The following is a 71228-nucleotide window of genomic DNA, read 5'->3' on the forward strand; positions in this document are numbered from 1 at the left end:
AGCTCCTTAGCACTGGTAGCTTTGGAAACACCTATGCGTGGGTTGCACGATAAACCTAGAGATTTCAAAAATGAAATCTGTAATGTAAACACTGTTCTGATCTGTTGTAGCCCGAGTTCTCTGCAACACAAGAATGGCTCTAGTACTTTTTCTGCAGTCAAAACAGGAGTGAAAGGTAAGAGTTGGCAAGGGTGCTTTGAGTCTAAAAAGGATGAGAACCACTGATCTAGACAAAGAGACATAGTTAGCCATGTTCATCTGAAGTCAGGCAGAAGGCAGGGTAGAGATGTGTCTTATAAACTCAGGGGGGTTCAGCCCCCCCACCCATGGGCCACATTTGGGCCTGCAGAACCTGGGGATACCCACAGGTCTAGAAATTTTGTGGTTGGTGAGTGGTGCCAGCTGTTCAACTAACAGCTCCCCCACCATTGAATGATTAGATATGGGGGAGCCGCACACAGTAGAATAATGAATTGGGGAGATTGGGGCACCAACTGTGGGCAGAAGGAGGGATAAAGTTGGGGGCAGGGTTGAGAAAAAATTAGGAGCCGCTGGGCTGGCAGGAACAAAGGGAGTGATGCTGCCCCCACCTGCACAGCAGTGCCCAGGGTGCATCCAAGGCCACTTGTCCAGTCCAACCCCACATGCAGCCCCAGAACTGGTGCATAGCCCTGGACTCACACACCAGAAAGCTTGAGCACCACTGGACTCACTGATTCCAAAATGTATCAGATTTTATGTGCAAGAGCTCAGCTCATCAGAAGCAATGAAGGAAGTGCAGGAAACAGACTGTCCGACAATTTTTTTTTAAATATAAGTCAGGGAGCAAAGGAACGAGTGGGGGGGAGAGGGGGGGAGATGAGGACACGGGGTGTAAGAAGACAATACAGCAACTAAGTTATAAACCCAGGGAAACTGCAGAAAGATGATTTTCAAGTGGGCAATGATGTGAATATGGGGATTGGGAGATGAACCCCAAGGAGCAGGAAAGCAACAGGGTCCAGGCTGAAGTAGCTCCATTGGAGGGGCTGGCAGTCAGGCAGGGCTGGGAGGGGACAGTGTGTGCCACATGTGTCATGGTAGTGACAGCGATTCCCTCAGGGCTGGGCTGGGACCGGGCATAGGATCAAGGGAGCTGTGTTGGTGCCATCAGAGACACCAGTATAGAAATATGGGCGCAGGATCCCGGAGAAAGTGTCAGTGAAAGTGAAGAGGTGGGACCTATCAGTCACGTTGTAAAATGAGACCTTGCCCGAGTCATAGTCCAGGAAAACCCCCATCCGTGTGGGCTGCACCCGCAGGGGGACAGGCGTTGAGGGAAAGGTGAGAGCCTCGTATTTCCCATCCTGCAACCACAGAGTCCAGTATCCTTCCTCAGGTGCCAGTATGGCCCCCCCCTTCCTGTCCACAGACTCCCTGCACACGCCCAGAGCCCAGGCCTTCTTGTCTCCCACCTCCACCTCCCAGTAGTGCCTCCCGCCCATGAGCCCCTCAGAGCCCAGGACTTCTGGGTCAGTGTCATATCTCTCAGGGTTGTCAGGCAGATCCTGTTGCGTGTCCGTGTCCCTCACACATTTCCGATCCTCAGACAGGACGAGGTCGGGATTTGCCGTGTCTGGGTCGAAGGTCACGTCCACTGGGGAGAGAGTCACAGGTCAGGGCTGGGGCAGGCGGGTCCCAGGGATCACAGGGAATTCACTGCATCCCAGGAATCGTTGGTCAGTCCCTGCCTCTGAAATCACCGTTGCACGGAGGGGACATGGGGAGAACTGTAAGCGACTCCAGGGCAAAGTGGGATATTCCCACCAGGCCTCTTCACCCCCTGGAACAGAGGCAAGAGTGGCAGGTGCTGAGCCCACAAAGAGGAGAGGGGAAAGCACCATGGGGTGGGGACAGGCCAGGCACAAAGAAGGGGGAGGGACATGGGAAAATATCATAATAGCAGGTTGGTGCCTGCCTCTGCCCACACCTGGCTGGGCTGCTCTGTCCCAGCTGAGCCCCTCCATGTCCCACCCCCATGGGCACAGAGCTGTACCCAGGGCAGCCCCACTGCCAGCTCCAACTCTCACACAGCCCAGCCCAGCCCAGGGGAGGGTTGAGAGTCCAGGCTGTGCCGATCTGTTTTCAGGAAACACTGACAACCGAGCACAAGAGCCCATTTCAAATGACTATGGGGGCATGGAGGGGGGAGTAGGCATTTCCCCACTCACTGCCCCTCCCCTTGGGCTCAGTCGCACCATCAGCAAGTCCCCATTCACCCCATGCAGTGCACCTGCTCTAGGGGTCTGTACTGGGGGTCACGTACTGGGCCAAGGACATGCTGTGCAGACAGGGCCTGGGGCACTGCTGGGACAGGGGTCTTTTCCCACCAAGTATTACACAGTCCTATCCCTATGCGTCACAGGCAGATTGGGATCTGCAAACCAATATGAACAATTTAGGAGTAGAAATCCCATTGGCTCCCAATAGGTGGGTTTCTGGACCACACTAAGACTGCTGAAGTCTTGCCCATTTGAAAATACCAGGAAACCTAAGCTCAGTGCCCCAGGGTATACCTGCACCATCCACCCCCAGTGGCAGATACCAGCAGAGCTGGGGTGCCCACAGGGCTCCAGCTCTCACACCCCAATCTGGTTGCTGACAGACCTAGGGCAGACCCTCCCCATAGTCAGCCTGGCTCCAGGCTCACTCGTCTCAGGAGAGGAGATGGTGACAGCTCTGCACAGCTGGACGTGAAAAGTGAGAAACTTCACATCTCCCTGCAGAGCCTGCCCCATTGCTGAGAGCCTCAGGGATCGTCCTCACCATAGAGCTGACCTGGGGCATGAAAGCCCCTTAAAGACCTACCTATCAGTCTTCCTAACCCAGGCACAGGTCTGCCAAGGCAGGCTCATGACATTGCTGGGCTCTGGTCAGTGTGGGCACCCTAATCGGCAGACCAACTGTAACAAAAGGTGCTGTTGCATGCAGCTTAGACAGCGCCAAGGAGATGGATTGAGGATCCCAAAACATCCTGGGCTTGGGGTCTCACATGGCTCAGAGACCAGCTCTGACCAGGACCCAGGGCACATAGTGTGCTGGGCTGTATGCAGCAAAAGGAAAAGACAGGAGGGATGCACTAATTCTTCCTGGTCACAGGAACAAAGCCCACCTTCAGGGCACTCTGAAGGTGGCAGAAGTGGCTGTAGCAAACAAAGTTCTCCAAGGAGGGCTCTGGGGTCACTGATACGGGGTCAGGGTCACTCACCTGCGTGTCCTCGGGCTCTTCTGAATTCTGGAATCAAGTAGCAGAGAGAGAGGTGAGAATTCACACAGCAGAGTCACCACAGCAAGACTCAGTGCTGACAGTAGGACAAATCCTGCTGTCCATGTTTGCCCAAACAGCTGAAACTGCACAGGAATTGGGGCAAGAGAGGAGTCAGGGCTGCAGCATTTGCCACACAGCCCTGCAGAAGCCCATGGAGAACTGAAATATTTCCAACACTGGGAGTCCCAGGTGGAGGGGACCCTCAGCACCTGAATCCTGTCACAGCAGCCTGGCCCAGAAGGGTGGCCCATGGTCCTGTCTGGGATGGGAAATCCCAGCATCCAGGGGCACCAGGGGGTTTGGTGTCACTGTGGAGCTATCGCTTCTCCATGCCCTTATGTTTGCAGGACGTCTCAATTTGCGGCCTCCCCTTCTCAGCAGCCCCCGCTTGTCCCCTCTGTGTCTGGGTGCTTTGTCTCCAACTACTGTCATCTCACAGTAACATGCACCAACCTGACTGTGCAGCACAAGCTCCCAACAGACCCACCCCAGGCCTTCTCCCGACAGGGCCCAGAGACAAGAATGGACAAAGATTTGACTCCCCTTGGCTGTTCTGACAGATGCCCTTCCCACATGTCCCCTGCGGGCTTCTCTCCTCCGAGAATCACATCACACTGCTCAGCCCAGAGCCCCAACAAAACGGTACGGGGACCCATTGGCTGCTTCCTCCCCTTCAGCATTTGTCCAGGACTCACCTTTCTCTGCAGCCAGCCCCTCTGCAAGAAAAGAGGACAAGCCACATATTAGTCCTCATCGGGATTTTTTTTATTCACAATTGGCACTGGTAAGGACTCCCAGGACTTTTCCTGTGCTGACTCCCCTAGAGAGCTGGTGAGGATGGGGACTAACACACAAGCTGCCAGAGTCCCAGGGGCTCAGGTGGACTCATCAGACATCCTCCCTGGAGGCCCAGGACTGCGGGCACTGAGGATCTGGCTCTGAATCCAACCGTAGTGACGTCTCTCCGGGCAGCCAAGACCCTCCCCAAAAATCCCTTGCCCACCCTTCTGAACCACAGGGGATGCACCGGGGAGGGCTCTTCCCCCACACTGATGGGTGTTGTCACAGAGCAGGTGCATGTTGGACGGCACTCTCACTGTCAGTCCCTACATGCACCCAGGAAAGCTCGGAGCAAAATGGCTGCTTCCCTTCACAACAGCTTTCCTGGAGCTCCACAATCCAGCCAAACCCTCCCTGTGAGGACTCCCTGGGGTTGCTCGGGGAATTCACCTCAGGCCTCCCCAGACCCCTGCTGGCAGCTATTGCACCAGCACAAATGCCTCTGGGAAGCTCTCACCCTGTGCATGTCTATTCACATCGGGGCATCTGGGTCTACAGTTCCAGCTCTGAGTGTCAGGATCTGCATATTAAGCAGCAAATCCCAGAGCGAAAGAAACACAGGACACTTTTGTATTGCCAGGGCTGCCAAGAGCACCAGGCCTGTGCTAGAGGGCCCAGGGCCTGAGCAGGAGGCAGCAGAACCACACAGATGGGAAATGACAAATAATGAGCTCCTCTTCAATCATCCCCATGGAGTCCACCCCGCGCAGCCCTGCAGAGCTGAGGCGCCAAGGGCTTTCCCAGGATATGGACCACAGGCCTCTGAGTCCAGCTCTGGTCCTCTGGACACATGAATGCAAGGGCTCCCATAACCCAGCTCCACAATTTCTCCCAGAGGACCCTCTCCTCTTCTCCCAATACAATGAGACAGCGGCTCTGGAAATGCCCCTTACTCAGGAATCCCATCAGAGCCTCCTCCAGCTTGTTCTCTCCAGGGAAATCCCAGATTGTCTTCTCCAGCTCAGGGAACTTGGGGGCTGGATGCAAAGGTGTCCCCTCCTTGGCCCTGCAGAGATACAAGGGCAATTATTCCTCTCAAACCTCAACCAGAAGCCTCCACATCTTCAAGGCTACAAAGGGAAATGGGTGGGCCATAAGGCAGAGACAGGGTCTGAAAGGCCTGGCGGGGCCTGTGCAGTCTGCTGGTTCCCAACCCTGGGGACCGAGAGGTGATATTTGTATTCAAGTTTCTAGTAATGCTATTCCAGCAGAGCTCAACCAGCAAACTCTTCCTGTGCAGCCACAGCTCACACCAGCAAAGCAGCGCTGTTCCCTCTACAGCTTGCACCAGTGTCGGGGGTGAAAGCTGTACTGGGAATGAGCTGGTTTGTGGTGTGGCTGAGTTTGTCCCAGGGCTTTCATCCAGACAGCTGCACTGTGCAGGAGTTGGAGATGTTCACACTCCTAACAGGCCCTGGCCTTGGTCCATCCTCAGAGAAATGCAGACCAGGCAATGCCAGCCAGAGCCCCTCTGATATGGGGCCTGACCCAGGGCACTCTGGAACAGCGAAAAGCTGCTCCTGGGACTGAGGGGCCCGTCCTCCAGGCCCAGCTGCCCCTCCCTTTCATTCCCAGCCTAAAAGGGGCTGGGGCTGTTTTGGCATCCCTGCCCATGGACCCTGTCCCACTAGGGCCTGGGCTGAGACACTCGGTTCCCACTCCGCGATCCCTGTGTCCCTCAGACAGGACAGACTTGCAGCCATTACAGAGGCCAGATTCCAACCAGGCCATGAGGACAGGCTTATTGAACCCAGGACTGTGGGGCAATCCCCTGCTCAGGATGGGTCACAGGGTGGCAACAGCAACCCCAGGGCCACGTGGATAGAGGCCGGGTCCAGGGCTGAGAATGGCCCAGGGATAGGTGCTGGTGGCTGAGGCTGTAGTCTAGTGTTGGCCAATGGGAGAGGAGGGGTGAGATGAAACCCAAACGTACCTGCTCACAGTGCTTCTGACATCCTGGCGGGGACAAGAAACAGAACAGAGTCACTGTCACAGCCCAGCCCGTCCTTGTGCTACCAGGAGCAGCCCCACTTATAACTGTTGCTTGACGGGGATGGCTGCCCCTCTGGGCTGGGCCCGGGGCATTGGGCAGGAACTGGAGCAACCTTTCACCACCCTGCCCTGCCTCCCTGACTGCCCCAATCCGTGTCTCCTTGCAGCTTCAATCCTGGGTCCCTGCATCACCCTGCTAGCTCCCTGGGATTCAGAGGCTGTCAACTTTCTACACTGGGTGCTGGGTACATCTAATGCAGTCTCACCTGCAGGAGCTCAGGTGCTGGCTGCTGGCACTTCCCCTCCAGCTCCGTGATCAGGGCACTCAGGCGGGCAGTCTCGTCATGCAGGCAAGTGGCATTTTCCTCCCTCCTCCTGACAATCTCTGCATCCAGCTCCCCCAGCTGGGCCAGGAGGACACGCTCGCGTTCATCCAGGAGTTGGCGCAGCCCATTGCACTCAGACACCACCAGCTGCCTCTCCAGCTCCGTCTGCCTCTGGGATGGGCAGAGACATGAAGGAGCAGGGGGAAGGAGAGGTGGGAAATGGACAGTCAGGGAGATGGGAGCAGTCTTTTCCAGGATGCAGGAAATGCCTCATTCACACGCCACAGTGTCAAGTCCAGGGCATTTCTGGGGAATGCAGCCCTCTCGGTACAGGAAGGGAATTTCTCAGGGCTCCCAACCACCCCAGCACTGCAGCTGCAGCAGGTCCCCCATGATGCAGGGGTTTGCAGGGCAGAGCCCTGAGAGCACAGCACTGCTGCGACTCATCCATGACGTAGAAGCCGTCCCCCTTGCAAGGGCCCTGCCTGACCTGCTGAAGGGGCTCCAGAGCCCTCGTCCAGGCCCAGCACCTGCCCTCCCCTCCCTGCCCAGCCTTGGGGAGCAGGGCTGGACAATGCTTTCATTACACCTGTAAACATTGTCAGGATCCACCTGGATTTCAGGGCTGTCACTCCTGATTTACACCAGGGAAGTGAGACCATTCTCATGGTTGGCCATGCGCTATTTATCTGACCCTGTACTTTGCACGGCTGCAGACCTGAACATCTTTCCTCCCCTCCCAACTCCACCAACACGGAGCAGCACCGAGACCCCCACCATGCTGCCACCACTGCCTTCCCTGTGCCGGGCACCTACCAGGAGCTTTTTGGTCTCTTGCTCCCAAGCGCGTTTCAGGCCCTGCAGCTCCTCTCTCTGCTCCCTCAGGCGCTCCACATGGCTCTGGATTTGCTCCTGCAAAGACAGGAAATAGCTCTGATGTCCGGTTTGTGCCCTGCAGTAAAATCCTCCCTGCACAGAGCAAGGCTCTGCGAGCACTTCCCACAGGCCTGAGCCGCAGAGCAAGCGACCCCAGCTGTAAGGGGACTCCTGGCCAGGGAGGTGGACCTGTCCCGTCCCTCCCAGACCCGCTGTCTCCCGCCAGGTGCCTGCGCCCCAATCTCGGCAGGTCCCGGCTCTGGTCCAGGCTGATCAGACGCACACAGGGGTGCCTGACTGCAGAGCAGCCGGAGCTGTGACTCCCAGGCCCAGGACAGCTCTTCCCTACCTTGTATTCGGGGGCAGCCTCCTCGATGGGAATCACCGTGTGATTTCTGTGCACCCGGGACTCTCGGCAGATCACGCAGATGGGGGCTTCGTCCTCTTCACAGAAGAGCTTCAGAGCCTCGTGGTGCCTCTCGCACATGCACTGCCCTTTGGGCTCCTTCTCCTCCTGCAGCCTCAGCTTCTTCACCAGCTCCACCACGTTGCCCAGCTGCCGGTTGGGCCGCAGGTGTCTCCGCGGGGCCCTTTCCCGGCACTGGGGGCAGCAGCAGTTTGGCTCCGACTCCCCCCAGCACTGGTCGATGCAGGCACGGCAGAAGTTGTGCCCACAGCCAAGAGTCACTGGATCCGAAAAATAGTCCAGACATACGGAGCAGGTCAGCTCCTCCTGGATGCTCCCTGCCAGGTCCTCCGCAGCCATGGCTCCTGGGCAGAGGGGAGCAGCAGCAGCTCAGCTGGTTTCAGTTTCCTGAGTGCAACAGGCTGTGCAGCCTGGGGCAGGGCCTCTCTCTTCCTGCTTTTCCAGCCAGGCCTGGGCGGAGCCCCGGGTGCTAGCAGCCCCTGAGCCCAAGCAGGGAGAGCCAGGGCAGGGGAGCAGTTAACACGCACACAGTCTCTGCTGGGTCTGGGGCTGGCTCCAGCTGGAGAAGTCCCTGTGCTGGGGGGTGCAGCCTGGGCTGCTCTCAGGGGCAGCTCCTGGCTCTGAGTTAGGGACAAAGTCTGCCACAAGTTGCTGCAGCCTCCTCCACTGACCCAGGAGCCGGGGCTGAGCAGGGCTCTTCCCTGAGCGGGGTCTGTGCAGGGAAAGACCGTCCCCTCTGCCCGGCCCAGCAGGGACTTTCTCTGGTGGCTGGAGCCAGCCCCATGGGCATGGACTCTACTCCAGAAGTGGGCAATTATTTCAGGTGGCGGGCAGCTTAAGGAGTTTTGCTGAGCTATTGAGGGCCACGTGGGTAGCCCTGCCCTGTGGCTGCCACCTTGGAACCAGAACTCTGCCCCCCCCAAATCCCTGACCTTTGCCACCAGAAGTCCCTCTCCTTCCCCCCCCCCCCACATACTCCTTTTGGAGGGGATGTGCCACCTTAGCACCAGAAAAAAAACCAAATCATACACTAAAAGTCAAACACCTACCATAACATATTAAAATTTTATTACAAAAAATATTTTTCTCATGATTTGTGTTTGTGCACTGTATACAGGCAACCCCCACTTAACGCTGTCTCGCTTAGCGTTATTTCACTATAACACGCTTTTGAAATTGATACCTGATTGCACTTAGCACTCGGCGAGTTTCGTTATAGCGCTTGCGGGTGCCATCTTGGGTCATTAAAAACAATTGCGGTTGCCATCTTGGGTCATCAAATACTTTTGGTTTCACATAACGCACATTTTGCTTAAAACTTGTTTTTTCAGGAACTGATGAACAGCGCTAAGCGGGGGTTGCCTGTATAGATGTGATTTCGTAATAACTCAAAAATAAATCCTTGGTTTTGTATATTGTGTGGTATGTGTGTATGGCAGGTCTGTGTGTGTGTGTTTGAATATGGTGGGTGTGGCCTGTGAGGTATGTGGGGTGTGTGTGTGGTAGGATGTGGGTTTGTGTATATGTGGGGGGTCATGGTGGCAGGGTGTGGGTGTGAGGGAAGGTGGGGGTATGGGGATGTAGCAGCAGGTGGGGCGCTCAGGGCGTAGGTGCCCGGTGGGGTGCAGCTCTGGCCCATGCTGCACAATGCAGCGAGCGGCACAGCATCCCCTGGGCTCATAGGTGACACATGGGGGGCACATGCCCCCCCCCCAAGAGTGCTGGTGCCCCCCTGACAGTGAGCACTCCGGCTGGTAGGGGGTGTCACAGGCCAGTAGGGGGCGCTCCTGCATTGAGCTGCCCACCTCACTGCACCTGACTGCCTTCCAGGCTCCGAGTGCCTCCCTGGGGTGCCTCACATCCAGCCAACCCCCTTCCTGGAGTACACTCACAAGCCTGAGGGGTAAATGCTGCCACCATCCAGCATCTGGACTGATCTGGGACCTGTGCCCTCTGGGAAACACAGGCCTAGTAGTCCTTCAGGGTACTTGACCCACTGCAAGAACTTGGGGTGCTTCCTTCAGTCTGAAGCACAGATAGTGGTTTCCCTTAGTCAGCTGAACGAAGAGGACCCCAAGGCATAATCTAGACCCTCTCCTAATAAGTCTCCAATGCTAGGTACAAAGGAGAACTTTACTGGTTACAAGGAGTAGGGTTGGACTAGGGTACAGGGTAGCGCAATATCAGAGAAATACCTTAGAGCGAACAGTGTCATGGTAGCCCTTGATCGCTCATCTGAGTTACTGCAAGCTATATATCTAGGTAGATCTCAGGTAGCTTACTTACTAGTATCCTCTAGAGGAGGTGGAGATTCCCTCTGGAGGCAGGCGGTTCATTGACCATGAGTTTCAAAAGAGAGAGCGAGTTTCAGATGGTCCACCTCTTCTGAGTTCTGAGTCAGTCCTTCACTTACACAGACCTTATGACCTCATTTACCTGATCCAATGAAGGCCAGCAACTGTTGGCTGCCAGCCAACCAATTTGAAATGCATCACTGGTTGCTGGGTAGACTGGCAGGGTCTGTAGCCCCCTCCCAGTCAAGTTGGCATTGCTTAGAAGAATAGGGATTTTAAGCCCCCACCCAGGCATGTGATATAGGCAGGGGAAACAGGTTTCCCCTCCCTCAGGAATGTATGCAGCTCAGGTTATAAGTTATGATTAGCCTAAACTACCAGCAGTGGTGGCTGTGTGATACTGTTTTCATTTACCATGTAGGAGATCCAAGTTCAAGTCCCAGCTGGGTCAAGTAGAAGTGAGTTAAGTGACAGGAGGGAAAACTCTTGTCTGCATGGAAGAGGTCATTGTGTTTTGTCCTGCTGTCTGGCTTAAGGGTTAGTGGGGTGAGCTCCTCGGCAGAAGGTTGGGTGTGGGCACTGTTGCGGGCCAGTAGGGGGCGCTCCTGCGTTGAGCCGCCTACCTCCCTGCGCCCGCCCACCTTCCAGGCTCTGAGTGCCTCCCTGGGGTGCCTCCCGCCCGGCCGACCCCTTCCCTGGAGCACATTCACTACCCTGGGGATCCCGCTGCCACCATCCAAGGCTTTGGACTCAATTCTGGCTCTGCGCACCTTGGAGAACACAGGCCTGATCGTCCACTGGGTACTAGACCCAATACAGGCACTTGGGGCACTTCCCCAAGTCAGGGGCTGATTAGGAAAACCTCCCTTAGTCCACAGACTTAAGGGGCCTCCTCAGCATAATTTAGACTCCCCCCCCCCCCCAATAAGTCTCCCACACCGGTCACAAAGGAGAACTTTATTGGTTCAGGGGGTAGGGCGGAAACAGGGTAAAAGGTAGAGCAATATCAGAGGAATCCCATAGAGCAAACCAGTGTGGCTGATGGTAGCCTTTTGATCACGCATCTGAGTTACAGTAAGCTAAATATCTAGTCTGATCTTGAATAGCTTACTCACACACATTGTCCAGAGGTGGTTGGAGTTTTCCTCTGGCCTGGTGGGTGGCAAATTGGCTTAGTGGTTGCACCCAGAGAGTGGTAATAGATGGGCTGGTATCAACCTTGAAGGATGCGGGTAGTGGGGTCCCGCAGGGTTCGGTCCTTGGACCTGTACTCTTCAAGATCTTTGTCAGTGACTTGGATGTGGGTGTGAAGTGTACTCTGCCCAAGTTTGCAGATGATACTAAATTGTGGGGTGAAGTGCACGCCCCGAAGGATAGGGAACGATTGCAGGCAAACCTGGACAGGTTGGAAAAGTGGGCAGTACACAATAGGATGCAGTACAACAAGGACAAGTGCAGAGTGCTGCACACTTCCTGGCTGGGAAGTGACCCTCTCAGCAGCACAGAAGCAGAAAGGGCTCTTGGAGTCATAGTGGACTCCAAGATGAACATGAGTTGTCAGTGTGACGAAATCACCAGCAAAGCTAACCACACTTTATCATGCATCAGCAGATACATGACAAATAGATCCAAGGAGGTGATAATCCCCCTCTACGCGGCATTGGTCAGACTGCAGTTGGCGTACTGTGTCCAATTTTGGGTGCCATGCTTCACGAAGGATGTGGCTAGACTTGACAGGGTCCAGAGGAGGGCCACTCATATGGTTAGGGGCTTACAGGACAAGCCCTACGAGGAGAGACTGAGGGACCTGGACGTCTTCAGCCTCCGCAAGAGAAGGCCGAGAGGTGATCTTGTGGCCGCCTACAAATTCATTAGTGGGACGCAGAAAGGGATCAGAGATGCTCTGTTCATCAGGGTGCCTCTTGGGGTAACAAGGAACAATGGTCACAAACTGACAGAGAGCAGATTTAGGCTAGATATCAGGAAACACTTCTTCACAGTGAGGGTGGCCAAAATCTGGAATGGGCTCCCAAGGGAGGTGGTGCTGTCCCCAACCTTGGGGTCTTTAAGAGAAGGCTGGATAGGCATCTGGCTGGGGTCGTCTGACCCCAGAATCTTTCCTGCCTAGGCAGGGGGGTGGACTTGATGATCTGTTGAGGTCCCTTCTGACCCTAACATCTATGAATCTATGAAGCAGATGCGACCAGAGGAGTCTGCCCTCTGCAATGACCATGGTAACCAAATTGTCAGATAGCAGAGTTTGGGGAGAGACAGAGATGGTATTCTGCCACAGGGGGACATGGAGAGTGCTAGTGCCCCGCCTGAATTGGCTGCACCAGTGGCACATGCCACATGTGGAATTGCTGGCACTTATGCCACCTCCATGCTGCTGGCACGCTCAGCGACTGGCCGTTGGGGGACAACCCCCCTCCCCGGTCACTAGCTGGCTGCTGAGAGACCCCCCTCTCCCCCCAGTCATGCCCTGCTGGAACCCCCCCAGACTTGGGAGGCACCAGTTGCCCACGCCCGGGGTGTCTGTATCGCTGGCACTCCCCGCCACTCACACACAGCACAGAAGGAAATCCCCATGTGCTGGAGCTGGCTGCATTTCCTGCCCGGGGTGCACAGCACAGGAGGGAAGACCTGCAGGCTGGAGCCCATTGCCCCATGGGCCAGATGAAAGTGCTTAGTGGGCCACATCAGGCCTATGGGCTGTATTTTGTGTACCCCTGCTGTACACACATGGCCTCAGGGGCCTCGGGTCTGGCAGTCCCTGGCAATGCGAGTCCTTGTGGTTATAAGATCCCAGCCGGAGGAAGGAGCAGAGCTAATAGCAATGAAGCTGTGCCTGGTGCTGCTGGCCTGTGATCAGCCATCATGCATGTCCCTGGTAGCTGCCAGCCCTTCCAGGCAAGTCCAGGATGTCACAGTTAGTCTCTGCAGGGAGAGGCAAGTTTCCCCATCTTGCCTTGGTGCTGGGCAGCAGGAGCAGCCGCTCAGCCCCGTCATGCCAGGAACTGCAGGCAGTGCAGTCTGGGCACACGGCAGTGCCAGGCAGGAGGTCGATGGTGCTAGAAGGTCCCGTGGCCATTGAAGCAGCAGCAGAGGAGGGGCCATTCTCCTCGTCCAGCCCTTTGTGGGGGAAATGGCCAATACCTGCAGCAGGTTTGTATGAAGGGTTTTGCAAATGGTTCAAATGCAGCAATTGGCTCTGATTCCTACCTGCCCCAGTGCCCCCAACACCCAACTCTAGACAGTGACCTCCAGACAAAACACCCCACATGCCCCTCACCCCACACATCGGTCTCAGACCAAAACTGCTTCTCTGAATGCACCCTGGACTCACCCTTCAAATCCCCCCACCCCAGCTGCGAACATCCCACCACCTCTGGGAGCTCGTCTCTGGCCCCAACTCTGCCATGGGAGCTGGGCTCCAGCATGCCACGGCTTCATCAAACACCTGCTCTGAGCTCTCTTGTCCACGTTAGGCGGCTTCTGAGTCTTGTTCGAAAATGCTCGCATTTGGCTTGCAGGGCAAGGAGCAAGAAACAGGTCTCAGGGATCTTTGCTCTATCAAGGGAGAAAACTCAGCACCCTCTGCTCAGAGAGGACACACTGTTGTATATTTATTACACATAAGAGAGGTCTGCACCTTCAGGTGAGTGCTGGGATCTTTGGAGGATCTGGCCATGGCTCCTAATCCAGGATGGAGGGCAGAGCTGCATTGATGGACACACCGGCTGGCACCGGGTTCAAGGTGTTCATCATTCCCCAGCCACCCGACAGCCCCAGCTAAATTTAGAGCTGATATCATTACACTGGAGACATGATTGACCCATTTTGTGTCAAAGATGGGTGCTGTATCCTGGAAAGATGGACCCAAGACTACAGGACTGGGCACTACCAGAGTCCCTAAAACCCAGGCTTTTATGGGACTGCGGCAGGACATGAGCCACTGCCTGTAGGAAATGTTCTGACTGAACTGAATCAGTATTTTGTAGAGGGGCAGCCTTTTTCCAAGTCTGCCTCCAAGCCCCGAATTAGTGTGGCTTCAAACAAGGAGTCTCCTCTATTACCCTCCCAGTGAGAACTGACTTGGCTGCAGGAGAAATTAAGAAAATCCTTTTGGCATGGAAAAGCAGGTGAAAGGCTAGAAAGGAGCAGCATATTTGGTGTGGGAAAAAAAGGGCTGGCACAGAGCTGAAATCAGAAAGGCCAAAGCATAATTGGAGTTACAGCTAGCAAGGAACATGAAGGGTGACAAGAAGGGTTTCTACAAGTATATCAGGAACAAGAGGAAGGCCAGGGAAAGTGTGGATCCCTTACTGAATGGGGAAGGCAGCTTAGTGACAGATGATGTGGAAAACACTGGAGTGCTCAGTGCCTTTTTCACCACAGTCTTCACAGGCAAGGTCAGCTCCCAGAGTACTGCAACTGGCAGTGCAGTTTGGAGAGGAGGTGAGCAACCAACAGTGGCAAAAGAGCAGGTTAGGGAGTATTTAGAAAAGCTGGAGTCAACAAGTCCATGGGGTCAGATGGCTGAAGGGTCGTGCTCGGAGGGTGGTGGTGGACGGGTCATATTCGACCTGGGGAAGTGGGCAGCGGAGTCCCCCAGGGCTTGGTCCTTGGGCTCGCACTGTTCAATTTCTTTATCAGCAACTTGGACGACGAGGTGAAAAGCGACCTGTTCAAATTTCCTGATGATACCAAAATATGGGGTGAGGTGGGCACGCTAGTAGGGAGGGAAAGACTGCAGAAAGACCTGGATAGGTTGCAGGGGTAGGCTAACAAAAACAGGATGCGTTTCAATATGGACAAGTGCAGGGTGCTGCACGTGGGCAGTAGTAACTGGCAGCACACTTATAAGATGGGAAACTCCCTTCTTGAGAGCACGGAGGCAGAAAGGGATCTTGGAGTCATCATTGACTCCAAGATGAACATGGGCCGACAATGCGAGGTCACGGTTGGCAGGGCTAACCGGACCCTATTGTGCATCCACAGGTGCATCTCAAGTAGGGCCAAGGAAGTGATCCTCCCCCTCTACGCGACACTGGTCAGGCCACAGCTGGAGTACTGTGTCCAGTTCTGGGCACCCCACTTCAAGAGGGACGTGGACAGCATGGAGAGGGTCCAGAGGAGGGCCACCCACATGATCCGGGGACAGCAGGGCAGACCCTACAATGAGAGGCTACGGGACCTGAACCTGTTCAGCCTTCACAAGAGAAGGCTGAGGGGGGACCTTGTGGCTGTCTATCAACTCACTAGGGGGGACCAGAAGGGTTTGGGGGAGACCTTGTTTCCCCTAGCGCCCCCCGGGATAACAAGGAATAATGGCCACAAGTTGTTGGAGAGTAGGTTTAGATTAGACATCCATAGGAACTACTTCACAGTCAGGGCGGCTAGGATCTGGAACCAACTTCCAAGGGAAGTGGTGCTGGCTCCTACCCTGGGGGTCTTTAAGAAGCGGCTTGATGCCTACCTGGCTGGGGTCACTTGAGCCCAGTTTTCTTCCTGCCCAGGCAGGGGGTCAGACTTGAAGATCTACAAGGTCCCTTCTGACCCGCCTTCTATGATTCTATGATACATCTGAGCGTGTTGAGGGAATTGGCCAATGTGATTGCAGAGCCATTGGCCATCATCTTTGAAAACTCATGGCAATTGTTAGAGGTATCAGATGATTTAAAAAGGTCAAATATAGTGTCTGTCTTTAAGAAAGGTAAGAAGGAGGATCCAGGGAACTACAAACCTGTCAGTCTCACCTCAGTTCCTGGAAAAATCATGGAGCAGGTCCTCAAGGAATCCATTTCTAGGTATCTGGAGGAGAAGAAGTTGATTAGGAACAATCAGCATGGATTTACCAAGGATAAGGCATGCCTGACCAACCTGATTACCTTCTATGATGAGATGATTGGCTCTGTGGATACGGGAAGAGTGGAGGATGTGATGCACCTTGACTTTAGCAAGGCTTTTGATACAGTATCTCACAACGTTCTTGCAAGCAAGCTGTGGAAGTACGGGTTGGATGAATGGTCTGTAGGGTGGATAGAAAACTAACTGGATCATTGGGCTCAGAGGATAGTACTCAATAGCTTGATGTCTAGTTGGCAGCCAGTATCAAGTGGCGTACCCCTGGGGCTGGATTTCTTCAATTTTTTTATCCATGAACTGGAAGATGGGATGGAGTGTCCCCTCAGGTCTCAGTGGCAGCAGATGACAGAACAAGGAGCAACAGTTCAAGTTGCAGAAAGGGAAGCTTAGGTTGGATATTAGGAAAAACTGTCTCACTAGGAGTGTGGTGAAGCACTGGTATAGGTTACCCGGAGAGGTGGTGGAGTCTCCATCTTTGGAGGATTTTTAGGCCTGGCTGGACAAAGCTTTGGCTGGAATGATCTAGTTGGGGTCTGGTCCTGCTCTGAGCATGGGGTTGAACTAGATGACCTGCTGAGATCCCTTCCAACCCTACTTTTCTACACTTCTATGATTCTATATGAGGAGAGACTAAAAAAGGTCAGATTTAGAAAATTTAGAAATTTAGAAAACAGATGCTTGAGGGAGGACATAAGTGTTTCCAAAATACTATATGGTGAAGAGAAAGTCAATACGGATTTATTATTGACTCTCTCTCTCCCAATACAAGAACAAGGGGTTACACCATGAAACTAGTAAGGAGTAAGTTTAAAATGAACAAAAGGAAGTTCTTTGTCATCCAGCATGTCATTCAAGGGTTGGACTCATTGCCACTAGACACGGTGGATGCTGAGAACTTAGCCAGATTCAAAAAGGGAGTGCATACATTCTTGGAGGAAAGGGGCATCAGTAGCTATTGAGTGCAGGAGTGAGGGGCACGGCCTCTGAATCCGAACTTCGTAGCCCTTATATGTTGAAGACTGCAAATGAGAGGGGAACAAAAGAAAAAACCCTGGTCACACCCAGCTTACTCTCCCTTTCAGCGTCCACTTTCTGCCATGGTGTGACAGGAGACTAAGCAAGATTGACCTGTGGCTTGACCCAGTAAATGGCAAGTCTTATGTTCTTACATTCCCTTACATGCTGTTTCCGCATTTTGAGAAGGCAAGAAAATTCAAGGAGACGCGGGTAGAAAATGCAACGCTTTTATTCACCATGTTAAAGGAAACAGCTAAAAAAGAAAAAAAAAATCAACAAAAATCTATATATTAGTTTAAAAAATTTGTCTTTTTATCTCTACTCTCCAAATATGTACAGATCCCATTTCCAAATAATAATAACAATAACAACAATAATAATATTAATAATACAAAAGCTACTGAGATCAGCAAGGGAGGGGGAAAAATGGAGAAAAATTTCGACAGTGTTGTGTGAGAAGAGGGAGGGAATTTAAACAAGGAGACAAAACACAGACACGTCCAAGCCACTGAACCTATGTCACAGCCACTAATATTTACTCCCTGGAAACAAAACGAGAAGACAGTGGGGGTTTTTTTCAAGGGAACCCAAGGGAATTAAGCACCAAAAGCTCAAGCTATTTGAATGAGTGCTGCATTCCCCTAGGCCTCCTTTAAGAAGCTCCAGCTTGAGAGTTTTAAAAGCAATGGGTGATCTTACAGTGTTAAGGCCCCTGATTAGCAAAAAAGCTCTTTATGGGGTGTCCCTGATATACCGTATCTTTTCACATACCACATGTCCCCAATAAGATAGACACCTCTTTTTTGGGAAGGCAGAATGAAAAATACAAGATTTTTTTTTTCCAGAGTTAAGGCCACATACAGCAGGGATAGAGCATTAACTTCTGCTCATTTGCCCTCCTTTTTCTGTTCAGGCCAAAGGTCTGGTCTTAATCCTTTCAATGCTAAACTGTCAGCAGCTCAACCAAAAGCTGAAACTCTAGTTGTTACTGAACATTGCACTCCATGTGCAGATTTAAAATGTTGCAAAAAAGCTTCAAAACAGGGCTGTGAAATAGGGAAAGAGAGACCGTAGGATCTACATTGCAAATTCTTCAGTACTCTGGGTTAGTGGAACATCAAGACCATTAAAAAGGAAAGAGAGTTGTTAACACCCATGGAGTGAAGAGCAATTCATAGATTCCAGTGAGCTATCAAGTCAATCAACTCCCTTAACACTGCTTGAATAGAAATGCCACGGCTGCTATTCTGGGCAGAAGGATCAACTTTCCCACTTAAGATATGCACCCCCATTTTGAAAGTTTCATTTGAAAGGGGGGGAGGAGTGTGTGGTATACAAATATATACAGTACTCCAAAAATGTGTTTGCATTGGTACACCAGTGAAAAATCTCCTCTCCTTCCCAACAGCAACCAGACAGGATCTATAGCCCTGTCTCATGGGGGAAGAGGGAATTTGATGACGAAGGGGATGGGCCGGATTTCTCTGCTGGAGTCTTCAAAGTACCATAAGAGCCAGCACTGGTATCATGTGAGTTGGAGGTCTCTGGATCAGCCCCATGGGGCCATTGAAGCTGAGTCGTGGCTCCCAGCCTCCAGCGTTGCAGTCAGTAGTGTCTCCCATATATCCAGTGTTTGGCGATGCCTCACAGCACCGCAACTACCCAGTGTTAGCCCAGTCTGAGGGAACATCACATGAGGCAGGGACCTGACCCCCACCCCTCCAACCCATCACAGTCCTTTGAGGGTGGGGAGTGAAGCAGCGGGGTGGTGGAGGTCAGCCCCTCTGGGAGTAGAGAAAGGAAAGGAAACACCCTTGAGCAGGGAAGGGCAAAAGAAAGGGAATGGGTGAAAGAGGGATGATAGGAGATGGGGAAGTGGGTGGAGAACAAGACATAAGACAGATGGGGAATGGAAGAACTGAGGAGAGATGGAGACAGAAAGCAATAGAGGGACAAGTGTGCATGAGGTGGTGGAGTGTATGGTCAGAAGATAGATAGATAGATAGATAGATAGATAGATAGATAGATAGATAGATAGATAGATAGCGTAGAGTGTATGAGCAGAAGGGAGGTAGATAGATAGACAAAGTATGAGGGACTATATATAGACAGACAGACAGCTGTGAGTATAAGGAAGACAGACAGATAGAGAGACAGCTGTATATGAGGGAGACAGACATGGATGGGAGTAAGGAAGATGGATAGACAGCTGTAAATGAGGAAGACAGACAGATGGGTGTAGAAGATAAATGAGTGTAGAAGCTAAATAGAAAGACAAGGAAGGCACGGGTAGATGGATGTTGGAGGGGACTAAATGACTTCTGAAGGTCCCTTCACCCTACTTCGCTATGATTCTATGAGAAAAGATATAGATAGGACAGACATACAGTGTCTGAGGAATACAGATACATAGATGGGTCTGAGGAAGATACAAAGCTGTCTATCTGTCTAAGTGGAAGATGTATGTAGGAAGTAGAAAGTGTGAGGAAGACAGACAGATGGACAAATAGTTGTGTATGAGGAAGACAAATATGTAGAAGTGTGTGAGGCAGATACATAGCTGTCTGCCTATCTTCCCCACATCTAGCCATGCACCTGTCATCCTCATACACATCTGTCTATCTGGCTATATAAGAGAGATACATAAAGGGGTGTGAGGCAGATAGAGACACAGATAGACAGCTGTATATGAGGAAGACAGAAAGGTAGATGCAGTTGGACTAGATGGCCTTTGGAGGTCCCTTCCAAAGAAAGCTCTACTTCTCTATGATTTGATGAGGAAATAGATAGATAGGACAGACAGACAGTTGTATATGAGGAAGACTGATACATAGATTGGTGTGAGGAAGATATACACAGCTGTCCACCTGTCTGTCTGTGAGGAAGACAGACAAAGAGAAGTGTGAGGAAGACAGATAGATGGAAACCTGTGTGTGAGAAAGAGAGATACATAGAGGGGTATGAGTCAGATAAAGACAGACAGACAGCTGTATATGAGAAGATGGGAAGGTAGATGGGTATTGGGGGTTGGACTAGATGACCCTGGGAGGTCCTTTCCAGTCCAGCTTCTCTAAAATGCTATTAGGAAAGAGACAGGAAATATAGACAACTGTATGTCAGGAAGACAGACAAATGGATGGGTATAAGGAAGACAAAGAGATTCAGAGGAGGTAGGCAGAGGAGAAGTGGGACAAGGAATGGGGTGGTAGAGCCTGGGCATCAGGGAGATCCCATGTCCCTAACCCCTCCAGCACCAATATGTCCAGTTCCCAAAGCTGGGCATGGTCTGGCCACCCTCCATCCACCCATCCACCCCTGTAGCTGTGGCCGGAGAGACACCAAGAGGCCTATGCCCAGGACAGCCACCCCAAATCCCTCCCCCCACCCTGGCATAGCCCAGCTCACACCATATTGAGAGCGTCTTCATTCAGGAAGCGGTGGAGATGCTGGAAGAGGGGACGGTCCTTGGCATCCCGAGCCCAGCATCTCAGCATCACTTCATAGAGGGCCAGGGGGCAGGCTGGGGGCCGTGACAGGTAGACCTAGGTTTGGGGGTAAAGACAGATCAGTGTGGGGGGAGGTCTAACCACCTCATGCCCCCTTCTCATTTCTGCTGCCCCTCCAGGAGGGCTAAAGTTTTAATCCTTTCACATCTGCTCAGCCAAAATCTGAAACTCTTGTTGCTGAGGCTGGAGACTGAACTCTGTGATGCCCCCGTACCTGCTCGCCCTGGTCTCTGAAGAACTGCCCGGCATTCTCGATGACCTGCTCATCGGTGAGTTGGCTGTAGGGCTGCTCCTGGCACAGCATGAGCACCTCCCACAGCGTCACCCCAAAGGCCCAGACATCTGAGGCTGTTGTGAACTTCCCCTATGGAGCCATGAAGGGGAGAGGGGCAGGGTGAGTGGGACGGGGTCTTGGGTGGGACGCTGAGTGGGCCCCAGGGCACATTTCCTTTCCCCCCCACCCATTTAGCCACACCCTTACTCCCTAGCCTCCTCCCATCCCCACTGCTTTCACTGAGCCCCTTCCCCTTTGGGATAGCCCCACCCCTTTATTTAGCTCTGCCTGCTCTGGGATAAGACCACTCTTCCCTTTGATCTGCTCCTTCTGGGCTAGACCCACCCTTCTTTTAGTCCCACTTCCTCTGGAATAGCCCTACACTGCCTTTAGCCCTGCCTCCTTGGGGATAAATCCCACTTCCCCTTAGCCTCACCCATTCTGGATTAGCTCCACCCTTCCGTTAACTCCTCCCCTTTTCAAGCAGCCCCATCCCTTTCTTTTAGTCCCACCCCCTCCATTAGCCTCCTCCCTCAATGCTATTCTTGCCCCTTTTGGTGAACCCACTGCTTCCTTTTAGCTCCACAACCTCTCAGCCAGGTCACACCCTCTTGGGTTTTTATACAAGGGATTCTCTCACCACTCCCTGGCTCCACCCTTTCCCTCAGTTGCTGCCTCTCCTGCATATTAGCTCCAACCCTTTCCCCAAGACACATCCTTTCCCCTTTAGCTCCACCCTTCTCTCCCAGGCTATCAATCCAAGGAAGCCCCTTTCATTCCCCCCATCCTCTGGCTCCATCCCCCTCCCTCATGCCCTAGCCCAGGGGTGGCAAAATGTGGTCTGGGGGCTGGATGTGGCCCAGGAAGCCATTCTATCTGGCCCACAGGGCCCCTAAAAAATTTAGAAAATTAACATTAATCTGCCCTGGGCTGCCTGTCATGCGGCCTTCAATGGCTTGGAGAAACTCAGTAAGTGGCCCTCTGCCCAAAATAATTGCCCGCTCCTGCCCTAGCCTGTGGACATTAGCCACGCTCCTCTTCCAAACTCCACCCCTTCTCCCTTTAGCCCCACCCTTCTCCCCAAGCCCTGCCCCCCTGGTCTTACCATAAGGATGCACTCCCAGGCCATCCAGCGGATAGGCAGGACAGCTCGGCCCTGGATGCGGTAGTAGTCACCCGAGTAGAGGTTGCGGCTCATGCCAAAGTCAGCAATCTTGATGGTGAAGCCCTCACCCACCAGGCAGTTGCGTGTGGCCAGGTCCCGGTGCACAAAGTTGAGGGAGGCCAGAAACTTCATGCCTGAGGCAATCTGGGCTGCCACATGGATCAGCGTTGGGTAGCTGGGCCCCAGGGGAGGGAAGGAAGGGGATTAGAGATGGTCCCACAATGCCCTGAGGCAGCTGGGGAGAGGAGAGGCTAGAAATATTTCATAGATTTCATTGAAGTTAGGGTCAGAAGGGACCTCAGCAAATTGTGGAGTCTGACCCCCTGCCCTGGGCAGGAAAGAGTGCACAGGTCAGATGACCCCAGCCAGGTGTCTGTCCAGTCTCCACAATGCACTGTCCAGTCTCACCATGCACTCAAATGTCTCTCACCAGGTACATGAAGTGGTGAGAGGGGGTTAAGGATATTCCCACAATCTCCTGAGGCTGCAGAACACAGGAGGGAAGGGAATGGGTTAGGGATATCGCCACAATGCTCTGGGACAGCTGGGTATAGGAGGAGGCAGAAGGAAGTTGGGGATATTACCACAGTGCAGTGGGGCAGCTGAGCCAAGGAAGGGCAGGAGGTGGTTAGGTATGTTCCCACAATGCCCTGGAGCACCTAAGTAGAGGAGCCCAGCTGGGCCAGGACTCCTGGGTCCCTGCTCCTGCTCCCAGCAATACCTGATAGTGGGGGCATCGCTGGCACTGCCCCCTGTCTTGGCCTCCAGCTCGTGGGCGCTGAGGAACTGGTTGAGGTCACCATTCTCCATGTACTCGGTGATCATGCAGAGGGGGTCGTCCCGCACACACACGCCCAGCAGCCTCACGATGTTGGGGTCCTTCAGCCGTGACATGATCTTCACTTCTTTTAGAAAATCATTCCTGGGGTGGGGGAGAGTGGGAGCCAGGGCTTGTGAGTGCCACTACCCCACTTATGAGGGAACTGCTCCCATGCACTCATGACAAAGCATCCAGCATCCACCCTGAATGAACTCATGAGGCCCACACAAGTAGGACAGTGAATGCTTAAGGACAGCCCTCATCGGTGGCGATGTGTAGGGGGTGTATGGGGGTGCACCTGTACCATCTGAGAGCGCTGGTGCACCCCCTGATTCTCCATGCTCCCTGCTTAGGCGATGGGCAAGGAGGGCAGGTGGGAACGCAGGTGCCCCCCTTGCGAGCGGTGGCTGGGGAGTGCGAGTGCCAGATGTAAGCCATGGCTGCTGCTGGAAGTACCATGGCCACTTCTGGGAGTGCCATGACCGCTTTCAGGAGCAGTATGGCTGCCCACTGGTTGGTAAATTTGGCCACAGGGGGACTCCCCCACCCCCCCAGTTGGCGAGATTGGCTGCAGGGGGGACGCCCCCCACCCCGGGTGCTGACTGGTCATTGGGGGGGGGGAGGGGCACGTGCCCCTCCCACCACCCCCAGACTAAGGTAGCACCAGTTGCCCATGGCCCTCGTGAACTGACAAATGAGCAGCTGTGACTGCACAACAAGCTCCACTGATGAGTTCACGGGGCAACCGATGTGACCACCTGAGGAACTTCCCTTGTGCACTCAAATGGAAGAACTGCAAATGCCTGAATCTCTACTCATGATCTCACATGGAAATGATGCCATGAACTCATGAGAGAATAGTGATGACCATATCAGGATCCCTCTTACCCATGCAACTGAAAGAACTGTGAGTGCTTATGGACGGCCTTTGAGAACTCACACATGAGTAGCTCTGACTCCACAATGAGCTCTGTTGGTGAGCTCATGGAGGAACCATTGTGACCCCATGAGGAATCCCCTTGTACACTCAAATGGAAGAACTGTGAATGTGCACCAGGAACACTGCTGTAAATTTACAAGTGAACAGGGATGACTGTACCAGGATACCTCTTTCTTGTGCAAATACCATCATTTCTCACAAACAACATGCACATTTCCCTCCAAAATCTACATCCCCCCAACACCTTAAATATGAGGTGCATGCATTAAGCAGGGAAACTGATTTTCTGGGATAGAAGCCCCTTGCTTTGATTCTTGCCATACCATGGCTAACTCTGGTAATACCATTCAGGCAGTTGAGGGAGTCCATTGACTTAATGGCCCATTGTTCTTCACTCCAGAGGTATTAACACTGGACTGTCTTACCTTTTTAATGGTCTGAATGTGATACTAAGCAAGCTAAACTTTCTTAAAACAATTTGGCAGTCTACAAGCTCCTCTTGGGCTTTCCTTCTATTCCACAACTTTTTATCTCTTTTCAAAATCCTAGAGACAAATTCTCAGCAGCAGCTAGGCTTTCAGTTTGTGGTTAAGCAGGAAGGGAGGGTGAGGCCACTGAAGATAAGGCTCAGTCCCTACCCTCTGCAGCCAAAGCTCTGGAAAAACCTTTTGTCTTCGCCCTGCCTTGGAAAAATTAGGTGTGTCTTATATCTATGGGGATGTTATATGTGAGATAATAAAGTAGATGAGTTTGTCTCTCTGAAGAAATCTGTTATGTGTTCAGTTGTGACTGTACAAGAAATACCAACGTGAAAGCCCCAGGAACATTTATGACCACACAAGAGTCTCCCTTGCTTGCTTCAATATGAGAATGATGCCTCTGTGAACTCATAAATGAACACAAGAAGCTCTATCAGTAAATACATGAGGGAACCATTATGAAAATATAAGTAATCCTCTGGCTCACACAAGAGGAAGAGTCATCACTGTGTGATGAATCCCCTTGTGGATTCACAAGGGAACCAACATGACTTCACCAGAGACACCATCATGAACTCACGTGAGGGATAGCTGGGATGCCTGGATCTCTCCCTCTTGTACTCACAATACTGACTACACAAGGAACTCCCTCACTAGAGGCCAAACCACAAGCACCCAACATGTGCACTTACAAAGGAACAACCCATGGCTGTGAGGACTCTTGCCCGGTGCAGGAAGATTCCCAGTTGCTGCATGAACTTGTCACATGTATCCAGATGGGGCTAGCCCCTGGGCACACAAGGATCTCGTTCATGTGATGGTTGTGCATCATCAGTACCTGCCTGAGCTTGCGCCCTCATGAAATCACCATCCCCTCTTGTGTGAGGGAAGGTCGCTGGTTGCACTCTCCCAGTGGCATAAGATTATCTGTGTCCACAGAAGCACATCATTCTCGTGCCTTCACAGTGGAGTATAGGCTATAGACATGACCAGAGACTGACAAACCACTCTGATGAGTGCAGACAATGGACGTAACGGAAACCTAAATTATGAATGACGTGCTTAGGCTGATAAATAATCCCTAATCAATAAGCTTGCAGTTCAATTGCAAACAGCAGCTTCCCAGAATGGTGCTTTTCTTAAGGACATGGTCCCCAGGTAATTGGCATTGTCCAGGCCCACAGGAAAACTGGTTCAGTCCAGTTCCCAAAGTCTCAGTGAAACAAGAAATCTGAATAATACCAATCAGAATAGTTATCTAAATAATCTATGCATACTGTATTTACTCAAATCTAAGATGACCCCGAATGTAAGATGACCCCACAATAATTCAATTCTATACATGGTAAATGTATACATTTGTTATAATTTTCCATGTATGGAATCTAATTACTGGAGGGGTCATCTTCAATTTATTCCTCCACCACCACTGCAGGAAAGGGCAGGCTTTGGGGAGGCAGGTGGTATGGAAAGGTCAAGTAGCTTGCCCTGTTTATTCCTGTCCCCCTGCCACCTCTGTCCCCCTGACTGCCCCCTCCATGGTCTGGACCGCCCCCTTCCCCCTCTGCTCCCCCTCCCCTAGCTTCTCTGGTCCTTCTCTCTCCCCTCTCCTCCCCTTTCCTCTAGCTTCTTCTCCCCCCCTACATCCTTGTTTTGTACTGGCACGCTCCATCCCTGTTCTAGTAGGCTGGAGCACTGAGCATGGCCCCAACCCCACTTGTAGCAGCTGTGCAGACTGTGCACCACTGCTATGTGGCAAGCTGGGGCCATGCTTAGTGCCCCAGGCTCTAGTGTGGATGGAGTCTGCCAGTGAGGAACAAGGGTACCGAGGGAAGAGAGGCTGCATGAGCTGAGGGCGGAGAGGTAGGCAGCAGCTGTGTCCGTGACCCCAGTTAGGGGTTGGAGACCAACCCCTATTAGGTGCCTGCCCCCCCTCCCCTCCCCCCCCTGCTCCTATTCAATTCTAAGACAAGGGGCTTTTCTCCTATGTTACATGTGGCGGAGGACACTGTCTTAGAATTGAGTAAATATGGTAAATAATGGGTATAGACAGGAGGAGTATTTAGGAAGACCTCAGCAAATTCAAGGCAACCTGCTGCCAGATTGCATGCCAGCTGCCTTTTCCCTCTTGCATCTCCTCAGCTCCTGTAGTTGAGAATCTGCATTGTGCTGTTGCAGGGGGCTAGACAGGCAGAGACAAGTGCTTATTCTTACACTTTGGGAAGTCATCAATAAAAGGTTGGGTTCTAGACCTTTCTCTTGCCTCTTTATCTGACTTGTCTGGTAGTGATGCCTCAGTGGCTAAGAGGAAATGAATGATCCCTGGAGAATGGAAGTGTATCTTGATTTGGTGTAGAAAAAGGGTAATGAGTAAGGGAACTTTAACTGTCCCTGAATCCTACACTTAAACTTGCAAAGAAGTCCTGATCGTAGGAGGGTTGTAGCCTTGTCTCTCAAAAAACTGAATGGTACTGGGTTTTTGGTAACTGGAGAGCCTGAGTTGGAATAAGCACTTCCCCGTGCAACAGGGCAGGGTGCATTTGTGCGGAGACCAATATTCCCCGTGCGTTCACCATGGCATTCTTTGAGCAGTTTCAACTCTCAGGATCCCAGTATGGTCACCACGGCTCCCTTGTGAGTTCACAACTGTGTTCAGGATCCTAGTAAGGTCATCACTTTCCCCCCGTGAGTTCAAGACAGTGTTCAAGATCCTGGTAGGTCGGGTCACCACAGCTCCTTTGTGAGTTCACAACTATTCAGGATCCTGACAGGGCTACCACAGCTCCTTTGTTAGCACTGTTCATTTGTGAGTTGCCACAACCAGCCCCCCACTAATGCAATGGGGTCTTGCTGGATTCATACAAGAGCCAGCCATGCCTCTCTGCTCTCTAGAGCACCTACCTGGCATTCTTGGTGGCATCAGAGCGCAGGATTTTCACAGCAACCAGCAGAGGGCGTCCCTTGCGCACGTTGAAGGGGAACTCCAAGTTGAGCAGGTCCTGGGGACTCTCCACCTCGCACAAGTGGACCTGGGGTAGGGAGTATAGCAAAAAGCAATGGCCAATTAGCACAGATCTGGGCTGGCCACACCCTAGATGACCAACCTGTGCCCAAGACTGAGTGCAACCTTCCCACTGTATTCTTCAGCCAACAAAGTAGCCCCCACCCTGGCCTTGGGATAGACGAGGGATGGGAAAGAAAGGAGAGAAGGAGAGAGATGGGAAAAGAGTTTGAGGAAGGGAATATGTCAACTCTGGAATGGAAAAAGTAAAGAAAGAATGAAGGCAGTAGAGAGATGGGTAGATAGAGGCATCACAGGAAAGACACAGGGAAATGGGAGGAAGAGATACTGGTCTGAGGAAGAGAGAACAGGGTTTAACAGAAGGTGGAAGAAAGAGGGAGAGATGGAAAGACAGAAGGAAAGAACAAACATAGAAAAGAATGAATGAAAGGGAAGAAACCAGGGAAGGAGAAACCCTGAATGACAGAGTGATGGGAAGATGAATGAAAGAGCCAAAGGAAGGGGGCAAAAGAGAACAAATGAATAGGGGGAAGGGAAGAATCAATGAAAAAAATGAACAAACAAAGAAATGGACAGAAGAAATGTGAGGAACAAAGGATGAAAGTGTCATTGAAAGGATGAGCAGCAGGAGATTGAAAATAGGATGAAAAAAAACCCAAATAGAGTAAAAGAATGATAATTATGGATCATCTCGGTAAGAAAAGAATGAATGAAAATACAAAGGAACAAGTGAAGCAACAATGACTGAGAGAAAAAATGAATGGGCCTAGAAATGAAAATTAAAAATGAATGAATGGAAAAAAGAATGAATGGAAGAGAAGGAAAACCCTGAATAGCTAATAAGTGGCAGATAAGAGTAACTGACTGAAAGATAGAATACATAAATTAATAACAGAAAATATATATATATTTATTCCATCACGTTTTCATTCATTTATTCATGCAGTAATTAATTCACACCTTCTTTATGCTTCAGTTATTCCTCCATTCATTTATTGATGTGTTCTTGTAGTTGTTGTTTTTAACTTTTCATTCATCTGTGTAGCCATTTATTTTTTATTCATTCATTTATTTATTTGTTCATTATGTATTCTTTTATTCAGTCATCTGGGTACTCTACTTTTATTCTTTTATTCATTTGTTTATGTATTCATTTACTTTTTCATTCATGCATTCCTTATCTCATTTGTGTATTCATATATTTATGGTTTTTTGTTCATTTATTCCTTCCTTCATTTATCTATTCTTCCTTTCTACATGTATTTATTCTTGTATTAATTCATTTATGTATTGTTCAATTGACATGTTCTTTCACTGACATGTACATATATATATATATATATATATATATATATATATATGTGTGTGTGTGTGTGTGTGTGTGTGTGTGTGTGTGTGTATGTATGTAAGTGACAGATAAAAGGAACTGAATGAAAGATTGAATACCTAAATTAATAAAAGAAAAAAATATATAAGGTGAATATAAGGTGAACATAGGGAAGGTAGGAATATATGAAAGAAAAAAGAATGGATGCATGAAATGAGTGTACAGATGAAGGAATGGAAAGAAAGAAAAGAATGAGAGAACTAATGGAGAAGCAGTAAAAAGATGAAGGGAAGAATGAACAATTAAAAGGAAAAATTAAAGAGAAATCAATGAGAAGTGAAATGAAGGACTGAACAAAATTGATAATGAATAAATGAAGGGGGGAAATGAAAAACCATAATAAATATATGAGTGAGAAATTAACTGAGAACTAAGTGAAGAACAGACCAGGTACACAAAGGAACATACATTAGACTGTAGACAGGAATAAAGGGCTGAGGGAACCAGGAAAAGGAAGAAATGAATAAACAAAGGAATAAAGAAACTGTTGAAAGAACAAATAAAAAAATAATGAAAGAATGAATGAATGAAGCAATGAACAAAAGAGAATGAAGCAATGAATGAATGTGCAAAATAAGAAAAGAATGAAAGAGCATAAGAATAAAAAAGAAACAAATGGATGAATGAATAAAAGAGTAAATAAAGGAGGTAATGAGAGAACAGATTAGGGACTGAATGAGTGATAAAACTTAGCAAGGCAATGAATAAAAAGGAACAAGTGAACATAAGGATGAGTGAATGAAAGAAAAAAATAAAGAATGAAAGAACAAAAGAATAAAAAATAAACAAGTTAAAAAAGAATAAAAGAATGAAAAAGTGACTAAATAAATGAATGAAAAAATGAATAAAATGTAGGAATGAAATAAATAGCAAAACAAATGAATAAATGAAAAAGCATATTAAAGAGTGAATAAATGGAATTATGAACAAAATGAATGAATGAATGAACAAAAATAGATGAATGAAAAAGCACAGGAAAGAAAGAATGAACAAGTGAGTGAAGGAAAGAAAGAGGAAATTAAGGAGTGAATTAATACAAGAAAGAATGAACAAAAAATGAATGAAAACAAATGAATAAGGATTAATGAAAAAGAATGAATGAAATGAAAGAACGAAAGAGCAAAAGAATGAACAAAAAGGAAAAAATGAAAGAATGAAAGAATGAACTAACAAATGAATGAAAGAAAGTATGGAGTGAATAAATAGAAGGAAGAACATAAAAATAATGAATGAACAAACAACTGAACAAAAGAAGTTATAAATGAAAGAACAAACTAATGAACGAATGACGGAATGAACAACATAATTAACGGAAAAATGAAAGAACAAGAGAACGAATGAACAAATGAGTAAAACAGTGAACTTAGGAATAAGAGAATGAACACATGGACGATTGAAAGAGCAAATTAAGGAGTTAATGAAGGAAATGTACAAAAATATTGAATGAGAAAAGAGAAAAGAAAAAGAGAAAAGAAAATGACAGAACAAATGACTGAACAAACCTGCTAAGAACAAATATACGAATGAATGAGTAAATGAACACAAGAAAGGAACAACCAAGGAATGAAAGGAGGAGAGCACAAACAGAAGAATGAATGAACAACTAAACAAATAGAAAAGAGAAAGAAAAGAGGAAAGAACAAAAATGGAAGGAAAAAAATGAAGGAAAGAAAGCACAGCAAATGGATCTGGATGGATGAAGAAATGTCTGAGCATGTGAAGGAAAAAGACAGGAGAGAGGGGACCAGGGAAGGGCTGGCAGGAGAAGGGTGAGGGGAGTCCATACCTCCCCAAACTGCCCCTCCCCAAGTTTCTCCTTGAAGCGGAGGCGGCCGCGGGGGAACTCAGCCAGGGCCACATCCTTGGCTGCCAGTGCGTCCACAGCCACAGCTGGCACGGCATAGGTGTTCCCTCCTGTCACCCCTTGCAGGTTGATGATGTCAGCTTCGGCATAGTGTGGCACGTTGTTTGGCACTGGGGCCAGGGCTCCCGAAGAGTCTGGTTCCATGTAGTCGCTGCTGCAGGCTGGCAGGGAGGGCAAGGAGACTACATTAGTGGGGACTGCTCTACCCCAGAGTTAGCTGCATCTTGATGTCAGAAAAAAGGAATCCTCTATACTGTATATTTTGCATGGTTTTGTTCCCACAAAAAAAATGGCTGGAAATAGGTGCATTATAAGCCAGAAATATGGTAAAAGCAGTTTCTGCCACTTACAGGGCAAATGTGAAAATACCATACTTTCTGACATACAACACAAACTTTTCCCCTCAAAACACAGCTGCTAGAGATATTGGAGAGGACATTGTATGCTAGGTATGTGGTAAAAGTAGTTCCTGCAACTTACTGGGCAAAAATGAAAATACCATATTTTTCAGACCTACATGCACTTTTCCCCGCAAAAATCAGCAGGAGGAAATTGGAACATGCATTATATGTGAGGCGTACAGTAAGAGCATTTTCTGCCATTTACCGGACAAAAGTGAAAATGCTGTGTTTTTCACATATCCGCACACATTTCTCTGCAAAAAACGAGCAGCAAAAAACTGAAGTGCTCATTATGTGAGGCATATGATAAGAACAGTTTCAGCCACTTACTAGGCAAAAATGAAAATAATATATTTGTTATATGCCCATTCAAATTTACCCCACCTCCCATAAACCAGCTGTAGGAAATCGGAGTGTGCATTATATGCAAAGAATATAGTAACAACAGGTTCTGCCACTTGCTGGGCAACAGTGAATACAAACTGTGCAGTGATTCGCAGGGAGCAGAACAAGGAGCAGACCCAGGTCTCGCTGTTGCTACTTGGCTACTTGCTACAAGTCATTCCACCTTTCTAAAACAAGGTGCAGATTATATTCCAGCATATGTTGTATACAGGAAAATACAGTATAAAGTGTCATCACATCCTCCACGCCCCCATATTGAAGTCAGGGAAGGGATCCCTGTATACACAGAGGCCCCCGCTCCGGAGATGGCTGCATCTCTGCGCTGGCAAAAGACCCCTATATACACAGTAGCCATCCTGAGAGGGTTGCATTTTAACATAATATACCATATTTTCCTGTTTACCACACACCCACCAAATAAGACCCACACTTTGTTTGGGGGAAGACAATTAAGGGAAAAAAATAGTTATGGCCACATAGGGCAGCTCATTCACCTTAGCTTCATAGATTGTAAGGCTGGAAGGGAGCTCAGAAGATCATTGGGTCCAGCTCCCTGCACCAAGCAGGAAAGATAACAGGACAGATAACTGGGGAATAACCTTCCCTTTCCTGCTTAGGCAAAAGTTATAGTTTTAACTTTTTCATGCCTACACTATCAGTAGCTCATAGAGGCTCAAACAAAAACTGAACCTCTAGCTACTGCTGAAGACTAGACTCCATGGGTAGATCTAGGATTTTGAAAAGAGCTAGAAACAGCTTTCAGGGGTGTGAAAGAAGCAAAGAGCGAGTAGCTGCATTACAAATTCTTTAAAGAAAGGCTATCTTGATTAATGGAATGTGAAAATGATTAAATAGGAGAGCAGATCATTAACACCTGTGGAACAAAGAGCAATTAGCAGGATTCAAGTGGATGCTAATGAGCCACAAAGTGAATTGATTCCCTTAGCATTGCCTGAATAGAAATGCCACTGCTGCTATCCTGGGCAGAAAATCACCTTCCCCACTTAAGACGTACACATCAATTTGGGAACGCTAATTTCTTGGGTAAATGGAACCTGTGGCATGTGAGGAACTATGGTAATCCCGTACCCTGGTCCCGCCCATCAGCCAAAGCAAGACGCATTATGGGAGCGAGACAGGAAGGAAGCTGTGAGCCGGGGTCAGTTTGGAAGAGACAGGAAAAGCCAGAGTGGCAGAGGATGCCCCCTGGAAGGCAAGAGGGGGGCAGGAGATGCTGCCCAGCCCTGCATCCCAAGCAGGGCTCTCCTTACCATCAGTGTTGATTGGCTTAGCCGCCTCGGACAGCGGGCGAGCGAGCCCTCCCATTGGCTGGGCGTATGTGGCCAGGAAGAGCCGATAGGCCGGGTTGTTGAGCAGCAGAGCTGTCGGGAGAAGGGTGGGGGGTGGGAAGGGAGGGGGAAGGGAGAGACAAACGGATGGATGAGAACAGACAGACGGACACAAGAGGGCCGGGGTACGGGGAGGGGGCTAGCAGGACACGTCTCTCCCCTGGAAAACCCAAGAGACAGGGGGAGGGGGACAGGGATGTTCCTGACACACAAGGATGATGGTGGGAAGCCCTCCTCAGTTAGATGGGACCCAGGTGTCTGGGCTTCCAAACCCATTCACCCCCTGCTGTAACCCGCCACACTCTATGCCCTTTCCAGAGCTAAGAGACAACTTGGGAGTCCTGGCCCCCAGGCCTGTCTGCCATAATCCATCAGACCTTACTACCCCCCTAGAGCTGGGAGAGAACCCGGGCATCCTGGTCCCCAGCCCCCACCAGACCTTATTCCCCTAAATTGAGAAGAGAACTCAGGATTCCTGGCTCACAAATCCCATCCCCCTTGCTTTTACCCACCACGCTCCATTCCCTTCCCAGAGCTGAGGTCAGAACCCAGGCGCCCAGGCTCCCACCACCCCGACTACTCTAACCAAGCAGAGCCCGCCCCTTCCCAGAACCAGGAAGGCATTGCTCACTCTGGTGTGGGATGAGCACACAGGATGGAATGCAGGGGAGGGGCAAACACAGCGGGTTGGGGGAAGGGCTCCAACTGGTGGCCGAGTAGGTGGGGTGACCGGGCCGGGGGCTGGGACCTTCCACCTCCCTGCCCATCCCACACTTCTTCCCAACTTTACTGCTTGGTATTGTCTTTCTCTGCCTCTTCTTTTCTCCACCTCAGCTCATATCCCTTAATCTCTTTCCCTCCCATCCTTTTGCCCTCTACTCTGTATCCTGGCCTCTTTTCTTCTACCCCAAGCCCTTTCCCCACTTCTACCCATATGTCTTTCCCCAGTTCCTGTCTCTCTCCAGCTCTGCTTATTCCTCCTTCTCTCCATCCACCCACCCATTTTTCTACTGCCCTATTCATCTTCTTGCTTAGCCATTCATCCTTCTAACCATACTCTCTCCATCCATCCATCCCCTTCATCCAGCCATCCATCCAGCCATTATTTCTTTGCCTATCAATATACATCCATGCATTTGACACTCCGTGCTTCCATCTGTCCAGCCATTTGCCTGTTTGCCTATCTATCCCTTTGTTTCCTTGTCATGTGTCTGCCTATCAGTATAACTACATGACATTACCTGCAGAACCTATCATGCTGTCCATCCATCCATCCTCCACGACCCTTTCATTCATCTATCCAACCATCGCTCCATCCATCCATCCATGAGTTCATTCATCTATTAATTTACCTATTAGTATATCTGTCTTTATATCCATCCGTCTGTTTGTCCATTCATTCTCCACGTGCCTCCTTCATCCATCCATCCATCCATCCATCCATCCATCCATCCATCCATCCATCCATCCATCCATCCATCCATCCATCCATCCATCCATCCACTTTTCTCCAGCAACATGTCTCCATTTGCTTGTCCATCCCTCCATCTCTTTTGCTACCTCCCCTCCCATCATCTCACCATCACACCCAACCACATCCCAGATCCCAACCCAACCCACAGCTGAGTGACTCTCCACAATCTGGCCCCTACCCTGTGCACTCACCAGAGTTCTCAGTTCCATGGGGCAGGTCAGGCAGCTTCATGCGAGCACGGTTGGGCTCCTGGTACTCAGTCTCCCCAGACTGGATGCGTTCATAGCGGCTGGAATGGCGCTGGGAGCCCATTGTGTTGTTGATGACAATGGTGTCGCCAGGCACAGAAAGATGAACCGTCAGGTCATCATCAGAGATTCGTCGCTGAGCCTGCAGAGGATTCCAGAGAGATCATACTAGCACTGACTGTCATGTCCACCCCTAGGAGAGTTGGGAAGGATCCAAGAAGTCCTGACACCAGCACCATCTAACCCATGGGCTTCCAACAACCCATCCAGAACCAGAAGAGAACCCATGCATCTTGCTCCCAGCTCCTCCCTTCTTTAGCCCACAAAACTGCACTACCCTCCCAGAGCAGAGAGAAACCAGGAATGCCAGCACCTTTCACCCCTTAAGATATACAAGAACCTCTATCAGCAGCAAGGATCTCCCATTCCCACCCCAAAGCCTCTTCCCCCTCTGCCATCCCCTCTCACTTACTTTTCCCAGGATTTTTTTCCAGTATTGCCTCCAGAGGATGAGGAAGATGACGACCAGTAGGAGCAGGATGATGGCCACCAAGCAGCCAATCAGGATGGACGTGTTGCTGTTGTCATCCTTTGCAACTGGCTGGCTAGTTTTGGGGTTCCCCTGGACCTCCAGGTCTGAAATGGACAGAGAAACAGTGCTGAACTGGAGGCAGCCTCTCAGTGGGCATTAGGGAATTAGGCCATGTCCACTTCTTCCCTTGCCCTGTCCTATTCTGTGACTTACCCTGGCGGGTGAGGTTGGAGGTGGGTCTTGGTTCCCCATGCAATGTGGAGCCCAGGTCCTCCTGGACAGAGGGGGCTGCAGCCCCCCTACCTGAGGGTTGAGGAGGGACCACTGGGGGCCAACGGCTTGTTCCAGTGAGAGATGGGTCCTCTACCACTTCTGGGGAAAGAGCAGAAGTGGGTGAACGGACACTTAAATGCCTAATCTCTTGGAATAACAAATTAACCACCTAATGAGCTTCTTCGTGAACCAGAGAGAGAAAGAACAAGCTAGTCAGCTAATGAGCAAAGGAAATAACTAATTCCCTACTGAGAGAGATAACAAATGGAAGAGGTGGCAAAAGATTTAATATGCAAAGAATGAACAAATCCATTATGGAAGGAACTAATGAATGAACCTATTAATGAGCTAACTCATGAATTAATGACCTAACTAATGAACAAAGGACTAAGAAAAGAAAGAACTGATGAAAGAGACCAATCAATCCTCCAGCCAGTCAATGAAGTAACCAGCCAACCACTCATCAAAGGATACAGCACCCCAACTCCAAAACCAATCACACATCTAGTCACCCAACCAACTAATAACCATCTACTCTATCTATTAACCATGCAACCAACCAACAAACTAACATCTCAGGTGTCCAAACCTTCAATGAACCTACCAAAGAAACATATTAACCATACAACTGAGCAACCAATCATGCAACCACCAAGAAAAGACTCTTCTGCACTAACCAACCAATGAAAAAGCCAACCATCCATAATGAGTGAATGAATGTATAGGAGAATTAGCATATTTACTCACATACCCCACACACTTTTCCTCAAAATTTAGCCTTTCAAAATTGGGGGGGAGGGGGGTCTCTTTTAAGCAGGGAGACGGGTATTGTTTTTGATTCTTGCTCCACCCAAAGTTTCAAACCAGCTTCCCAACAGCAGCATGGCATTTCTATTCAGGTAGTGATGAGGGGGTCAATTGATGTAATGGCTCATTGCTCTTCACTCCACAACCATCTATTCTATGTAATGGTCCTTATATTCCACAAATCCAGTTAACCTTTCTTCCTGAAATTTTACTGTCTGCTAGCTCCTCTTGGTCTCTGTTGTATTCCTGTCACATCCCTGCAGACTGTTTCTAGGCCTTTGTAAAACTGCAGACCCACCCACACAGATCAGTTTTTAGCAGCAGCTACAGTTTCAGGGTTTGGTTGAGCAGGACATGGAGGATGAGCGAGCTAAAGGTAAAACTCTGTTCCTGCTCTATTTAGCCATAACTCTGGAAAAATCTTTTTTGCTTCTTTCTGTATTTCCCAAAAACAAGGTGCCTGTCTTACTTGGTGATGTACAGCCGGTTTAACTACTAATGAGTAAAAAAAGAGCTAATGAGCACAAGAAGAAAAACTAAACAAAACCTAAGGTACAACAAACGAATTAATAAACCAAGGAGTCCTGAAAGAACAAATGAAAATTCCAGCCAATGAGCTAATAAATTAATGAATGAAGTAACAAACTTTTAAAGCCAATGAAAGTCCGGGAACATGAAGAAGATAGAACAGGGACAGGCAGTTACTTCAGCTGGAGGGCCACTTAATGAGTTTTGGTGAGTTGTTGCGGGCTCAGTTGCTACACAACACTTCACAGGAGTGGACGCAGGTAGTTTTATGGTGACAAGGGATGTTGGGACTGGGGAGGGCATCCAAGGGACCTCACCTGAGAGGAAAGCAATTTCACTGAAGAGCATCCACTCATTGGAGAAGTAGAAATGGCACTGCAGGAAATGCCCCAGGCGTCCCTCCAAGGGCACGGTGACAGAGCGGGCACTGGGGTCCTTGACATCCACTGCCAGCAGGTGAGTCACCAGTTCAGGATCCCAGGCAGTTTCAAGGTTCTGCTTGAACCTACAGTCCACCTGACGGAAAATGCTCACGCCCCGCGTGTGCATGTTATTGCAGTGGACCTGCAGAACAAGGAGAGAGGGAAGTTGATACCACCACTCCCTGTCCCCAGAGAGCTATACAGGACAATTATCATATTTACACACATAGCATTCACACCTTCCCCCCAAAATTTAGCCTCCCAAAACTGGGGTGGGTTTCTTAAGCAGGGAAATTGCTACTACTTTTGGCCAAAACAGACATAGCCCACTTTGATTCCTGTTCCACTCAAAGTTTCAAACCAACTTCCCAGCAATAGCAGTGGTATTTCTATTCAGGCATCACCTAGGGAGTCAATTGATGTAATGGCTCATTGTTCTTCATAGATGTTAACAACTGTTTCTTCTATATACTGGTCTTAATGTTTCACTAATCAAGCTAACCTTTTTCCCTGCAATTCCTAGGGCCCCCTATGCTGATACCTTCATGTAGGTGAAGGTCCGGAGACAGTCAAACTCAAACTCCATCTCCACATAGCCCATAGAGAAGGAGTCGTTCTTCCACCCGATGTAGTCATAGCCTGGCCAGACCCGCAGCTCCTTGGTCCGAGTGAAATCATCCAGTCCCACCACACCATCTGCCAGTTGCCCAAGGCCCCCAAACTGAAGCCTGTAAGGGGGAGAGAGGCAGCACCATGAAGAGAGGCCACCAGCACCCAGTTTGGACACCACATGGGGCAGCTTTTCAAACATGGGGTGTGGGGGGGAGGATGGGCTCAGACACTTCTGTTCTAGCACCACTGAAAGGAGTTGGGAAGCACTGGGATGGGGTAAAAACACAGGTGCTGGAACCCACCAGATAAGCTGAGGGGTGCATCCTATTCATGCATCTAGCCATAGGTCTGCCCATCCATCCATTCATCCCTCCACCTATTCCTCTTCAAATCTGACTGTTCATTCATCTATCAGTTCATCTTTGCATGCATCCCTTTGTATCCTTTTACTCAGATCTTAAGGTCCATCTATGAAGCTGTTCATCCTTTTATCAAAAGATTTCCTTCTCCACTCATCTGTCCACCCCTGGTCACATGGAACTATAGATTCATAGATGTTAGGGTCGGAAGGGACCTCAATAGGTCATCGAGTCCAACCCCCTGCATAAGCAGGAAAGAGTGCTGGGTCTAGATGACCCCAGCTAGATACTCATCTAACCTCCTCTTGAAGACCCCCAGGGAAGGGGAGAGCACCACCTCCCTTGGGAGCCCATTCCAGACCTTGGCCACTCGAACTGTGAAGAAGTTCTTCCTAATGTCCAGTCTAAATCTGCTCTCTGCTAGCTTGTGGCCATTGTTTCTTGTAACCCCCGGGGACGCCTTGGTGAATAAATACTCACCAATTCCCTTCTGTGCCCCTGTGATGAACTTAAAGGCAGCCACAAGGTCGCCTCTCAACCTTCTCTTGCGGAGGCTGAAAAGGTCCAGTTTCTCTAGTCTCTCCTCGTAGGGCTTGGTCTGCAGGCCCTTGACCATACGAGTTGCCCTTCTCTGGACCCTCTCCAGGTTTTCCGCATCCTTCTTGAAGTGTGGCGCCCAGAATTGCACGCAGTACTCCAACTGCAGTCTGACCAGCGCCCGATAAAGGGGAAGTATCACCTCCCTGGACCTATTCGTCATGCATCTGCTGATGCACGATAAAGTGCCATTGGCTTTTCTGATGGCTTCGTCACACTGCCGGCTCATGTTCATCTTGGAGTCCACTAGGACTCCAAGATCCCTTTCCACCTCTGTGCCACCCAGCAGGTCATTCCCTAGGCTGTAGGTGTGCTGGACATTTTTCCTTCCTAGGTGCAGCACTTTGCATTTCTCCTTGTTGAACTGCATCCTGTTGTTTTCTGCCCACTTGTCCAACCTATCCAGGTCTGCTTGTAGTTGTTCCCTGCCCTCCGGTGGGTCCACTTCTCCCCATAGCTTTGTGTCATCTGCAAACTTGGACAGAGTACATTTGACTCCCTCGTCCAAGTCACTGATGAAGACATTAAAGAGTATCGGTCCAAGGACCGAGCCCTGCGGGACCCCACTGCCCACACCCTTCCAGGTCGAGACCGACCCATCCACCACGACTCTTTGGGTGCGACCCTCTAGCCAATTTGCCACCCACCGGACTGTGTAGTCATCCACGTCACAGCCTCTTAACTTGTTCACCAGTATGGGGTGGGATACCGTATCGAAGGCCTTCCTGAAGTCTAAGTATACGACATCCACCCCTCCTCCTGTGTCCAGGCATTTCGTAACCTGGTCATAGAAGGAGACTAGATTGGTCAGGCACGATCTGCCCGCCACAAACCCGTGCTGGTTTCCCCTCAGCATAATTTGCCCAGCCGGGCTCTCACAAATGTGAGCCTTGATAATTTTTTCAAAGACTTTACCAAGGATGGAGTTGAGACTGACTGGCCTATAGTTGCCCGGGTTCTCCTTCCTCCCCTTCTTGAAAATGGGGACCACGTTAGCCCTTTTCCAGTCCTCCGGGACTTGGCCCGTGCACCACGAGCGTTCGAATATTCCTGCCAGTGGCTCTGCAATGATGTCGGCCAGTGCCTTCAGTGCTATACATTCATAGGATCAGAGAAAAGTAGGGCTGGACGGGACCTTGTGAGGTCATCTAGTCCAACCCGCTGCAGGATCATCCCTGAGTGAGCCATTCCCACCCAGTGTCCATCCAAACTGCTCTTGAAAACTGACAGAGGTAGATTCCTCAACCTCTCCTGGCAGCCTCTTCCATTGCATGACTGCCCTTAGTCAGAAAGTTCCTCCTCGTCTCCATCTTATATCTTCTGCTGTAGCTTGAGGCCATAGCTTCTAGTCCTGTCCCCTACAGCTACAAAGAGAATCCCATTTCTATCCTCTGTCATTGCCCTTCATGTCTTCGAAGTCTGTTATAAAATCCCGCCTCAGTCTTCTCTTCTCCAGACTAAATAATCATAATTCTTTCAGCCTTTCCTCATAAGTCACATTCCCCAGGGCTCTAATCATTTTGGCCACTATTCACTGGACTCTTTCCAATCTTTCCAGAACTCCCTTGAAGTGTGTAGCTCAAAACTGGGCACAGGACTCCAGATAAGGCCTCACTACTGCATAATAGAGCAGAAGAAGCGTCTGCCATCTGTCCACTGATCTTCACATCCATCCATCCATCCATCCATCCATCCATCCATCCCTTCAGCTATCTCTTTATCCATCCTGCATCAGATCTCCCTTCCATTTATCTGTGTGTTCATCTTCAGGTCTGTTTGTCCATCCATACACTCTGTCCATCCATTTTCCCATCCATTCATTGCTGCATCTACCTGACGGTTGGGGGCAGGCGTGAAGAAGCATGGCACTAGCAGAGCTTCTTTTAATTGGGTCAAGTAGGCACCAACAGGGTGGTGAGATGGGGCACTGTAGAGCGGGTAGAGGAGGGTGGGATGGGGGGTTGAGGAAGGGAGCCAGCATGGGGCCACTGAGTGGGAGCTAGGGAGTGGGGGCCAGCACTCACTTACTTGCTGATGCTGAGGCCATCGTAGGTGGAGTCATTGAGGTAAACAGGCTCTGGCTGGAGAGGCATAACTTGTCCCATGGGGGCGGTGTAGGACTGCAGTCCGTCTGCAGGGGGAGACAGGGAACAATGCCCCTGAGTTCCCAGGATGGGAGGCAGTAGGGCAGAGAGGAGGAGAGGTAGTGAGCACCCCAGAACCAGCTGGGGACTGAGGGGCATAGCAGGGGGGAAGGGGATGCCTCACTCTAGCTCCTCACCCCACCAAAAGTGGATATACAGCCCCATGCACAGGAAAGAGCAGGTGGGGATGGGTGTATGAGGGGACACTCACCCCGCCAGAGGCAGCCATACAGTTCCACACGCAGGCAGACGCTCATAACACGGTCTGCACGGGGATAGAAGCGGATGTAGCGGGCAATGATGGGTGGCCCAAGATCCTTCAGCACCACCTCATTTGTGTTAACGTTCCCAGAGATCACCTGGACAGGCAGTGAGGGGTTAACTGCATTGCAGGGCAGTGCCCTGCCCACCATTCTGGCTCCACCCCTCAAAAGGATATTTGCCTCACTCTCATAACATCATGGCCTTGTGATCTATCACATCACAGCTTGACATCATGTGACGCTCAATGTCTCCTTGCCCACCCGAGCTGACATCACTGTTGCCTGCTTGAGACATTATCAGTGCCTGTCCTGACATAATTTCCCTCTTGCTGCAACTTCACAGAGCCAGTGACACATAGCCCATGTGCTGATGGCAGCATGCTCATGGGATGTGATGTCATAAGTAGGTGGATGATGATGTCAAAAGGCTGTGATGTCCACAGGAGCAGCTGCAACATCACAGGGAGCCATGACATTTCACGGGGCTTGAAGGCCATCATGATGTCAGCAGGGGGCTTTGATATCTCATGGCCTAGTGACATCAGAAACTGCTATGTCACTGGTCCCATTGGAACCTCCTTTCCCTTCCACAGCTCCCATGACCCGCCCCCCCCATTCCCCTGCCCCTCCCACTCAGCCCCTCCCCGCCCCGTACAGTGACCCCACCTCTCTGGTACCTCATTGCCCCAGCGGTCACGCCAGGTCAGCCAACGGCGCCGGTCACGACTGTAATGGAGGCGGTAGGCCCGGGCAAACTCCTTGCCGTGCCCACCGGCGTGGCGGCCCTGGGTGCCCACTAACGTCAGGAAGTGCAGGCGCCGGAGGTCAACTTCCAGGAACTCAGCATCGTTGGGGTAGACTGGTCCCGCTGGGCACCAGGCCCCATCCCCGTCACTTGTATCCAGCCTGAGCACATGTGAGATAGAGAGGAAGGAGAGGAGATATCTCATGTGAGAGAGTTACCCAGGGCACTACAATGGAGCTTCCCAGGAAAACCAGGGCTGGTTTGTTTTTGTAGGGTCCCCTTTAAAATCAGAGGGCTATTCTATAGCAGCAAAGTCCCTTGGGAAACCAGAGGGCCAGTCTGTGAGTGGAGGATCAAAGGCGTTTGTTACGGTCTCCATAAGTACCAAGTTTGCTATGGCAGGGTTTCTTATGAGAACCAGGGCCAAGCTATTACCATATTTTCTCGTGTACACATCCTTTCTCCCCTCAGATCAAGTCACCTCAAATGGTGTTGTGTGTCTTAAGCAAGAAATCTGATTTTTCCCCCTGGTCTGGAATAGAAACAGGGGGGGATCCAGTGGGAGTCCAGTGGTGCAGTTGTACCCCCTTTCATTCCTGCTCCACTCAAACTTTATTACCAACTGCCTGAGTTGGGCAGTGGCATTTCTATCCAGGCTGCGTGGGTCATATGGGAGTGTATAAAGAATGGGTGATATCTAAACCAACTGGTTGTAACCTTCAGGTGGAGCAGGAAGCAAAGTGGGTGCAACTGTAACATTGCACCTCCCCTGGATCTGCCTTTGCTGGGGTCTGCTGTAAAAAATGAGGCCCCATGTGAGACCATCATTTATGGCTGGGTCTCCATAAGCCCTGGGGCTGGTTTGTGATGCTAGGCTCTCTACCTAAAGTCCAGGCCAACCCTGCATTTTGCCTCCACCCCACTGTTATTGTACAGTTTCCCATAAAAACTGGACTGGGCTTGTTTATAGCCACATCCTGGCCTACTCTGGGGCTCTGAGGAGGCTGGCAAAGGGATGGAGGGGGGGGAGGGAGGGGCCCTCACCAGCTGTGCTCTGGGGTGGGGGTTTCAGCGATGGAAGTCTGGGGCTAACAGGGCTTAGTCCTCACAAATGCAGGACAGTGGTAGCAGAGGGTAGGCCCGCAGGGCAGCCCGGGCGCAGGCTCTGGGCGGCTGCAGTGGGGTGGGGCGGGGAGGGAAAGGAGCACGCACAGACTCAGACAGGCAGCCAGGATTGCAGCCTGGTATGTGAATCACTGCCCAGCATGGCAGGCATGTCTTAGTCTGTGAAGGGGAAGGGACTTGGATGTGTGTGTAGCGGGGAGGAGATTGAAGTTCCCATGGTGAGGGAGGGAGTGGGGCAGGGTCAGGGACTGGGGCAAATGGGGCCTTGAGGAGGGGGCAACTCATCGGATGGGGGCAACTCTTGCCACTGCACACACCCCAGGGGAGGCACGGGGGCATGTGCCCCCGGATTTGTGTGTGGGACGGAGAAGGGCTGCTGCTGAGGGCTGGGGCTTTGCACCCCACTGCCGCTGCCCTGGGTGCCCCACAATGCCACGTGACTGCCACTGCTGGGCAGGCATGGAAAGTGGTGCAGCCTGATGGCAGAAGGTACATGGAACAAGGTACATCATGCAGCTCTGGACGCAGTGGCAGTGGGGTGCAGAGCCCCAGCCTGCACCAGCAGTCCAACTCTGCCCTGAACACAAATCTGGGGGGCACATGCCCCCATGCCTCCCCTGGGGTGTGAGCAGTGGCGAGAGCCCCCCCATGCTCCTGGAGGAGCCACTGGGGCTCTGACCGTCTGATGAGCCACCATGGGCAACTGGTGCCTCTTGAGTCGGGGGGACACGTGCCCCCCCTGACACCAGTCAGCGACCTGGGGGTGGGTGTCCTCCATGGCCGATCTCACTGACCAGGGGGCAGTCCCCCCGGTGGCTGATCTCACAAAAAAGTGGCTGCGCCACTTCCGGAAGTCCCGTGGCCACTTCTGGAAGTGGTGCAGCCGCTTTTGCTGGCGGCCCCGCTCCCTGGCCTGTGCTCACAGGGGGGCACCGGCAAATAAATAGAGAGTACAGCCTGACAAAGGGTGCACCAGAACTCTCAGCGGGTGCACGTGCACCCACATGCACCCCCTACAAATCACCACTGTGAGCCACCCTGTCCTCAGGGCCCCATTCGCCCTAGCCTCTACCCCTGTCCCACTCCCTCCCTCACCGTAGGGACCCCTGCCCCTCCCTCACTGTGGGGGCCTTGATCCCCACCCCCTCCCACCCCTTCCTGCCCCTTCTCCTCCACAGATTTACCTGCTGTGTGTGTGTGTGTGTGTGTGTGTGTGTGTGTGTGTGTGTTTGTACACAGCACCCCCAAATAATATTTTCTCCCTCCACCTATGGGTTTCAGGGATAGGAGGGGGGTACCTCACCGGCTGTACTTGGCGGCAGTGGAGTCTGACCAGGAGCTGGAGGCTGACAGGTCCTTGTCGGGGATCGTGCGGTCCTGCATACCCAGCGCATAGCGGCACTTGGCTGGTGGAGGGGGTGGGAGAAGAGTGAGAGAGAGAGAGAGAATAAGGAGCAGCCCCTTGGCATCCCTTATTTGCATTCTCCCCCTACCCCCCAGATCCCACCCAGCCTCTAGAGACCCCAACCAGGCTCTTGGCATCCTCTATGGTTTACTTGGCCCCTATAGCTCCCCACAAATCCCACCTAGTCCCTAGAGACCTCATTCAACATTTACTCACTCCTACATAGCCCACCTGGCTCTTGTAGATTCTACCCAGCCACTATAGATCTTATCCATCTCTTATTCACTTCCATATGGCCCACTCAGGCTGTATAGATCCTATCCAGCCCTTACAGACTCCAGCCACCCATTATTCAATCCCACATGGCTCTTCCAGCTTTGATAGGCCCCTATAGATCCCAGCCGGCTCCTACAGATCTTATCCATCCCTTATGCACTGCCATATGGATCCCTCATCCTCCTATAGACTCTACCCATCCTGTGTTCATTCTACTACAGCCCTTCTAGAGACCTAGGTATCTTATCCATCTCCTACATATCCCCTTATAGTCCATCCTGCCTCTATAGAACCATACATCTACTATAGTTTCCTCTGCCCCACACCCAGATTCTCCTATAGTCCATCTTAACCTTCTTCTGACCTCCCCCCAACATTTCCTTATAGCTCAGAAAGGTCCTGTTGAAGTATCAAGCCCCTCTAAGCCCTATACAGAGACATTCTGTATATGTATCTGTATACAGGGAATAAATATGGGGAGACCCCACGTGTATCCCTCCCCCACCCTATATATTCCCCTATAGCCCACTGGGCCTCATTGATCCCTTATATATCCCACCTGCTCCATACAGATTCCCCTAGCACCCACATGGCCCCTAGACAACCCATATGCACCCCATCTATTCCCTACAGAGTTCTATAGCCTACCTGGGCCTTATGGATCCCGTATGTATCTCATCCACGCACCCTCTATAGATTCTCCTGCAGACCACCTGGGCTGCACTGATCCCTTATGTGTTCCACCCACCACTACAGATTTCCCAATAGTCCCACTTGGCCCCTATACATCCCAATATGTATCTTACCCATCTCCTGAAGATTCCCCTATAGCCCACCCAGCCTCATTGATCCCACATGTATCACATCCACCCCTTATAGATCTCTCTATAGCCCCCTAGGCCTAATTGATCCCATATGTATCCCCCCCATATGTACTCTCTTGGAGCCCACATGGTGTCTAGACAACCCATATTTAGCCCTCCCACTTCCTATCGAGTTCTATAGCCTACCCCAGCCTCATGGATCCTGTATATATCTCATCCACCCCTACAGATTCCCCTTTATCTCACCTGGCCCCTACCCCTTATGTATCCCACCCATCCTCTACAGATTCCCCTATAACCCACCTGACCCCAAGAGATCCCATACAAATCCCACCAACCCCCTAAAGATCCCCCATCTCCCACCTCCCCTCTGGTCCTCTACACTACGCTTGTTTCCCTGTACTTCCTCTAAACCCTCTCCCACCACCCACCAGCCCATATACATCCCCTATGGCCCCTGGTAGGTGTGAGGCTGCAGACAGTATAGGGGTGATCTTGGGTCCAGACACCAGGAGGCGCTAGCCCCACACTCTCCAGCCAGGCTGGGATCAGGCCCCCAGATGCCCATGCATGTATAAGTGTGTGTGCATATACACACGTATATGAAGTGTATCTGGTTGCATGCTAGCACATGCAAAGCATGTTCACTTATAGTCCCATGTGGTGGCATGTACTGGGTCCTGTATCCTGCCTGTCTTAGTGTGTTTGGCAGGGCACGTTGGCTTGTGTAAAGCATGTTCATGTGTGCTTACATCAGGGGTGGGCAAAAAACAGCCCAGGGGCTGGATGCAGCCATTCTATCCGGCCCTCAATGGTTTGCCAAAACTCAGTAAGCGGCCCTCCACCCAAAATAATTGCCTGCCCCTGGCTTACCTGTATGTGTGGAGTGGGCACTGTGCCTGTTTTAGCCTTCTTGACAATGTGTGTACATGTGCTCGCATGTTTACATGTGCTCGCATGTTCACATTTGCTCACATGTGTGTTGGCATGTGCAGACTGGGCCTGTGTGGATATGAGTGTGTGTGCATGTGCAAGGCATGCTCATACATGCTTACATATGCTAGCATGTGAGGGGGCATGCACAGTCCCTGTCTTAGCATGCTTGATGAGGCCTGTGTGTGTATGTGTGCATGTGTGCACATACAAAGCATATTCTCCTGTGCTCACCTATACAAGGTATGAACTATGTCTGTCTTAGCATGCTTGAGGGGGCCTATGTGCACACATGTATGTGTTAGTATGTACAAAGCATGTTCTTCTGTCCTCATGCATGCATTAGCATGTGCAGAGTGGGCATCATGTCTATCTTAGCCTGTGTGGGTACCAAGCCCAGGCTCTCACACCAGGCCATGTGCATCCCACATATTTGTGTGGCTGAGGCTCGGGAAAGGGAGTCTGTGAGGTGCGTGTGTAAATGTGCGCATGTGCACACACACACGTGTGTGTGTGTGGGGGGGTGCCAAGCTGAGCTGAGCTAAGGATCTCTCCCACCTTCCCAAGCAGGTAACCCAGGCTCACCAAGGTCGAAATGCCCCTCCAGCTCCGCAGTTCCAACAGATGCCAAGAGCAGGGAGCAAAGAATTATGGGGACCATCACGCCCCCAGGGGTCCTGGCTCCTCCTGCCAGGTTAGGCCAGCAAGGGTGTCTTCATGCCTAGAAACAGAAGAGAGAGGAGGTGAAGAGTGGAGCAGTGAGCACAGACAGCTTACACGGTACCAGGTGTGACCAGCTATGGGGTATGGCAGGCAGAAAACAGCCATATAGAACAACCCAGTATCTGTATGGGTCATGTAGTATGGAGATGCAGCCAGTTCTGGGGTGTGGCAGGCAGAAAAGAACCATATAGAACAGGCCCAGCTACTGCCTTGGTTACCTAGCACTGAGATGCAGCCAGCTCTGGAGAGAGGAAGGCAGAAAACAGCTGCGTAGAGTGGCCCAGCAGCTGCATGGCCCACAAAGCACATGAATGCAGCCAACTCTGGGATGTGGCTGGCAGAAAAGAGCCATGTAGGATGGCCTGACACCTAGAAAGGATGCGACCAGCTCTGGGGCAGGGCAGGGGAAGGCGAGGACTGGGATATCCTGCCTCCTCCCCATGCCAGGGACATTCCCCCAGGCTGGGTATTCCGGACACGTGAGTAGCCGCATTCCCAGCTGAGGCATCACAGCTTCCTGCCATTGTCACGGCTTCCCCCTGGGGACAGCTGGAAGGGACACATGGTGACCACATTCCCGAAACACACACGCCCACGGTCCCACATGCTCCCTGTACAAACACACAGCCTGTGCACGCTGCCTTTGGCACACACACATACCACACTGCACATGCACACTGTATGTAACATAGATCCAGCATACAGAAGGCAACGTGTGTGCACTGCATTACACAAGTATGTGCTTGCCTTCTGCAGTACACACATCTCAACACACACTGTGTGTACAAGCAGCTTTACCCACACACACACACACACACACACTACATGCATGTGCTACATTACACCCACATGTTCAGGCATACTGCGTTACACACAGAGCTGAATGTACAACTGGCCTAACAACCCCCCCCCCCATGCATGGGTATATTCCCTTATGTACCCACATACTCTGTGTGTATGTATGAACATATGTATACATGTAGATAGGCATGTACACACATACAAACACACAGACTGCATGGATTCAGTTTTATGCACTCACAGATGCACAAACACATATATGCATATGCTGCATGTGTACACTGCATCACACACACACGTACACTGTATGGATCTGTTACATTACACACAAGCTGCAGTACATAGTCACATACATGATGCATTACACATGCACACTGCATGGATATACCACCTGACATCCCCCACAGGCACATTCACATGCACTGCATGTACACATTATACGATACATACACATACACACACATGCTATGCATTGCACGCGCACACACACACACACACACAAACACAAACACGGAGCAGGTGCTCTCTGCATTTAATACACAGCTATGCACACACCCCACGCTACATGTGCATACTGTATTTAACATACATACATCATGCTACATGTACACACAGCATTACATTGTGTCACATTACACACAGGTGCACATGTGCATTACACACACACCTGCAGCAGGTACACACAACCTTATATACCCACACACAAGTGTACACATGCACACACATGCAGCATGTACACATGGTATTTAATACACACAGCATGCTGCATATGTACACTGTACTGGACATATATACACCATGCAGACTACATGCACATACTGCATTACACACAAACTGCATGGATATACTGCCTCAGACTCCCACAGACTTACACTCACACATGCTGTCTATATACACATACACACAGGCAAGCGAAATGTATACACTGCATTTAACATGTGCACATGCACACACATACCACACTGCATGTGCACACTGTATTTAACATACATACATAGTGGATGCTACATACATATATATAGGCAGTCCTTGGACTTACGACACAATTGGTTCCTTAAAATTGCATCTTAAGTCAAAACGTTGTAACTCAAAACCGATTTTCCCACAGGAAACAATGTTATAAATGGGGGACTGGTTCTTGAACCAAGGCATGATACCCTATTTTCACCAAAAATAACCCAGGATTTTGTACTGAATCAATTAGAGATGAGTAATATAGCTACATTCACGTATTCGTATTGTAAATAGCAATCAAATTGATTTGGAAGGACTTCTTTGAGGTGACTTTGCTGGACTTTTTGAAGGGCTCTTGACTGGCGTCTTCTCAGGAGTCTTGGCTGCAGGTTTTTCTGGAGTCTTGTCTGCTTTCTTACAGAAAGTGTCCAAGGAAGTTTGGACAGATGATCTGCAGGGAGGTGGGCCATGCAGTGAACTTGTTCGCTGGTGTCGCGTCGGATCAAGCGTGGTAAAGTCGAAACTGACATCAGAAAGTTGAACCAGGGTGTCAATTTATAAATGTTGTAAGCGCAAAATGTAATTTGAAATGTGGTAAGTCGAGGACTGCCTGTATACTGTATTGCATACACACACAGAATGCATGTGCTACACCGCACACAGGTACACGCTGCAGTACACATACACACATGCACACACCACGTGGATTCACTGCTTTACACACCCACACATACACATACGTGAAGCATGTACATGTTGCGTTTACCACAGAGACAGACACGCACTCCACACTTGGGCAGACCATGGGACATACATACAGCATGCATGTGGCATGTACACCCAGCATTACACACACACACACTCAAACAGCATGACCCTCCCTGTAGCCCAGCAGCGCCCTTCACTCCCATCCTGCAGTCTCTGCTACCCAGTGCTGCCAGGCCCAGCTGGACTCCCCCTCTGCCCCCCTCCATGCAGTGGTGGGGGGGTGTGGGCACCCGCAGCCCAGCTGGCCCCACAATGCACGGCTGGAATGTCCCTCCTGGCAGCTGCTTTTATGGCAGCCGGGTAAACAGCAGCTGACAGGCTGGGGGTGAGGAGGGGGTGCCAGCTTGGGTCTGGGGGCAGGGGGATGGGCAGGGGGCTGTGAGTTGGGACTGAGGTGCTGGGATGTGGGCAAGGGACACCGCCACCCCCTCCAGGCCCTTCTCAATACTCCCACAAACCTGGGCTCCTTGAGGGAGGCACATTGGGCTGGGGAGCCAGCCACACCACCCTCCTTCACTCTGGGGGGCAAACATGGGGCAGCAGGTTGGGAGTGAGGGGCACCAGCAGAACAGGGGGCTGCAGGCAGGGTGGGGGGTATGGGGCTGGCACCCGCCTAGGGCCGTCTGACATTCCCGGCTCATAGCTGGGATTCCAGGCCTGGGCGCTCTGCTCCATGTGCTGCTTCTCTCCCAGCTCCCGGGGGCCTCTGGGTCGCCCAGAGCCAAATACCAGCAGGGCACTGTGGGGGCAGCACAGCTGCTGAGCTGTGGGTCTGGAGTGAGAGGCACCCGCAGGGCCGGGTATGCATATGCATGTGTAGCCAAGTGTGTGCATGTGTGTGTATGTGTGCAAGTGAGTGTCTGAGAGTGATTGTGCCTGTCAGTAAGAATGTGCATGTGAGCGAGAGTGTCTGAGAGAGTCTGTGTGTATAAGTGTAAGCATGTGTATGCATGCCTGTGTGTTGGAGTGTGTGCATGCGGTGTGTACAGGTGTACATGTGAGTGAGAGGGTCTGAAAGTGAGTGTGCATGTGTGTGTGAGCATGAGAGTGTATATGTGTGAGATTGTGCACATGAGTGTGAGAATGTGAGCTTCTGAGTGTGTGCATGCCTATGAGTGACAGCGCTTGAGAGTGAGTGAGTGTGTGAGGGAGTGTATGTCTGAGTGAAAGTTTGAGTGAGAGTGTGTGAGCATGAGTGTGTGCATGAGCATGTAAGCATGTCTTTGAGCATGTGTGTGTGTGTGTGTGTGTGTGTGTATGTATGTATGAACTGTGTCTCCCCCTCCCCTAGCTCAGCACCTTGCTGCCCCCAGGGCTCTATGGAGACCCAGCCCAATGGCCTGAGGTGGAACTGGGGGTGGGGGGTGGCTTGGTGCACACCCCCCCTGCATAAACACAGTTATATACACACACACATACATGCACATGCAGATTCTTGTATACACATACACACACACACACACACACACACACAGAGGCTTGTACGCACCCACACTACTTGATACAAATATTTGATCCCCCATGTATATGCACATGCCCCTTTAAATGAACACACACACCCCCCTTGTGCATAGACATATCCCCTTGTAGACATACAGTTGTACACACACACACAATTGTATAGACACATACAGCCCCTTGGGTACAAACACAGTCCTTTATATAGGCACACGAAGACTTGTACACACACAGTTGTATACACATAAATATATGTACACAAACACACTTGTACACACACACACATACAGGCTTGTATGCACACAAATACCCACACCTCTGCATACACATATCTTTGTACATACATATATATACATACCCTTGTGTATAAACACACCTCTTTGTACACTCACAAACACATGTGCCTTTGTAGGCAGACAACTGTACACACAAAATTGTACATACATACACCCTTGTGTACAAATATGCTCCTTTGAATGTACACATGAAGCCTTGTACACATGATTGCGCGCACACACACACACACACACACACACAGGTTTGTACCTATGGAGTCCCCACACCCTTGCATACGCATATCTTTGTATACACACACACCCTTTGTAGACAAACACACCCCTTTGTACATACACACCTATACCCTTGTACACACATATACATGTACCTTTATATGCACATGATGGTGCACACACAATTGCATATACATATATGTATTCTTTGTATACAAACACATCCCTTTGTACAGGTGCACTCACCCTTGTACACACACATGCACTTGTGCATACACACACCCTCTTGTAGATATGCACACACTCCCCCCTTGTATATAAACACCCGCCTTGTACACAGACACACATACGCGCACACAAACGCACACATACAACCCGATGGTCCATGACCAGCTCCAGCCAACGCCAGCCCCTGGCATATCATTAACCCTCAGCCAAATCCAACCACCTGGCTCTGACTCAGCGCCAGGAGCTGGGACAGACTGAGCCCCAGGGACGGATGGACAGACGGACACACACACCCACACACACAGAGGGAAGACTGCCTGTCTTTCCATAAAATGGGGCAGTGTCTCCCTGCTAATCACACACACATACACACACACACGTTTTCAGACAACTGGGGAAGCATTTCTCTCACACACATCCCCATACATACACAACCACACACATTTCCATACAACAGGGACAGTGTCACCCCCCCCCCCCCCCCCCACTAAGTGAGAAGAAAAACCCAACCTTGAACTTGGAGCTCCCCACTCCCCACTTCAAGGCATCCCAGTCCCTTCCCAGCCCGCAGCCTACATGCCCAGCCCCGTTCTGCCCTTGTGGTGCTGGAGCCAGGCCCTCCTGGATGGATGCTGGATTCAGGGTCAGGCTCTCGCTGGAGACCTGGCCCCGAGAGCTTGCGGGGAGGATCCCCATGCTTCAAAATACAACCAGCACACCCCGCAGCCTGTTGTGAGGAGTGGGACCTGCCTCCTGCATGCCTGGAGCCCTGTGTGGGCCCCAGGGTAAGGCAGGGTGGCGAGACTGGCTCCCCATCCCAATGTGCCTCCTTCAAGGAACCCAGTTTTGTGGGGGTGTTAAGAAGGGCCTGGGGGGGGAGGGCCTGTGTCCTTTGCCCACATCCCCGCCCTCACCTAGGGTATGGGGAGGCTGGGGTTCAGCCTTCCTCAGCCCGAGCAGTCTTAAAGTCCCCACTCCCACCATCCCCATGCCCCAGAGCTCTTGACAGGGCTGGAGGGTGGGGAAGAGCCTTGCTGGAAGTGCGGTCTTCCAGGATGGATGGATGGAGAAAGAGACCTGAAAATGGATGGGTGAAGGGATGAACAGAGGGACAGATAGTTGGATAGCTAGGTTGATGGCTGGAGGCAGAGAGATTAATGACACGAGTTAACAACAGTAGTGCATATGTATACGCGTGTGTGTGTCTGTACGTGTGTTTCTGTGTGCGTGTGTGTACTCAAGAGGCCCCTGACACTCCCAAGGCAACACATACACTCCTCCGCCCCTGAACAATCGTTCAGAGCAGCATTACCCAACCATAGCATTTGCTATGACCATGTTTAGAAGTAATGAGGACTTTGATGGATACTTCAACACTGCAATGGCAAAGTTAGGTGCCTGGACGAGACTTCCAGAAGCACTTGACCCCGGTTGAAACCAAACAGCATCTAGTCCAGCAGTACTCAGCCTTTTAAGACTCAAGGCACTGCACTTAAGACTCAAGGCACTTTTATAAAATGCCAGCTCTTTGCTTTCACTAATTTTTGGCTACAGAAAATACTAGATTCTTCTGGTGCAAAGAGCTCAGAAAGGCCACAACAGGTCAGAATGATTTTGACACTATGGGTTCCTCTCTGAAATCTCTGGGTTTGTCTGGTGAATCCTGTTTGCACACCTAACCATGCTAACATTGCCTGGCAACCTGTGGCACCCTTGGAAGGATCTCCAGGAACCCTGGCTGAGAATCACAGACTCCTAGAGAAGTTGGGTTAGAGGGGACCGCATCTAGCCCAACCCCCTGCCTGAGGCAGGATCACCCCTATCCAAAGCATCTTATATAAATCCATCTTCTAAACTATTCGTAAGACCACTATCAACCCTAACACAACACAAGACATCACACCTGACCCTGCCACAGGGAAAGCAGGGGAACCACAACAGTCAGTGTCTTCCTTCTTTAAAAGGTTGTGACTCAAGAGATCCCAGGTAGGGGTCATGCTCCCTGGTGCAGAGGAAGGCAAAACTTCCCCACAGTCTATTTGACCACGGGGTAAAATTCCTTCCTGATCTCAAATATGGCATCTGGCTAACCCTGAATGGAGAGACAAGACCTTCCAGCCAGGAGCCTCCAGCTTTATTACCCAACAGGAGCTCTAGCACGGCCTAATCAAAATCCCCACCCTTGGCTGCAGCCAACATCCAATGCCTCTGGGGAACAGTTAGAAACACTCTGACACACCTAGCAGAAAGGGGGACAGGGAGGAACTAGCAGAGCCCAGAAGCCTGGGAAATACCCATAGTAAGACATAAGCACACTTACACCTACATCATTCCCAACTAGTGGCTGTCCAACATCTTCTTGAACACCTCCAGTGATGGAAAGTCCATACCTTCCCCAGTCATGTATTCCACTACCTCCCTGCCCTAACAAGTTCTTCCTGAGATCCAATCTAAACCGACTTGGCTGCAACTTCAAGCCTTTGTTGCATGTCCTACTTCCGGCAGCAAGACAGAAAAGGTGGTATGCACTGATCTAGGCCTTGGACTCCCTGGAAAAGTGAGCTTGGAGCCTCCCTCTGCTGCCACAATCTTAAGGGGTAAAAGTACATTTCCAACCCTCTCCTTCACCCCTTTTTGCTTGGGGAAAATTAGTTTCAGACCCTGCTCTAGTGACTCTTTTTTTTTGCTGTAGATGTTTCTTGTTCTCCTCTCTCTTCTTCTTGCTGGCTAAAAATGTGAATTTCAAATCCCGCCCACACACCTCCTGCCTGGGCAAAGGTCGGTTACAAATCCCTGCATATCCTAGCCTTTCAGTTCACATAAATATGTCCCTTGTCTGCATGAAATCATGTTATGTGGATCAAAACTCCTGGCTTGAGTCAAGGGAGTCTGATTTTGTTTCACTTGGAATTTCCCTGCAGTTTATGAAGTCAGGATGGGAGTCCTTATAGCAGTAGTTCTATTCTATTCTATTCTATTCTATTCTATTCTATTCTAATGAAATGTAATGTATTTGGATGCAATGTAATGCAATATACATTGTATCATAATATATCATATGTATTACTTGTAATTTAGTCCATTGCATTTTATTATGGTTTATTATTTAAATTGTGTCATATTATATTGCACTACGCATAGCTAACATATATGATATTTATCTATGATATCATATATTTATTACTTGAAATATTCTATTGTATTGCATTACCAGTATACTGTATTTTATTATATACTGTATCATATAATGTCATATTTATTACTTGTAATCTATTCTATTTTATTACAGTTTATCATTTGAATTGTATCATATTATATTGCATTACCCATCAAACTGTCTGTAGTATTATATTTTATAATATTATAGTACAGTATAGTACATTACACCTTGTATTGTATCATATGTATTACTGGTAATATATTCTATTTTATTATGGTTTAATTGCATTATATATTATATCTATCATATGGTATTCATTACTTGTATTATTATACTATACTATATGATATTATACATTGTATCATATTGTATCATATTTATTACTTGTAATATATTCTATTATAGTATATGATGGGTTATTAATTGACTTGTTTCATATTATTATGTTATGTTATGTTATGTTATGTTATGTTTCTCCGTGATGATGATGATGATGATGGGGGTATATCACTGCAGACTGGTGGGCAGGGCATAGGTTAGATACCAGGACACCTGGGTCCTATCCCTGGCTCTGTGACTGGCTGGGGACAAGTCAGTGTCCCTTGCTTGAAAAGTTCTCCTTGCAAAGCCTTTGTCTTGTCTCTTTAGTTTGAAAATCCACTGGGGCAGGAGCTATGTGGGCAGTGCCCGACACAGAGCGATCCCAATCTCAGCTGGGGCAGAAACTGCCTCTTTGTCTGTGTATGTGTACAGCGCCTGGTGCCACCGGGCCCCAAGTTTAATTAATACCTCTGTATAACTAATAGCATGCTATGTTATTTCTAACATTATTTCTATTGATCCCTGTCTTTATTGTATAGCCCTGGGTGTCACTGCATTAGTTTTAGTAAGACTGCCTTACTTTTTATATGTTGTTTAGTTTACCCAATATATTCGTATTCACACTCCTATTATCATCATTGTTAGCATTAGCATCGTTACTACTACTACAACTTGCAACGCATGCAGTGATTAATGTATTTAACTACCTAACACCCCCCCTCCCCCCGAAGTAGACACCTACCTTTGTTTTGGGAAGTACAAATGAAGCAGGGGGAAAAAAAGAGGGATTTCTTTTCCTTTTAACCAAACCATTACAGTTTCCTAATTCAATTTTCAATTGCTAGTTTCTGGGGGAAAGGTTAGTGGAGTATGTGAATAAATAAGGTGTCATATCAAAACATATATATAATCAAATATATTTTGATTAATAACCTATAATCATGCATCCAATCACATATATGATTTATACGAATAATGCATCCTTGCATATATAGCCAGATGTGCATAGTTTAACAATATGGAGCCATAGATGTGTGTGTGTATGTATATGTGTACATATATATGCGTGTGTATATGTATATATATGTGTGTATTTGTGTGTGTGCATGTTGTATATGTACAAATGTGTGTCTATACGTATCTGGGTGTGTATATGTGTGTTAGTATGCATGTGTATATATATGTGTGTATGTGTACAGGTGTGTATATATATTTGTAAGTGTGTATGTACATATGTCTATATGTGTGTGTTTCTATATGAATATGTGTATATATATGTATGGATACATACATATGTGTCTATATGTATGTGTGTATATATGTATGTGTGTATCTGGAGATATGTGTGTATATGTGTATTTATGATTTATAACAACAATGCTGTTAATATTATTGAAACGTGTTTGTTTTTAATCACAAAGTTTGGTGTGTAATTCTATGATCTCTAGCAAAATTGCCTTAATTCTTATAGTTTCAATAAGGATAATGATGATTCTGATTATTATTTTGATTTATATCCTGCTCTATTCAGAAGGTCTGAGTTACCTACTAATTACTATTACTGTTATTTTGAGTAACTGTGACCATCTAAAATATACAATTAATCACAGCTCTGTGCATATCATTAATATATAACTTAAATACATACTTACATCAGCGTGTGTGTATTAAGAATATATTCTAAGAATGCTAATACTATTATGGAAACATTTTATTATACTGTACTATATTATATTATACATTGCATCATATCATATCATATCATATTCATTACTTGTCATATATTCTATTATATTTATTGTTTGACTGTGTGGGTAATACATGAATCTTTTGCCAAATTGCCTTCATAATTAGTGGTATTCTTGTGTTATCTGCTTTACTGTAATCCACAATAAAAAAAGCAGCAATGCTAACACTAATTTGCATAATTGCTCTGCCTCTGCTATTTATGACCACATTTATCACCTCAAACATCAGAGCAGATATAATTACTTAGCTTTACTCCCTCTAGTGACTAGCTGTTATTTTTATTTTTTTTTATTTTTACCTCTCACAGCAACAGCAGTAGATCTTGCTATTCCCCATTGTTTAAATGTCGAATTGTCCATTGCTGGGTATTAGTTTCTCCTTTTTGCTAATGGCCATGGGGCCTTGGCATTGTGAGGTCTTTCCCATGGTTAATTATCACCCGCTATAATTCTTCGTGTCCATCCAGGCCGAATCACGTTACCTGCTAATGCGATTTCAATGGCCGGGAGTGATCGATTCACTGTTATTATGGTTCACAGGCTGCATAGATGATGAGTCTCACCCGTGTAAACTCGTGGAGCAGCTGGCTGAAGGGGAAGGGTCTCATGGGAGAGCGAGGGGTCGGAGAGAGTGAAGGTTTGAAAGCGGGATGAGGAGGAAACCATTTGGAGACAGCCCCCGAATGGGGCGGGTTAAAAATGGCTCAGGTCAGAGCTTATACCTGGCGCCTGCCGAACCTTTCCGAGACGGCTGCAAACTTCGGTGCCTGGAGCCAGACCTGAAATAGTCCCTGTCGGATTCCAATCTCAGGCCTACGCTGGCCTCGCTGAGATCAAGAAGCCGGGGAGCACCCCAGGGATCACTCTGGGTTTACTCAGAGGTCACCGACTTCAGAATCCAGCCTGTGTCCCTGGGGGTCGCTCTGGATTTCAACCAAGGTCATGGAGAGAATGGGCCTCATGCCATTGACAGCCACCAAGTTAAGAGCCGAGAAAATCGGAGATGGGAGATCCCCTTTTCTTTCCCCTCCACCGCCTCCCCTTCCCCTCTCCCGCCCCATGGAAAATGCATCCCAAGCGAATTACCTTCTCTGACCCTCCTTGCTTGTCTTACAGGGAAATATAATCCACGGGAGAAAGAGAAAAGTCCCCGAGACAGGAGCCCAGGTTTGAAGCCACTTGGTAAATCCAGTTTCGGAGCTGGGGAGCGAGGTCTTCCCAGCAGCGAGTCTTCGAGGACTGGCACCCACAAAGCCCAGCCCTCCAAATCCAAGGAGTTCTGCACAATAAGAGAGAGAGAGAAAGAAACCAGCAGTTTTTTGTTTTTTTTTTTTGGCGTGTCCCTGCAAAAGAGTCCAGTTCCGAAGGCTTCTGCTTTCCCCTGATCTCATCCTCCACCAGCCCCAGGATTTGCATAAACTTGTTTCTCCGGGAGCTGGGATTCGCTGGCGAAGTGTAGGCAAAGAGCCCAGACCTCCCTCCCCCTTGCCGCCTCCTCCTCTTCTCAGCTGTTCGCCAGAGTTTTTCCCAAGAGGGGCCTCTCAGCCTCATTGTGCCTGGCTGGGCTGCCATCAGGCACAGAGAAAAGGAAGACAGAAGGGGGAGATGGGGGCGGGAGGGTTGCCTCAGAAATCACAGCTTAAAAATTCCCCACTTCCCTGTTTCTAGCTCAAGACCTGCAAGAAGAGGCCTGTCCCTTCTCACCTGCTCTCACTCGGGGTGGAAAAGTATTAAGGGGTTCCCAGTCTCTGCCAAGGACAAGAAATCCACCCGTCTTCCTCTCCCGGGCTAGGGTAAAAAGTGAGTTTTAAGTCCCCTTACACACGTGTCTTTGTCCAGCTGGGAGGGGGAAAAAAAGTGAGTTGTAACCCCCGCCCCCTGCACGCACACACACCCAGACTCGTGCTAGGATAAAATGAGGTTTAAACCTCACCTTGGTACCAAAGGGACCGTGTATTTCAATTCCCCTTTGCTGGGAAGGGGCAGGGGGAAGGAAGACTCCTACTAGGATAAAATAAGTTTCAAATCCCCCCAACTTTGGTGCTAAGGGGAACATGTGCTTCAAATCCCCAGTGCTAGGGGGGCAGGGAAGTGACTTGCAACCCCCCTCCAGACTCATACTAGGATAATATGAGTTTCAAATCCTCCCCTTTGGCACTAAGGGAAATGCGAGAGAGGCACAACATGCACGTAGATACGCAGGCCCACAGACACGCACACGTTCACACACAGGGGCACGCATGCACATACACACACATGCACCCCACAAGCTAAGCATCCCCCAGACGCTAAAAGCACCCCCAAGCTAAACACACACAACTCCACAAGCCATGGGTGACTGGTGCCTGGGGGGGCACCAAAACGCAGACTGGGGCAGGGGGGTGTCCCCCCAATGGCTGATTGCCAATGGTGGGGGGGGGGGGTCCCCCAGCAGCTAATCACTAAGCCAGTGGCGAAACCAGAAGTGCACTTCTGGTTTCACGGCTGGCGCTTCCAGGGGGTGCACGGCCGATCTCGGGGGGGTGCACCCCCTATGCATTGATAATGCCACAAACTGAACATACACATGCACACACACCCCTCCTCCTACAAACGTATTTACACCCCCACAAGCTAAACACACACACACCCCAGCTAAAAATGACCCCCCCACACACACTCAAGCTAAACACACACACACCCACAAGCTAAAAAAACTCCATTTCACCTCCTCACAGCCCTGCCTTGATAAAGGTAGTTACAAGTTCCCTCCCCTACCCTCGCACGCTTGCAGCTTAAAGAAAAATCGTTTCAAGTCCCCCCCACATTCCGACCCCTGCTTCTCATTACCCCCTTGGTCTCTGCTGTCCCCAAATCCCCCTCATCCAGGATGCCCAGTCCCCAATCCCAATAGTGGTCTGGGACCCAGAGGCCTTCAGGCCTAGGTTTTGACCTTTGTACTTAGCTTAAGCTGAGTGCTTAGCTTGAATTGTGGTCGAGACATGCACTCGGTGAAAGGAGCAGATGGAAAATACTGTTCCTGACTTTATACAAATTGGGGAGTTGGCTAACTAAATTGAATAAATTGCTTCTCGGCCTCTTGTTAGCTCAGAACAAGTGTAGCCTGGGCAAAAGAGGAGCAGTAAGAGGAAAAAAACCTACCTCTACCTAAGACTGAAAAAATTACTTCAGAATAGAAAATTTCAGTTGAGGGTAACCATATTTGGCAAACAGAAGCAAAAGTATTAATATGCATTAGGAGGGAGACTTAAACTCTTTTTATGTAATGGGCTCCCCTCGCTTTATGTGGGTTCTCTATGTGCGAATTCGCTCTTATGTGACGACCCTTTTTATACCAAAAATTTGTTATATGCAAGATAAATTAATGCTTATGCGATTAGTGTGGTAGAGTTGCTTTGTGCGGTGCATTGTGGGAGGGATGCGCACCAAAATACAGTCTCCTGTGTGGATCTGTGCTCCTCACTCGTGTGCGACGTGTTTCTGTAGTTGCCATCCTCATTACAATAGTACTGTCTGCTACTGGTGAGCACCAAAAATGTCTTGTAAAAGTGATAGAAATGGGCCTGGGGGTCAGTACAGTCAAGGTCTTGGAACGTATCCCTATTTGTTGCATTGTAAAATGGGTTCCCTTTATGCAAATTCAAGTTACGTGTTGTTTTCCAGGAACACGTGTATTGCATAAAGCGAGGGAAACCTGTATTAAGAAATGCAAAGCTATCTGGTATATAAAGAGTGGTGAGAGAGCGTACCCTTCGGAGCCTGCTCTTAAAAGACCCAGTCACCAATCCGAGACTCAGAACTCAGATGAAGGAGTCAGGAACTGTGGACAAGACCTCCCGGACTGTCCATCCAGTGATGGTGCATTTGTTATAGCTCGGTGTGGTGAGCATGCTGTTCGGCTTTTGACTAACTAAGGTATTAGAACTGTAACTGCTGAGGATACCTAAGGACAACCGTATCTTAGTCTGCACACTTGGTAAAAAGACCCGTACCATCATTGGATTAACAAGTAAGAGACGAATTTCCCACTCGGCTGCCTTGGTTTAGATTGGAGATTCCCTCTTTCCCCAGTCCACCACCAGAAGGGAGGACTTAAAATTCCCATTTTTTAAACTGGGAACTAAGGGAGTTTCACTCTCCCTCCACCCCCTCATTCTGATGGATGAGGAGAAGGAAGAGGCAAGTCAGCTTCAATTTTTAACCAGCCATAAGCAGATCCCTTTAGACTCCCCAAAAAACTGAGTTTTGAGGCCTCCTCCCTGCTGCTCCCCCAATGGAAAAAAAAAAAGTCCATTTCAAGCTGCTTTTTCCCTTGGGAAAAACCCAATTTGGACCCCGCGCTCCTTCCTCTTTTCCTTTTCCCTGTGCAAATTTTAAGTCTTCCCCTCCCCTCTTCTTGGTGGCTAAAAAAATGGGATGTTCAAATCAGCTACTCATTACCCAGCCTGTATTGATGCATGGGATTATTCCATCCTAAGTGCAGGACGTTGCCCTTCTTTTTGAACCTCATGAGATTTTTTTAGGTCGAATCCTCTAATTTGTCAAGGTTACTCTGATTCCTAGCCCTACCCTCCAATGTATCTACTACTCCTCCCAGCCTGTGTCCTCTGCAAACTTTTTGAGGGTGCACTCTGTCCCATCTTCCAGGTCATTGATGAATTAATTCATTGAACAAAACTGGCCCCAGGACTGACCCCCGGGGCACTCCACTTGATATCAGCTGCCAGCTAGACAGCTAGTCATTGATTACTACCTTCTGAGGCTGGTGATCCAACCAGTTTGCTATCCACTTTATAGTCCATTCATCCAACCTGTACTACATTAGCTTGCTTGTGAGAACGTTGTGGGAGACCGTATCAAAAGTCAAGGTATATCACATCCACTGTTCTCCTCACACCCACAGAACCAGTCATCCCATCATAGAAGGCAATCAGGTTGGTCAGGTATGACTTGTCCTTGGTGAATCCATGCTGACTCTTAAATAGAAATTAGAAGCTTTACTAACATACTAAGGCACCTAGTGCGATGATATTCAGCTTAAGAGCAAAGCAAAAACAAGTCGAGCTTTATAGGAATGTGTACAAATTAGTTAGATTTTATATAAGGTTTAAAAATACACAACAAACTAGGCAAAAATCATCAAAAGAAATTGTTTCATTAATCCTGTAGCCAACATAGTTAATTGTGCATCTCTTGTTCAGATGTATAAAGCACAAACTAGCCTGTGTGTCTTGACAGCGCATCCAACACTTCACTGTCAGTCATCTCCACACCTGAGTTAATGTTCACTTAAGTTCATAGGACCACACCTGAGATAAGGCTTTTGGCAAAAGCTATAAACAGTCTACAGGGCTGTGAAATACGAGAGAAACATTAAGAGGAATGGCTGACAGACAGCAACATTGCAGAAGGAAGGACGGCTTGAATAGTAGAACAAGACCACTGAAAAGGTGAGGGGGTCATGCACACCTATGGAGTAGTGAGAGATTAGCAGGAACTAGGGAGATGCTAATGAGTCACAAAGTCAGTGGATTCTCTCATTACTGCCAGAATAGAAATGCCCCTGCCCCTCCAGGTAGATGGTTTAAAAACTTGGGTGGAGCAGGAATCAAAGGTTGGAGAGAGACCCTGTGTGTGTGTGTGCATGTGTATGTCTGCACACATGTGTGAGCCCTGTTACATGTTGATTAAAGCTGGATAGAAACCAGCTGTAAAGTTGTTATACATTTTCAAGCACTGTGTAGCTGCTTGGCCCTTTTCATAGCTGGCCCTTTACTACATTGATTGCACAACTGACCAGTTAACCATGTGATAACTACTTGAGAGGCTAGGATTTCTTAGGGTGATCTCTTTTATTGGACCAACTAGGTAGCTGGTATCATGTTAGATAAGCTTTCATGTGTAAGACAGTCTTCCTCAGGTCTCTGAATATAGGAGGTAATTACTTTGCACTTGTGGCCAGTCCAAATTTATTTCACGATTGACCAGTAAGATGTGCAATATATGTAATGTGTGCCAAGGGCCTAGGAAGAAAGTGTGGGGGAGCTGGGATGAATCACACCCGATACAAAGGCAGGATATCCCGGCTGCCACGAGGGCAGCTCTGATTCACGTTCCATGCTGTATGGGGCCCGGAAAGCCACGAGATCCAAAGTGACAATGATCAATGGAAGCTTTCCTCTCCGGGGAATGTGGCCATGATCCAGGCCCTACTCAGCGTGGGGGGGATGGGCCACAGGGACCCAAAAAGGGTTTGCCTCTAACTGCCTATGCAGGCATGCCAGGGCAGGCTGGAGGCTCCTGGAACTATTAAGGCAAGGAGAGCACTGGGGCAGGCCTGGACTGTGCTGCAGGGGTGACTCATGAATGCAAGGGGAGAGGAGGAAGGGGAGGGGGGGTAGAGTCTCAGGGGAGCACTTCCCAGGCCCCAGGGGTGTAGCTGGGCCTGCTCTGTCCCCACCCAGCTGTGGAAGCCCCAGGTTTGCTGCCCCCCCAGAGTGGGTGCTTGGGGCTCCAGCTATGCCAGGCGGCAGGTAAAGAACCCAGGTGTCCTGGGTCCCAGGTCGCAGCTTCCCCTACCACAACCAACTAAATTAGGCTGCTCCTAGAGCTGGCAAAGAACCCAAGCATCCTGGCTCCCAGCCCTCCCATCCCCCTGCCCACCCACTCCCAAACCTGAATAAAAACCCCAGGTGTCTTGCTTCCCAATCCTCCCCCTTCTTTAGACCCTGCTAAAAAGAACCCAGGTGTCCTGGCGCTGGATGGCTGGGGCTGCTGGAGTGGAAGCAAGGGGCACCATCAGTTGGCAGGCAGTGGGTTAATGGGGTTTAAGCACCCTGTTTGCCCAGAGGTGGCTCCAGCCCCACCCTTGGCATCTCTACCAGCTATTGGGGATAGTCAGGGCTCTGTGCCAGGCCTTGGTCTCCCCACCCTCCTAGTTTGAGGCCCGTCCAGGCAGGCAGGAACTTGAAACTCCTTTCTCCCTTCAGAGAAAGGCATCACTCCCGTCTACCGAAAGCTTAGACTGAAAGCGTGGGACTGGAAATTCATTTTTTCTGTTATAATGGGGAAACATGGGATGCTCCTTACCAGGAGAGACTCATGAGGCTAGGATTCTTCCATCCAGAGAGGAGAAGGCTGACAGGGGGGATAGGATAGGCGTATAAAGGCGTATAAAGTCATGAAGAGTGTGAACCAAGTGAACAGGGAACTATTGTTTGCCAAGTGTCAGAAAACTAGAGCAGGGGCCACCCATTGGAGACAAGTGTAAAACTAGCCAGAGAAAGGCCTTTTTTTGAGGCAATGTGTCATTAATGTGTGGAACCCATTGCCACAGGAAAAGGTAGAGGCAGATACCAGATCCTAGGACTGGATAAAGTCATGGAGGATAAATCATCTGCCCTGGTGTGACACAAGAGATTGGGCAAGATGGACCTATAATCTGATCCAGTAAATGGCAGCTCTTATCTGTATTCATGGCTGTTGAAGAGGATGGTGGGATGTTTCCTCTCATATCTCTAACCCAATGAATGGTGGATGCCAGGTTGGATGTTGAACAGAGGAGTAGACATCATAGAGAAGCTGGGCGGGAAGGGACTCCCACAAATCACCTAGTCCAACTCCTTTGCCCCACTCTAGATACATCTGGTTCAGTGCTCTCCCTCTTTGTCATCCACTTCTGCGACTGCTGGAGATGAGCTGATTTGTCATAAGAACATATAAAGAGCATAGGATCTGCCATTCATTGGGTCAGCTGATAGCCCATCTTGCCCAGTCTCCTGTATCACACAATGCTGGTGACGGATGTGCCCTAGGTGCACCGGCAGATGGTCATGGTGATGGCAAATATCCCCTATATTATGGCCCTCCTGGACTATGCCAATGGTGGGCTGACCCCTTGGCACTTGCCTGGCATAAGGAACTGCCCACACTGCATGCACCCCAACACCTACTCCAGAAGGTCAAGGCTGTCCTGCCAGATAAGGCCACCCTTACCTTGACCAGGTCATGCATGAGGGCGGTCCCCACACCCCTGGTATCACCCAGCCCCCCCGGAGCTTGTTATGGGGAACCCAGCCTTGGCAGGCCCCACGGCACTCCTCACCATGCTATCTCCAGCTGGAGGATACCAAGCTGATCTGCTTCTGGACAGCCCATCACCAGCTCTACATACTCATGGTCTGCATCATCCACTGTCCTGTCCTTGCATCCCACCCAGACACCCAGTGGCAGAACAGCCTTGACAAAGACCAGGGTCTCCAGTGGACATGCTTATACTCCACCCTGATCCTGCGAGCCACCGGGGATCTCAGCTGGCAGCTCCCCCATAGAGCCATCACCACACTAGAGCCATCTAGTATGCTCTAGCATAATTCTTCGTGTCCATCCAGGCCGAATCACGTTACCTGCCAATGCGATTTCAATGGCCGGGAGTGAGACTCACGGACACTCCCAGCACCTGCCACTTCTGTGAGCAGAGGGAGACCCTGGCGCATGTGTACCTGGAGCTTGCCAGGCCACAGACGCCTCCACCACCTCCACCAGAGGCTCCTGTGGAGGTCCTGGCTACATGACTCCCAGCACCTCTTCTTTTACTCACTCCCCATCCATGGCCCCACCAAGTCATGGGTCAGCCTCCTCCTGGCCAGGCCAAGCTAGCCATCTACCTGACCAGGAAGGGTGCTCTGGCTGGGAGGAACCTGAGAAGAGAAGAAGGAAGAAGAAACAGTGCGAGCAGTGGAGCCCTGGAAACCTCAAGGCCTGGTGGTAAGCAGGGCAGACACGTGACAGCAGCGGTGCAGAGACAGGCCATGAGGATGATCTTTGGTCTTCCCTTCCCAGGTGCTCCCTAAAAGGCGATGGTCTTTTCACAGGTGTTTCAGACACAAAAAGGATGGCACATACTCAGAGACACATGCAGCGGGAGAAAGTCTGACGGCCATGTAAATGTACATGTAGAAGGCACCACAACAGGCATATGCTTGGTGACACTGCAAGACAGATTCACACACACACGGAGACACCAATGCACATACACACCTGCGAGACAGATTTACACATACACAAGGAGAGACACCAAAATATACACACAAGGAGACAGACACACAGAGATGCATACACACACTGAGGCAGATTCACATGCACACAAAAGATGGGTTGGGAATGAGGGGCACCAGCAGAGAGAGACACACACACACATTGTGAGAGTTACACACACACAAGGAGACACACACGCACATTTGGACATACTGTGAGAAAGCTTTCAGGAACCCGGGATGGGGTTGTAAAGCCCCTCGCACCTTGTTTTCCCCTCCCACCCCACAGCCAGGGAATAGTGGGGGCTCGCACTCCCCAGAAGCAACAGATGGGGAAGTGTTGGGGAGGGGGCACAAACACCTGCAGTCTCATCTATCCCAGCTGGGGGAAAGGCTCCTGTCACTGGACCTGACACCCACATCTCCCAGCTGAGGGAGCCCTGGTCCTAGGGCAGGGGCTGGCTGCATAGAGCCTGGCACAGCCTCCTCCTTGGCAACCCATGGGGCAGGTTTATACCCCCCAAGACATGACAGGAGCACATGAGGCAGTTGCCAGACCCCCAGTCCAGCTGGTGCCCCTCATTCCCAACCCACAGCCCTCTGCCCCCCTTCCCCCCATAGCCCAGCCCTGTGGGTGCCCCGAACTCCTGACCCACATTGCTGGGCTTCCTAGCAGGCAGAGGTCCGTGCCAGGCCCCAGGCGCATAGCTGGGCCCCAGGCGCCTGGAGGACGGAGCAGGGGATGTTGTTATCTGCACAGATTCCAGGATGTCGTGGATGGGTTAAATATAGGAATAAGAGGGAGAGAAGAAGGGGGGGTGTCTGTGATGGAAGGATGGTAGAGACAGACAAAAGGATGCACACAGAGAGACAGACAGACATACCCCTGGACAGACAAAAGCAGTCACAGGGAGACATGCTGCGATAGACATACACATAGACCAAGGGCTAGACAGACATAGAGACAGGCGCACATGGACATGGATGCACACGCAGCAGGAGATACACTAACAGCTACACGGGCACACACAAGAGGCAATGTGAGACAGATTCGCACTCATGAGGAGACACTGAGACCCACAGAGATGCTGAGAGACGCACACAAATAGATACACATATGGAGACACCGAGAGACATGCACAAGAGACAGTAAGACACATACACACACAGACACTGGAAGAGACACTGAGACACAGATGTGGAGACAGTGAGACACAGATGCTGAGATACACACACTAAGACACAAAAGACACTCACACACACACTTGGACTCACTGTGAGACAGATTCACACACCCACATGCACACACAAGGAAACAGTAAGATGCACATACACACTGAGACACAAATAGACACTAACAAATGCACAGACACCCCCCCAGCAAGACAGTTAGAAAACCACACAAAAGAAACATCGTGTGTGAGGGACAGTGAGACAGACACCTGCACACCCACAGATACACATGTAATCAGACACACACAGAGACATGCTGTGAGAGATGCACAAAGCCATGCAGGCACTCCCACACTCCTCACATGGAGACACTGTTACAGACACACACACATATTCTCTTGGACAGAGACAAGTAGACACCAACCGGCACACACATACCCAGACAGACAGAAACAATCACACAAAAGGCACACTGAGACATTGTGTGAGAGACACACAGATATGAAAACAGGTCCACAAAGAGACACACCATGGAAGAAACAGAGACAGAGAAAACTGTACATGCACACAAGGAAACACTATGAGACAAACAACACGCCAAGACAGACAGACACCCGTACAAACACAGAAAGACAGGGAGACAGGCACAAAGACAGACACACAAGTACACAAAGAGATAGCAGGGAACACACACATACATTTGCAGATGCACAAAGAGACACATAGTGGGACACGCACAGCCACACACACAGATATTGTGAGACCAACAGACACACTTGGACACAGTGAAACTCAGCTACAGGCCCCCCAGGGGGATACCATCAGATAGATGCACACTTGGATACACAGCACACTCTGAGACACAGACAGACAGCAACACACACACACATACATAGAAACACATGTGGAAAGAGAGAGAAACACGCACATGCAGACAGAAGGACACAGCTACACAGACGCACACAAAGATGTTGTGAAATAGATACAGACATACACAAAGAGACAGCAAGACACACATGTATGTATACAGACATTGCATAAACCAGTTTGAGCCAAATCAGTTAAGTCTGATACTACATTCAACCAGGTTTATTTCAAACCAGTTTCAGCCATTTTCAAACTGGTTTATGTGCACTGAACATCTGTTCTGTTACAGGTTTAAACCAGTTTATGATCACTTAAACCGGTTTCTGTGTAATGTCTGTCCCTAGCCATAGTGAGATCTACAACCACACATATACACACAGAGGCATTATGAGACCAGCAGACACATACTTGGACACAAACACATGAGACAGACTCAAGTACACGCAGACACACACAAGGAGACATTGTGAGACACACATGTATGCATGCACTGAGACAGACAGAGAAACAGACAAACACCAACACACAGATACGGTGATACTGTCAAACCAACTGACACACACTTAGACACACAGGGTGCATCTACATGAGCTGCTGACTGTGTTGTAGCCGAATAATACTGCGTACTAGCGTGCCACAGCACAGCCGGTGCTAATACGTTACCGCATAGTATTATTAGGCTACTGCACAGTAGCATCACTTAAAAGGCATTCGCTGGCACTACTGTGCTGTAACTCCAGTTACTGTGCATTTATTTAGTACTTGTATAATCAAGTGCTAAATAAGTGCACGGTAACCACTGCGTATTAGCATCTTGTGTAGATGTGGCCAATGAGACAGATTCTCTCTCTCATAGACACAAGAGACACATATACAGGCACACACAGAGACAGACACCCACACACGCACCCACACAGTGAGACAGATTCTCTCTCTCTCTCTCTCTCTCTCTCTCTCACACACACACACACAGAGCCACTATGAAACAGACAAAACACAAACACTGACACCCACATGCACGTTGCCCCCTTGTGTTTCTGGTTTGTCTAGTTTTTCTGCTCAGGAGTCACCTTGGCAGACAGACAGGCAGACACTGCGGTGCCGCACACCTACACATGTGCCCCCCCCCCACACCCATCCATAACTCTTCTTCAGATCCCATGCCCCCACCCCCCGGACACATACACAGAGTTCCCCCAAGGACGACTGTATATACACACACATGTAAGTCCTCCCATGGACTACTGTATACACACATACACCGCCCCCGGATTCCCCCATAGACAGCTGTATACACATGCACCACACACACACCCCTCCCAAGTTCCCTCACAGACTGCCATATGCATCTACCCCTGAGTTCCCCTATAGACTGCTGTACACATAGCAGCCCTACTTGAGTCACCTAGCACCTGCTCTAGAAGCAGAGGAAGGAGCTGGTCCAGAACCACTGCCTTCCAGACATCCCCTCCAGGTTTTCCTCCTGCCCTGCCAGGGAAGGGGCCTGCCCAGAGGGCTGCCTCCCCCACTCGGTCTGGGCTGCAAGGGTGGGCTGGAAAACCCGGCACCCATGTTTCTGCTGTCTGAAATGGATCAGTCCCTCCCAGCTCCCCCAGTAGCAGGGGCTGTGTGGGCAGCTGCCCCACTATGAAAAGGATGTGGGCAAATTGGAGAGTCCAACTGAGGGCAATAAAAATGGTGAAGGGGCTGGGGGACATGACTGATGAGGAAAGGCTAAGGGAACTGAGCTTATTTAGTTTGGAGAAGAGAAAACTGAGGGGGGGGGCCTTAATGGCAGGGGGGTGTCTAAGAAAGACTATTCTCTGTGGTAGTAGGTGACAGAACAATGGAGCAATGCTCTCAAGTTGCATCAAGGGAAGTTTAGGTTAGATATCAGGCAGAAATTTTCTCACTAGGAGGGTAGTAAAACAGTGGAACAGGTTATCTGGAGAGGTGGTGGATGCTCCATCCTTGGAATTTTTCAAGACCTGGCTAGACAAAGCCTTGGCTGGCGTGATCTAGTTGGGGATGGTCCTGCTTTGAGCAGGGGGGTGGACTAGATGTGACCTCCTACAGTCCCTTCCAGACCTCATTCTTGGGCTCTGGAGCCCCCAGTAGCAGGGTCCAGGGGGTATGTGTGTGTGCGCGCACGTGTGCAGCGTGTGTGTGTGTGTGTGTGTCCTCCAGGGGCACAACCCAGGCATCCAGCCCCTAGCTCCCACCAGACCAGAGAACCCAGGGGAAGGAAGATCCAGGGATGCCAGGGAACCCAGGAGTCCAGCATCCCAGCTCCACCAGCGTGCAGGGAATCCAAGGCAAGACCCAGATGTCAGGGAACCAAGCAGTTGACCTGGGTTTGATTCCTGGTTAGGCTGGACATCAGAAAGAACTTCTTCATGGTGAGGGTTGCCACAATCTGGAACAGGCTTCGAAGGGAGGTGGTGCTCTCCCCTACCTTGGGGGTCTTCAAGAGGAGACTGGACAAGCACCTGGCTGGGGTCACATGACCCCAGCACTTTTTCCTGCCATGGGCAGGAGGTTGGGCTTGATGATCCGTTGAGGTCCCTTCCGACCCTAACATCTATGAATCTATGACCCCGGGTGTTCGGGCTCCCAGACCCACCCCCGCACTAAACCACTAGGTCTCATTCCCTTCCCAGACCCAGGTCAGAACCCGCACGTCCAGGCTCCCAGGCCCACCAAAGGGGTGGGAGTGGGGGGAGGGGGAGATGCAGGCAGGCCAGGAAAACCTGGGGTCAAGGATCCCTGGTGCTCCAGGGGAACCCAGGCATCCAGGCAGACCTTACCCCAGGGGCCCTGTGAAATATTTGACTTGGCAGTGTGAAATTTCTCACCCGGCCCCAGAGGGTTTACATGGAGCTCTTAGCACCCTGGTGCGGAGCCGGCTCAGCCCTGGACACGCTGCATAATCAGCACAGCAGAGAGAACCCGGGAGTCCAGGCTCCCAGCCCTCCTCCAAAAAAACAACCTAGACATCCAGGCTCCCAGGGCCCCCAGCCCCTGCTGTAACACAGCACCCCTGGCAGATGTGGGCAGGGAACCCAGGCGTCCCGGCTGGGTGGCCCTCCCCCGCTGCTCCCCCCCACCCCCATGGCCTGGGGGTGATCTCATAGTTCATTTACAACGATGACCTTTACATCACAGACGCCAGGCTATAAATAGCCCCCAGAGAGACTTTGGGGTGGGGGGGAAGGGCATTCCCTCCCCCTCCACAGCGCCCCTCATTCCCAACCTGCAGCCCCCTACCCCCTGTGGTGCCCATCACTCCTGCCCCGCAGCCCCTGCCCCCCCAGCCCCGTGGATGACCCTCATTCCCCGACCCTGCAGCCTCCTCGT

The 71228-nt window shown here is 50.0% G+C and overlaps 2 protein-coding genes across 8 annotated transcripts; both read right to left on the minus strand.

Moving 5' to 3' along the window:
* Positions 1–790: 790 nt before the first annotated feature.
* Positions 791–8334, minus strand: LOC102575152 (zinc finger protein RFP). 2 transcript variants are annotated; one of them, XM_006268501.4, is made up of 8 exons: positions 7691–8294; positions 7282–7377; positions 6406–6636; positions 6081–6103; positions 5041–5153; positions 4003–4023; positions 3248–3274; positions 791–1636 (listed from the first exon to the last, which is right to left on the minus strand). In XM_006268501.4, exons 1-8 carry the CDS (start codon positions 8105–8107, stop codon positions 1098–1100), a joined length of 1467 nt encoding a protein of 488 aa, XP_006268563.3. In that variant the 5' UTR covers positions 8108–8294; the 3' UTR covers positions 791–1097. The 2 variants fall into 2 exon arrangements, with proteins under 2 accessions (XP_006268563.3, XP_059571128.1); XM_059715145.1 differs by lacking the exon at positions 791–1636 and adding an exon at positions 1643–1822 and having other exon boundaries at positions 7691–8334.
* Positions 8335–11004: 2670 nt separating this feature from the next.
* On the minus strand, positions 11005–58574 carry DDR1 (discoidin domain receptor tyrosine kinase 1). Of its 6 annotated transcripts, XM_059715141.1 has the most exons (22): positions 58501–58574; positions 57883–58075; positions 46712–46847; positions 43992–44094; positions 41496–41724; positions 40767–40914; positions 40440–40542; positions 37385–37571; positions 36739–36985; positions 35027–35185; positions 34754–34917; positions 34225–34423; positions 32482–32592; positions 30327–30565; positions 27033–27160; positions 22614–22814; positions 21833–22067; positions 20668–20817; positions 20353–20489; positions 15954–16093; positions 15822–15876; positions 11005–13218 (listed from the first exon to the last, which is right to left on the minus strand). In XM_059715141.1, exons 3-21 carry the CDS (start codon positions 46785–46787, stop codon positions 15869–15871), a joined length of 2964 nt encoding a protein of 987 aa, XP_059571124.1. In that variant the 5' UTR covers positions 46788–46847; positions 57883–58075; positions 58501–58574; the 3' UTR covers positions 11005–13218; positions 15822–15868. The 6 variants fall into 6 exon arrangements, 5 of the variants coding, with proteins under 5 accessions (XP_059571124.1, XP_059571122.1, XP_059571123.1 ...); XR_009455730.1 differs by lacking the exon at positions 58501–58574 and having other exon boundaries at positions 15809–15876; positions 57883–58163; XM_059715139.1 differs by lacking the exon at positions 58501–58574 and having other exon boundaries at positions 57883–58163.
* Positions 58575–71228: the final 12654 nt, after the last annotated feature.

Source organism: Alligator mississippiensis, chromosome 11, assembly GCF_030867095.1.
Source record: "Alligator mississippiensis isolate rAllMis1 chromosome 11, rAllMis1, whole genome shotgun sequence".
NCBI classification, from domain to species: Eukaryota; Metazoa; Chordata; order Crocodylia; family Alligatoridae; genus Alligator; species Alligator mississippiensis.

Coding starts and splice junctions, on each gene's coding strand:
- LOC102575152 (XM_006268501.4), bottom strand. CDS start 8,107: ATGGCTGCGGAGGACCTGGCAGGGAGCATCCAGGAGGAGCTGACCTGC. Junction 6,637..7,281: donor AAGAGACCAAAAAGCTCCTG/GTAGGTGCCCGG, acceptor TGCCCATCCCAG/AGGCAGACGGAGCTGGAGAG. Junction 3,275..4,002: donor GGGGCTGGCTGCAGAGAAAG/GTGAGTCCTGGA, acceptor ACTTGATTCCAG/AATTCAGAAGAGCCCGAGGA.
- DDR1 (XM_059715141.1), bottom strand. CDS start 46,787: ATGGTCCCCATAATTCTTTGCTCCCTGCTCTTGGCATCTGTTGGAACT. Junction 32,593..34,224: donor CCATGGAACTGAGAACTCTG/GTGAGTGCACAG, acceptor TTCTCCCGACAG/CTCTGCTGCTCAACAACCCG. Junction 27,161..30,326: donor GGGAGGGGCAGTTTGGGGAG/GTATGGACTCCC, acceptor TCCCTACCCCAG/GTCCACTTGTGCGAGGTGGA.